This window comes from Nicotiana attenuata, unplaced genomic scaffold (genome assembly GCF_001879085.1).
Source record: "Nicotiana attenuata strain UT unplaced genomic scaffold, NIATTr2, whole genome shotgun sequence".
Taxonomy (NCBI): domain Eukaryota; kingdom Viridiplantae; phylum Streptophyta; class Magnoliopsida; order Solanales; family Solanaceae; genus Nicotiana; species Nicotiana attenuata.
In genome coordinates this window covers 48,492-110,519 of record NW_017671736.1, presented here as the reverse complement: position 1 = coordinate 110,519, position 62,028 = coordinate 48,492, and the positions used below count along the sequence as shown (strand labels likewise).

The 62,028-nt window shown below is 37.8% G+C and overlaps 2 protein-coding genes across 4 annotated transcripts; both read left to right on the top strand.

Annotated features, from left to right (window-relative positions):
* Window positions 1-13,799: 13,799 nt before the first annotated feature.
* On the top strand, window positions 13,800-20,699 carry LOC109209926 (E3 ubiquitin-protein ligase At1g63170-like). 2 transcript variants are annotated; one of them, XM_019373292.1, is made up of 5 exons: window positions 13,800-13,958; window positions 16,519-17,233; window positions 17,693-17,818; window positions 17,901-18,192; window positions 19,965-20,699. In XM_019373292.1, exons 2-5 carry the CDS (start codon window positions 16,590-16,592, stop codon window positions 20,142-20,144), a joined length of 1,242 nt encoding a protein of 413 aa, XP_019228837.1. In that variant the 5' UTR covers window positions 13,800-13,958; window positions 16,519-16,589; the 3' UTR covers window positions 20,145-20,699. The 2 variants fall into 2 exon arrangements, with proteins under 2 accessions (XP_019228837.1, XP_019228838.1); XM_019373293.1 differs by having other exon boundaries at window positions 16,484-17,233.
* Window positions 20,700-23,116: 2,417 nt separating this feature from the next.
* On the top strand, window positions 23,117-32,786 carry LOC109209925 (probable sulfate transporter 3.5). Of its 2 annotated transcripts, none has more exons than XM_019373289.1 (14): window positions 23,117-23,312; window positions 23,944-23,988; window positions 25,686-26,013; window positions 27,004-27,211; window positions 27,756-27,927; window positions 28,828-28,893; window positions 28,999-29,112; window positions 29,636-29,752; window positions 29,956-30,082; window positions 30,430-30,716; window positions 30,858-31,045; window positions 31,569-31,651; window positions 31,755-31,831; window positions 32,243-32,786. In XM_019373289.1, exons 3-14 carry the CDS (start codon window positions 25,701-25,703, stop codon window positions 32,414-32,416), a joined length of 1,926 nt encoding a protein of 641 aa, XP_019228834.1. In that variant the 5' UTR covers window positions 23,117-23,312; window positions 23,944-23,988; window positions 25,686-25,700; the 3' UTR covers window positions 32,417-32,786. The 2 variants fall into 2 exon arrangements, with proteins under 2 accessions (XP_019228834.1, XP_019228835.1); XM_019373290.1 differs by having other exon boundaries at window positions 23,139-23,312; window positions 23,948-23,988.
* Window positions 32,787-62,028: the final 29,242 nt, after the last annotated feature.

Here is a 62,028-nt window from a genome sequence, read left to right as displayed (position 1 = left end):
GAGGTTGGTTGCACAATGAGCCTTCAACATATGAAGTGTTCAGCTTCCTTTTGAGTTTTACGTATCAATAGACTGCTCCATATAAAAATGAAAACAGATGACCACACCCAAATAACATTTACATCAAGTGCATAATAGAATACTATGGTAATTTTCTTTTTGGATAATATCTGCAAAAGAGAACCTAAGAACACTGTACAACTTTAAGCTATTCAGTTTATATCTTCAAGCGTAGTTCAATTAATCATTATTTTGTATCAACTCTGTTAGGTGCTTCCTGGGTCATTCCCGAATTACAGGGAATGTTTGCATCTGCAAGCATGACATGAACCCTTCAATCACCATATTCATTGAGTACCAAATTAGTCCCCAAGTTCATAGTGAGCCTTTTCCAATCCTAAAATAGAAGTGTGAAATCTTCTGCTTCTTAAAATCATGTATAAAAGTTTCAGTTTCAAATTCAGAATTTCTATTCTATTTAAAATAAAGATTGAATTAGGCCGATAAACCGCCCGATAAGAGCTAAATCGATACCAATCCGCCCGATATCTTATCGGGCGGCTAGCGGATTAATACGTTTAAAAGCCGATAACCGATAAGCCAAACCGTTAAGAGTAAATAACCGGCCAATCCGCCCGATAAGCAGCCCTAGTTACCAGTCGAGCATTCAGATGGCTCCCTATGAGGCTTTATATGGTAGGCGGTGTCGATCGCCAGTTGGGTGGTTTGAGCCGGGAGAGGCTCGGTTTTTGGGTACGAATCTGGCACAGGATGCCTTGGACAAGGTTAAGATTATTCAGGATAGGCTTCGTACAACTCAGTCCAGGCAAAAGAGTTACACCGACCACAAGATTCGTGATGTGGCATTCATGGACGGAGAGCGAGTGTTGCTTCGGGTGTCGCCCATGAAGAGCGTGATGAGATTTGGGAAGAAGGGCAAGCTAAGCCCTAGATTCATTGGTCCTTTTGAGATTCTCGATCGAGTGGGAGAGGTGGCTTATAGACTTGCTTTGCCACCGAGTTTATTAGCAGTGCATCCAGTGTTTCATGTGTCCATGCTTCGAAAGTATCACGACGATCCATCCCACGTGTTAGACTTCAGCACTGTCTAGTTGGACAAGGACTTGACCTATTGAGGTGAGCCGGTAGCTATCGTAGACCGGCAGTTCGTTAGTTGAGATCTGAAGAATTTTCCGTCGGTTCGTATGCAGTGGAAGAGGTCAGCCTGTTGAGGCAGCGACTTGGGAGTACGAGTCCGATATGCGGAGCCGATATCCTCATCTTTTCACCGACTCAGTACTTTTCTATGTCCGTTCGAGGACGACGATTATTTTAGAGGTGGAGAATGTGATGATCCTAAAGGTCATCTTTTGTTTTACAAGTCAAATCTGCATCCGAGGCCTTGAAACCTCTTTTGTCTCAACTTCGACTTTGCGTGCGCAGTCCGGGCGCGTTTCGGAAAGCGTTTATGTGAAATTTTAGAAAATAATGAATTTGGTCTTTAAAATTAGTTAAAGTTGACTTTGGTCAACATTCTTGGTAAACGACCCGGGGACGTCCCGTAGGGTCGTAGAAAAAATATGGAACTTTGACGTATGCCCAAAATCGAATTCCGAGGTCCAAGCCCGAGAAAAGAATTTTTAAAGAAAATTACTTGCTGGAAATGTAGAGGCTTTTTTAAACATTTCCTCTCTTCAACATTTCCATTAGTTTGGTTTTCATTCGTCATTTTTCTGTAAAGTTGAAAATAAACAGAACTTGGTTAAATCAGTAAAGTTTTGATATCTTCAAACTGAATACCAAACCAAACATACAACACGTAACAATGGTGAAGTTTTTATATACTTCAAACCCGTACGTTTATTATTCCGGTAAAGTTTTGATATACTTTAAACTGGAGAGACCAATTATTGGAGTAGAAAGCACGAAGGCTTTAGTCTCCAAACCAGTATACAAAATATAAATAACAGTTTAATATATATTTCAACACAGAAACGTTAGTAAAAAATTCCTTTCATCCAGTGTTTCATGTGTCCATGCTTCGAAAGTATCACGACGATCCATCCCACGTGTTAGACTTCAGCACTGTCTAGTTGGACAAGGACTTGACCTATGAGGAGGAGCCGGTAGCTATTCTAGACCGGCAGGTTCGTTAGTTGAGATCGAAGAATTTTCCTTCGGTTCGTATGCAGTGGAGAGGTCAGCCTGTTGAGGCAGCGACTTGGGAGTACGAGTCCGATATGCGGAGCCGATATCCTCATCTTTTCACCGACTCAGGTACTTTTCTATGTCCGTTCGAGGACGGACGATTATTTTAGAGGTGGAGAATGTGATGATCCTAAAGGTCATCTTTTGTTTTACAAGTCAAATCTGCATCCCGAGGCCTTGAAAACCTCTTTTTGTCTCACTTCGACTTGCGTGCGCAGTCCGGACGCGTTTCGGGAAAGCGTTTATGTGAAATTTTAGAAAAATAATGAATTTGGTCTTTAAAATTAGTTAAAGTTGACTTTGGTCAACATTCTTGGTAAACGGACCCGGGGACGGTCCCGTAGGGTCCGTAGAAAAATATGGAACTTTGACGTATGCCCAAAATCGAATTCCGAGGTCCCAAGCCCGAGAAAAGAATTTTTAAAGAAAATTACTTGCTGGAAAATGTAGAGGCTTTTTTAAACGAAATGATGCGTGTTCTTGATGGTATCGGGCCCGTATGTTGGTTCCGGAGCCCGGTATAGGTTTAAAATAATAAATAAGTCGAATCTGTGAAATTTGGTAAGAATAGGAATTGGTTTGGTATAAATTGGACCTATAGTTGAGAAAATGAAAATTTCAATGTTCTTAAGGAATTTCATGAATTTGAGGTTGAATTCGTAGTTGTTGATGTTATTTTGATGATTTGATCGCACGAGCAAGTCCGTATGATGTTATTAGACTTGCGTGCATATTTGGTTTGGAGCCCCGAGGGCTTGGGTGAGTTTTGGATAGGCCACAGAGTGAATTGGACTTAGGAAAATTGCAGCTGGTGTCTGGTATTTTTGCCCAGGCCTCTGATCTCGCAATTGCGAGATCAGGCTTCGCAATCGCGAAATGGTCAGGCTTGAGAAATGCGACTACAATGTCGCAAATGCGAACCAAGCCTGGGCAGGCCCTCTTCGCAAATACGAACACAGGCTGGAATTGCGAAGCCCGCCTATCGGAAATGCGACATTTTCCTTCGCAATTGCGAAGATGGAAGGTTTCCAAAGGGTTCGCAATTGCGAACCCCTGGTCGCAATTGCGACATTTGAGACTTGTAAGTGAGATTTCAGACGAGATTCTTCTTCATTTTTACAACTTTTCAAAACCTAAACATCACATAGGCGATTTTCCAAAGAGAGATTCTTCCCCAAATCATAGGTAAACAACTTCTAACTTATTTTCTTCAATCTATAACATCTTTTTACATGATTTCACTTCAAAATCTAGGGGTTTTCATGGGAAATTGGGTGTTTTTGGGTAGAAGTTAGGATTTTCAAATTTTGGGGATTTGGCCCTCGATTTGAGGTCCGATTTCAAAACTAATTACATATTTGAGTTCGTGAGTGAATAGGTGATCGGGTTTTGGTTCGAACTTCGGGTTTTGACCAAGCGGGCCCGGGGTCGATTTTTGACTTTTTGGGGAAAACAATGGAAAATCTATTTTCATGCATTAGAATTGATTTATTTAGCATTTATTGATATCATTAAGTAATTTGTGGCTAGATACAAGTGAATTGGAAGTGGAACCGAGAGGTAAAGCGGTAGTAGAGGCTTAATTTGTCCGTGGAATCGAGGTAAGTGTTTGGCTTAACCTTAGCTTGAGGGAATAGGAGTTGTGGTCTATTTGCTATGTGTTTGTATCGAGTACGACGTATAGGTGTGGTGACGAGTATCTAACGTTAGTGTCAAGCATGCGCGTGAGTCTTATACCATGATTTTTGTGACTCTATTATGTATCGATCATGCTCAAATTGATGATTATTAATGTTGAACAAAGCTTATGAAAGTTTCTTGGTAATTGACTATTGTTGAGTAATGACTCAAATTGAAGTTTCATTTTGTAAAGAGATTGTTGAAACGAGATTGGTTATAGCTGAATCCCTTGCCGGGACGTTTGTTGATATTGTTGATTCCCTTGCCGGGATATTTCTGTTGATACTGTTGATTCCCTTGCCGGGACATATTGTTTTCTGTTGTTTGGGTGAGGAAGAGTGTAAAGCACGAAGGGTGATGCCGTGCATAATATTGTGAGAGAGTGTAAAGCACGATATTATGAGTGTTAATGCACGAATGTTGATGCCGTGCCATGATTTGAGAGTTAATGCACAAAGGGTGATGCCATGCCGATATTGTGAGCAATAATGCACGAAGGGTGATGCCGTGCCATGATTATGAGAGGTAATGCACGAAGGGTAATGCCGTGCACGTGTTACCGTTTCACTATTCTTGTTGATTTGGATATGATATTCATTATGCTTCCTTATTGATGCTTCCTTATTGGTTTATTGTTAGAATCTGATATTCCCCGCAGCATGCCCCCTTCCCACCATATTCTGTTGATTTTTTGTTATTATGCTTCTGTTTGTATATGAGTTATCTGCACAGGTATATATGATTGTCATGTCTTAGCCTCGTCACTACTTCGCCGAGGTTAGGCTCGACACTTACTCAGTACATGGGGTCGCTTGTACTGATGCTACACTCTGCACTCTTTGGTGCAGATTTTGGTACCGAACCCAGTGAGTAGCCGAGGTAGCTGCATTCAGTCCAGGGAGACCAAGGTAGATCTGCTGACGTCCGCAGAGCCTAGAGTCCACCTTCCCTGTTTAGCTTTTCTACTGTCTCTTATCATTCCGAGAACAGTTGTACTTTTCTTTCCAGACTTATATTTGTAGTAAAAGTCCTAGTCGTTCGTGAATTTGTGACACCAGATTCGTGGGTAGACATGCATTGGAGTATTTGGACTTATTTTAACTCTTCCGCACTTATCATCTGTTTAACTTTAGTTTTTGTTTATAATTGTTTGGGTTGATTGTTATTGTGTAGAACCGTAATAGTTGGCTTGCCTAGCTTTCATGAGTAGGCTCCATCACGACTCCCGAGGGTAGGAAATCCGGGTCATGACATTGATTCTGGTGCAACTGCTCATGTATCTACTACGTTGTAGGGATTCCTTATGATCCAAAATACAAATTCAAGTAAGGATTTCTTGTTCATGGGAAATCGTATGAAGGCTCCAATTGAAGGCATATGGACTTATCGTTATGATCATAGAGACTGGACGTCACCTTGATCTGGTACAGATTCTTTATTTACCTTCAATTTCTAGGAATTTGATTTCTCTTTCAAGACTTGATGTTTCTAGATTTGATTAAAAGTTTGGAAACGTATGTTTTAATTTATATAAGAATGTTGTTTTTATGGTTATGGTATTCTTAGTGATGGTTTATATAAATTGAAACTCGATATTGGTTTTCTGAATCCCTTCTTATTGTTCAACATAATGTTGGAATTAAACGCAGTTCACTAGATTAAAGTTCTGCTTACTTGTGGGATAGACGTTTGGGTCATATATCCAAAGAAAGGTTAGAAAGATTAATAAAGAATGAGATTCTTCCGAATCTAAATTTTACTGATCTTAATATATGTTTGGATTGCATTAAGGAAAATCAAACCAAGCATGGTAAGCAAGGTACTACAAGAAGCACCCAACTTCTTGAAATTATACATACTGATATTTGTGGACCCTTTGATATTCCATCATTTGGTGGAGAAAAATATTTATCACTTTTGATGATTTTTCATGTTATGGATACATCCATTTGCTGAAAGAAAAATCTCAAGCAACAAATGCTCTCAAGGTGTTTGTTAATGAACTTGCAAGGCAATTAGATAAAAAGGTAAAAATCATTAGGTTGGATAGAGGTGGTGAATATTATGGAATGAATCAGGACAATGTCTAGGCTTATTTGCAAAGTTTCTCGAAGAACGTGGTATATGTGTATAGTATATTATGCCAGGAACACCTCAACAAAACGGTGTTGCAGAAAGGCGTAATCGAACACTTATGGATATGGTTAGGAGTATGATGAGTAATTCCTCATTACCCAAATCATTGTGGATGTATGCTCTTAAAACCGTTGTATATTTATTAAATAAGGTTCCTAGTAAGGCAGTTTCAAATACTCCTTTTGAACTTTGGACGGGAAGGAAACCAAGTTTATGGCACCTGCATGTTTGGGGTTGTCCAGCGGAAGCTAGAGTTTATAATCCACAAGAAAAGAAATTAGATTCTAGAACAGTAAGTGGTTACTTTATTGGTTACCCAAAGAAATCTAAAGGGTATGTGTTTTACTGTTCAAACCATAGTTCAATAATTGTTGAAACCGGTAATGCAAGATTCATTGAGAATGGTGAAGTTAGTGGGAGTGCTGAAAAACAAAGTGTGGAAATAAAAGAGGTAAGGGTCAATGTTCCATTACTCACGAATGTGCCTACTTCCACACAAATACCAAATAATATTCCAGTTGTTGAAGAACGCTTTGACAATGCCGAGCAGCATTTTTATGAAACACTTAATGAAGAAACTAACTCACAAATATCTGACATAAATGAACGATAAGAAATTCCATTAAGAAGATCTCAAAGTTTAGGAAAATCGGCTATTCAGATGATTATGTGGTTTATTTGTAAGAGTCAGATTTTGACATTGGTCTTAATAAGGAACTGGTTTCATTTTTCACAAGCCATAGAAAGTAATGTGTCTAAAAAATGGATTGATGCCATGAAGGAAGATCTAAAATCCATGGAATATAATAAAGTCTAGGATCTCGTTGAATTGCCAAAGAGTTCTAAAAGAATCGGGTGTAGATGGATCTTTAAGACCAAACACCATTCAAATGGAAACATTGAACGATATAAAGCTAGACTTGTTGCCAAGGTTTATACTCATAAAGGAAGCATTGAATATAAAGAGACCTTTTCACCGGTCTTAAAGAAAGACTCGTTAAGAATTATTATGGCTTTGGTGTCTTATTATGATTCACACCTGCCTTTCTTAATGGAGACCTCGAAGAGGAAGTTTATATGGACCAACTAGAGGATTTCGAAACTAAAGAAAAAGGTCAAATGGTGTGTAAGCGGAAGAAGTTAATATATGGACTCAAACAATCCTCACGACAATGGTATATAAAGTTTAATGATACCATAACATATTTTGAATTTGTGGAAAATGCCGTTGACCGGTGTATATACCAAAAGATCAGTGGGGCCAATAGGGAGCAAAACAAAAAGGCACGTACTTTTGGCATTTTCAGTGTAGTGTCTAGTTAGGGCAAGGGGCAGAACACCAAAGGGCCATTTGGCCCGCCACAATCTAGGGTGCAGACAGTTTTCAGTAGCCCTCCAATGGCATACAGTTTCGGGCATGGAGACCAATCTAGGACCGTTTAGATTGACCACCGTACTGCATATCATGCTCAGAGTAGTATGGGTTCTCATCAGCGTCAGTCTACTGTTACCATGGGACCCTGTGGTCCGTGCTAAGGTTGCGGGTTGACGGGTCATATCTGAAAGTTTTGCCCTAACGGGCAACAGGGTTCGAGAGCTCATCCGACACCTTCTACGGCTACTACTTCGGTTGCACCACCCCCACCTAGGGGTAATGGAACCCACAATGGGCGTAATGCAGGAAAGGTGCCGCAAACAGCTGCCACTTCTCAGGGGACTCATCCTCGTTTCTATGCCATGCCTACTCGCCCTACTGCAGAGGCTTCAGATGTAGTCATCACATGTATACTTATTGTTTATGCTCTAGATGCTTATGCTCTTATGGATCCCGGATCTACTTTTTCCTATGTTACTCCGTACTTTGCTTTGGATTTGGGATAGAGCCAGAACAACTACTTGAACCATTTTCTGTGTCGACTCCGGTGGGAGATTTTCTTATTTCCTCCCACGTCTATAGGGGTTGTGTGATTATAATTTAAGATCGAGAGACTACGGCAGACCTCATTGAGCTAGAAATGGTTGACTTTGATGTGATCATGAGGATGGATTAGTTATACAAGTGTTACGCCATCCTTGATTGTCGTGCTAAAGTGGTCAAGTTCGAGTTTCCTAATGAGTCAGTTCGTGAGTGGAAGGGTAATATTGCTGAGCCTCGAGGTAAGTTTATTTCATACCTTAAGGCGAAGAAGATGATTACGAAGGGATGTCTTTATCATTTAGTCAGAGTCATTGACACAACTGGGGAGGTAGCAAGCATTCAGTCTATGCCAGTTGTTAATGAGTTTTCTGATGTCTTTCCTGATGAGCTTCCAGGTATCCCACCGGATCGGGTCATCGACCTTGGGATAGATGTGGTGCCAGATACTCAGCTGATATCTATTCCCCCTATACCGAATGGCTCCAGTCGAGTTAAGAGAATTGAAAGAGCAATTGAAAGATTTACTGGATAAAGGGTTTATTAGACCTAGACCTTGGGGTGCGTTAGTGCTATTTGTGAAAAAGAAAGATGGTTCTTTGAGGATGTGTATTGACTATAGGCAACTTAACAAAGTGACCACCGAGAATAGATATCCATTACCTCGAATAGATGACTTGTTTGACCAATTGCAATGAGCAAAGTTCTTCTCAAAGATTGATTTAAGGTCGGGGTATCATCAGCTGAAAATTAGAGAGAAGGATGTTCCCAAATGGCCTTTTGGACCCGCTACGGGCATTATGAATTTTTGGTGATGTCATTCGGGCTAACAAATGCACTCGCAACCTTTATGGATCTAATGAATCGGGTTTTCAAACCATTTCTTGACAGATTCGTGATTGTTTTCACTAATGACATATTAGTCTATTCACGAAGTCAAGAGGAACATGCCAATCATTTGAGAATACTGTTGCAGACGCTTTTGGAGAATGAGTTATATGCCAAATTCTCTAAGTGTGAATTTTGGCTCAAATTCGTAGCATTCTTGGGTCATGTGGTATCTCGTGAAGGTATTAAGGTTGATCCTCAAAAGATTGAAGCGGTTAAGAGTTGTCCTAGGCCAACTACACAGACAGAGATCCGTAGTTTCTTGGGATTAGCGGGCTACTATCGGCAATTTGTTGAAGGATTTTCTACTCTTGCATCTCCGTTAACCAAGTTGACGCAGAAAGCAGCAAAGTTTCGGTGGTCGGATGCTTTTGAGAGAAGTTTTCAAGAGTTGAAAGCTAGATTGACTAAGGCGCCGGTATTGGCGTTGCCAACATGTTTGGGTGACTTTGTGGTTTACTGTGATGCCTCCAGAGTTGGGTTAGGTTGTGTCTTGATGCAGAAAGGTAAGGTTATCACTTATGCTTCTAGACAGCTGAGGATCCATGAGAAAAACTATCCGACCCATGACTTGGAACTTGCCGCGGTTGTATTTGCTTTGAGAGTTTGGCGGCATTACTTATACGGGGAGCACTGTGAAGTATACACCGACCATAAAAGCTTGCAATATATATTCAAGCAGAGGAAATTAAACTTTAAGCAAAGGAGATGGTTATAACTTTTGAAGGTTATGATTTAAGCATTCATTACCATCCGAGAAAGGCGAATGTGGTAGCCGACGCACTAAGCCAAAAGTCAGGAGGTACCTTGGCACATTTACCGATAAGTAAAGAGCTTGCCGCTTGTGCCATAGCATGTTCCTCTTTTATTGAGCGTGTCAAGGCTAAGAAATTTGAAGATCCAAATTTGGTAAATATTCGAAATGGTGTACAATTTAAAGATATCCTTGCATTTTCTCTTGACGAGGATGGGGTGTTGAAGATGATGATCGCTTGTGCATGCCAGATGTCGATTGGATTCGTAATGAAATTATGGCTGAGGCACACATTTCGAGATATTCTATACATCCAGGGTCCACAAAAATGTAGAAAGACTTGCGGGAGATCTATTGGTGGAATCGGATGAAGGAAAACGTTTTGGACTTCGTGGCTAGATGTTTAAATTTTCAGCAAGTAAAGGCTAAGCATCAAAGACCTGGTGGGTTGGCTCAGAATATTGAGATTCCACTTTGAAAGTGGGAGATGATTGATATGGACTTTGTTGTGGGTTTGCCTCGCACTCGCTTGAAGCATGACTCTATTTGGGTCATTGTAGACCGACATACAAAGTCGGCGCATTTCTTACCGGTAAAGATGACTGACACGACACCACAACATGCTAAGTTGTACTTGAAAAAAATTGTCAGACTTCATCGTATTCCAGTTTCCATTATATCTGATACAAGGGCCCAGTTTACTGCTCATTTTGGCAGTCCTTTCAAGAAGGATTGGGCATAAGTGTCAATTTGAGTATCGCTTTTTATCCACAGACTGACGGGCAAGCTGAGAGGACTATTCAGACGCTTGAGGACATGTTGAGAGCTTGTGTACTTGATTTTGGTGGGAATTGGGATGAACACTTACCTCTAATTGAGTTTGCCTACAATAATAGCTATCATGCTAGTATCCAGATGGCTCCCTATGAGGCTTTGTATAGGCGACGTTGTAGATCACCCATTGGATGGTTTGAGCCGACTGAAGTAGGACTACTTGGTCCTGATCTTGTACATGGTGCCTTAGAGAAGGTGACTTTGATTCAACAACGGCTTAAGATCGCTCAGAGCTGACAAAAAAGCTATACAAATGTACATCGACGTAAGTTGGAGTTTAAAGAGGGTGATCAGGTGTTCTTAAAGGTATCGCCAATGAAGGGCGTTATGGATTTTGGAAAGAAGGGCAAGCTAAGTCCTAGATTTATTTGTCCATATCGAATCTTGAAAAAGATTAGGGAAGTGGCCTACAAGCTGGAGTTACCTGCATCGATGACTTTGGTTCATCCTGTTTTTCATGTATCGATGCTACGGGGGTATGTGCCCGATCCTGCTTACATCATCTCACCGGAGGTAGTAGAAATAAATGACGGTTTAACTTATGGCGAAGATCCAGTTGAGATTCTTGATAGGCAAGTCCGTAGGTTGAGGACTAAGGACATAGCTTCAGTTAAAGTAATCATGACGTCGAGGAGGCTACTTGGGAGGCCGAGGATATGAAAATCCGATACCCCCACTTGTTCGCGACTTCAAGTATGACTAATTTCTTAAAATTACGAGTTTGGAGTTTATCATGATTTAGTTACATGGAGCGAGTGAGAAATTTATTTATCTTACTTATTAGTTGGGATTCAATACGATTTTCTAATATGGTTGACTAATCTATTGCACATGGTTGTTAGATTTGTCTCATAGGAATAGATTTTATTGTTGTGATGCCGAGATAGGCTATGTAATGGGGTTTAGAGGTATATGAAGCCCAGAGGCATTCATTGATGTAGCTGTAATAGTGGTGTCGTGTGTGGCTTTTATATCGTGTTCTTATGGCTCGCTGTCAAGTTGAAATTTTGGATAGGCCCATAATTAAAAGGAAACTCTGTTGAAATTCTTAGAAATTTGGAGAGTTAGTCAAATTTCAAATCCTTAAGAGTTGAGGAGTAAGGAAAGACATGGGGATTACACTTTAGGATTTAATATGACCAAGGATTTACATTTGAGGACGAATATTTTTTAAGTGGGGGTGAATGTAAAGCCCCGCGAATTTCTATAATTAATCGGACTAATGTTGAGTTTAGAAATTTTAATCCTTGAAGGATGAATCATGGATTAACCTGCAAACAAAGAATCAAAGTGAAAAGAAATAAAGGTGAGGAAGGAAAATTGGTATCAAATGGATTACATTGGCATTGGCAGATCATTGCATCAAGAAGTAGCTACAGGTGATGCTCGCCGAGGCTGGTGCGACGCATCCCTATAGCATCCAAATTTTTCTGCTGCCACAATGTTGCCAGTGAACTCCATCCATAACGCCAACCTTGGCATCCGCACAACTGAAGGGACTGGGACGCATGCTATGAAGCATGCGACGTGTCCTATGCGGCGTTCGAGTTCTGAAGCCTTTTAAAGGCAATTACGGGAGGAGATTGGTATTTTAATTTGGGCATTGTCTTGGGAGGCTTAGAGAGAGAAAGGAGTTCCATACCATTAATGCATCTTCAAGATAAGAATTAAATGCCTTTATTTGGTAGATTTGGTCCATTTATTTGATCTCTTAACCCTCCAACATCATGGAATTCATAGATCTTTGAAGAAAATCTCAACGACACTTCAAGAACTCAAATCTTGAAAATTCTAGGGTTTGACAAAGAGGTAATCTCTTCACTCCAAACTTAGGTATCATACTCCATAGACATAGTATAGTGTACTTATGAAGGTAGAATTTTATTTAAACATCTATTCATGAAACCTTGGAAGAGTTCGTTGGTAGGGATTGTTTGAACGACATTATTTTGAGCTTCTAGTGGAACGACCAGATCCCATAATATGTGTAATGAAGGATTTGGAGTTAAAATTCAAGGATTTAACTTCCAATGATGAAATGGGGATTTTTGCTAAACTTATAAAGTTGGACTTAAAGTGTTAGACACTTAGTTGGGTTAGTTGGCATTGTTGTGATGCGTTATTAAATTATGTGAGTTCATATATGTTGATTGTGACTCATTGGCATTATTGGATCATTTGGGGTAAGGTTGGAAGCAATTTGAGGTACGTTGAAACTTATTACTCTCGGAGTTTTTCTCCAAACTCATATCGCACACGATTAAATCGAGTTTCTAAACATAAGTCCTAGCTTGTGGGAACGAACGAGTTGGGATTGTACCATTTTTTGCATCATAAAATATTTGAGTGTTATGACTATTATTTTCTTGAAATGTATTCCGACTTTTAAAATTTAAAAAATGGGGAATAACACTTGTAGTATTTTTTTTGAAACGGAATTACATAAGTTGTGAAATATCTTGGATTTAACTATTTTCAAATAGTTGATTTGGCTATGAATATCGTCATTGATAAATGTAAAGGTTTTGGGAGTTACTTAAGTTCACCGAGATTGACCTTGGATACTTTTCCTCATTAGGTTATGAATACTATGAATACTCATTGTTTTGCCATGACTTTCGAGTTCATTACCTGGTGTTTCAAGGTCATGCAACACGAATTTATGATTATATCTATTTTTTCGCATGTATTAGTACATATTGATTTTGTAAAATATTTTTGACGGACCATGATTGGCCTAAAATTTTGTAGGTCCATTGCAAACAGCCTAGTGACTATTACTCATTGCTTCGCCATGACTTTCAAGTTCATTTTATGGCGTTTCGACGTCTTGCAAATATGAATCTATGATTATATTCACTTTTTCGTGTGTATCAGTACTTGCTGATTTTGTAGAAGTTTTTTCAAGTCCAAAATTAAAATACGAACCTATTGAATCCATCAAATCTCGATTCCGAGGTCGTTTACTCAAAAGTCGAAACTTTGGTCAACTCTTCTAACTTAGAGCTTTTTAATTGAGAATCACTCTTCCAAATCCATCCCGAACCACTCGAAAATCAAAACCAACCATACACGCAAGTCGTAAAATATTATATGTAGCTAATCAAGGTCTTGAACCATCAAACGGAATACCAAAGCTCAAAATGATCAGTCAAGTCATTATATTTTCCCCACTTAAACATACGTCCGTCCTCGAACGTGCAATAAAACCTATACGAGAGAAAACCATACACAATAGTTTCAGTACCAAATTAAGCATCTGCACAAATACTTCCCAAGTATAACGTGTTATAAAAGCAAATAAAAAAAAGAAAAACAAACAGTAGAAGAAAACTGAACCGAATAAAAAAAAATACATATAGATACAATCATATCATTATCATACAATAAAAAAGAATTATATTTAGATAAAGGAGTCGGTGGTTCAATGGGTCACAAGAGATGACAAATTATTTCCCTTTTGGCAGAAAGAAAAAAAGCGAATCCCTAATTTCAAAGGCTTTTTCAACGTGACGGAGCTTGTCCATCACCATATATTCGCTGGTAATTTTACGATTTTCCCATTCGTTTTTCGTTTAATTTCAGACTAATTTACTTTTTTTGAATGGATTAATCGGTTAATTTGAGGATTTTTCTACAAGAAAAATGATGTTTCGTGGCGAATTTGAGCTTTTACATTGAATTTTGAGCTGAAATTTGCTTCATAATGTTATATTAGGGCTTAGGATATTTCCGTAACAGTGTTGTTAAATGTGCCCAAATAGAGTTTCAAACGATTTATAATTTTAAAGCTGCTGTTTTTCCATTTCATTTTGTTGGATAAATGTCACAATTAATCAGAGTTTATGTTCTATATGCACTGATGGTGTAAAAAATAATTTACAAAATCATGTTATTTATTAGGTAATTACAAGGAAATCTTTGAATAAATATTACTCCTTCTGTCCCAATATATGTCATACATTTTTCTTTTTAGCCTGTCCCCAATTCTGTATTTAGAAGCACTTAACTGTAAATTTTCCATTTTTCCCTTCGTGAGATGATTTATAGCCAAATATCTATGACTTGTTTTAGACCATAAGTTTCTTTTTTTCTTAAACTTTGTGCTTAGTCAAACAACATCACATAAAATGGGGCAGCGAATAATTTGTAACCTAGTAAAAATGGTAACTAACCTGTTATCACAGGTTAAATTTCACGGACAGTGTAAAAAGGTCTTTATACCGTCACTGTATATAACTTAAGTACAACTATAATGATCTGAGTTTGATTCTTAGTTATGATAGCCAATATGTGTAGCATGATATCATCCTGATCTCAAATCAGCTGGGGTCGATCGGTTATATGAATCCTCTATATCCATTCTGCTCTATTCAGGTTCATATCACTCCAACAGAATTAATTTCTGCTTTCAAGGAAAATTAGGAGTCCTCGAAATTTCACAGTTAACCCACTGGGATAAACATTATGCAAGTCATATTTTTTCTGTGTGCTATGTTCTTAGCTAATTTTGGATTAATTTCATTCCTGCTACTGTTATTCACCACAAAAATAAAGATGTGGCGGTGTTATCCTAGGCTTTACATGCAACTTGAATCGAGGGGTTGCTTTATGTGCTCGTTCGTGCTCCTTTCCTGAGAGGAAATCCTTTGCTTAAGGTTTAACAATGGACTAGCTTGTAGCTTTTATAAGTCATTTAGATAAAAAGAGAGGTAAAGTTTGAAGTTTCAATGCCTATGCGCCTCATGCAATTTCTTGTCCTTACATTAAAGGGTGTGAAGGGATCATGGTTTGATCAGATTCAAGGATTGAGGAGCTCGATGGGTTGCTGGTAGTTGTAGTCTGTGAAGTTTATGGTGGTCAGTACTTGTATAGATGCAGTATCATTAACATTAAGCATAGATTTGTATGAGTCATGCGATTGTGTTTCAGAAGAATTCTTGCTTGTGCTTTCAGCTTCATGTGTTTATGTGAGCCCATATGTCTGAAAGAGTTCCAAGTGTGAGATATGAGGAGATTGGGCGAATATATACAGTATTATGTCATACATCCGGGAACTCTTTTAGATAATTACAATCTTATCACGACGTCGCAAATATATAATCTACCTACACATGTGACTGAACTTAACACTCTCCTGAGTTGATACATATATGTTGGATCATGGATGTAGCGAGCTTGTTACATGTGAAAACTAGTTCGAGGACTGACAAGCACCGTGAATGTGTATGCTAGTTGATAATGATGCCACATATTTAGTGACAATGAATTTGGAAAGTATCTTTTTTGTAAAGAAGTATGAATTGATTTCCATGTTCTTGGTCCTTTCAAGAGAAATAGGATCTGACGCAATACAAAGTGCAACTTAGTTATCATAAATGAGAATAATCTGATTTAAGTTTCCATTATCAAGTATTGGAATAGTTGTTTGATTCATTTGGATTCAATTCTCGCCCAACCTGTATCTATAGAGCAAATAATCTAAGCTGGTATCCTTGTAAAATGGTCCTTTGCTAATTGGCTGATTTTATGTATCTAACAATGCGAACTACTACATTTCAGTAAGTATCACATGGTCACATGGATAATTCTCAGAAGAAGCCTCCTTGTCCTGGTAGAAGCTTGCCCTTCGAGTACAATGGAGTGATTCATCCTCTCTAGTCTGGCAATTCGGGAGAATTGAGATGTAGGAGAAGAATTTCTCGAAAACTAAAAAAAAGTAAATGGAAGTAGGAAGGCATATGTGTTATGTCTTACGCTTAGCAGTTATTATAGATACTCTATACGTTCCAAAAGTACATTATTTTGATGAGGACACTATCACAAATGCTTACATATTTTACATGTGTGACAATGTAGCACCAATAAAGTCATTGATGAATTAAAAGGTACATGCTAATTTGTGGGTAACTCAATGTTCTTCAATATGGCTCTAAGCTCTTCCCACTTGGTATTTTTATGCATGTGTTTAAGTTTTGTTGAACTTTTTTAATGTATATTATAATTATACTAATTTCTGAAGTGATCCTTCCTCAGTAGACGACTAAAATTTTTCATTTCTTACGCAGCAAGTAATATTTCTTTCTCAAAATGAAATCATCAGGTAAGCATTGCTTGGAGCATAAGGGTGGTAGCTGAACCGGTATCGACATTGTCCTTGAGATTTATGGTTGAATGGCTGTTATCTCTGAAGAACTTACTCAGGAGAACCCAACTGACAGATTTCCTTTGCTCATGGAGCAAGCAGAAAGTCATGAGAGGAATGAACATGTTATTGATGTAGAACAAGGAGGTGGTCCGTCATCATCAGGTTCATCTGATAATGATTCTCCTCGTGACTTGGAAATGCCCAACCACGAAGATAGACCATCTGCTCGACATTCCTCATCTTCATCCAATAATTCAAATTCTCAAAGCCCTTCAATCGCAAGGAGAGGTGAAGGTTCTGATCGTCGTTGGAGCCCATTTAATACCCTGTTGTGGCTTTCCATTGAGCTAGTATTCACCTTAGGACAGATTGTTGCAGCCGTTGTTGTTTTATCCTTGTCAAGAGGGGAAAACCCAGAAACCCCATTATTTGCTTGGGTTGTAGGTTATGCAACTGGATGTGCAGCAAGCCTCCCTTTACTGTACTGGCGGTATCTTCATCGTTACCGAGCCACTGATCGGAGGTCAGCTCAACTGCGTCAAGGTTCCCCCCAAGTCAATTCCAATGCAGAGCCAAATTCTTATATTACTATCTCATTGACTCGGTCCTCAGATGAGGAAGATGGTAGGAACACATCTACAGAAATTTTGACCAGGCAAAGCAATGCAAGGTAAATATATGCACATTACTCTCTTTCATGTGTTTTCTTCTTTATTTTTGCTGTTGTGTACAACTAACCCAAAACACAAATAAGCATGTTCAGTAAGTCAGGATGCAGTCAGTTGTTGCCTTAAGAAACCTATTAGTTGGATTGTATGAGTTTCGGCTAGATGATTTTTTAGGTACAACTGCTTCATGCTTCATAAGAGTAACTTAGATTTTTTTTTTTCATAACCTTTTCTCCAATTTCTTTAATATGGTATAATAAAAGGTGTTTCCAAGCATTCTTCATTTTTTCTGTATTCCAAATCTTTGCACAGCCATATAGAGATTCTCACAGAAATGTAGTCTGTGTTTGAAAATGATGTCTACATTTTGCGAACCAATGTATCCTCAGTACTATGATCTTGGATTCTGTCTTATATCATGAATAGTCTTATTGACCATGCATTGATATTTCTTTTTCCAGACTTGGTTCACTGGTAGATCATTTCAAGATGGCCTTGGATTGCTTCTTTGCAGTGTGGTTTGTTGTTGGCAACGTTTGGATCTTTGGGGGGCACTCATCTTCTTCAGACGCTCCCAATTTGTACAGGTGTGGTTGTTTCCTTTTTATTTGTTCTTCCTTTCCCACACACTGGTATCACTGAAACTAACATTAGATCCATACTTTGCAGATTATGTATAGCTTTTCTTACCATTAGTTGCATTGGATACGCTATGCCTTTCATCTTGTGTGCAATGATATGTTGCTGCTTGCCTTGTATAATTTCAATCCTTGGTGTCCGTGAGAATATGCATGGAGTGAGAGGAGCCACAGAAGAGTCCATTAATGCTCTTCCGACACATAAGTATAGGGTCAAGACCAATGGAACAGGGAGCAATGGAAACAAAAGTTCAGAAGGGGAGGAAGGTGGTTTTATAGCCACCGGTACAGAGAAGGAACGTGCTATCTCGGGAGAAGATGCAGTAAGTTTATCCTTTCATTTATAGCCTTTGGGAGTCAGAAATTGAATTTGTGGATTAGTCTCACAGAAAGTAGGTTTTGCTTCTTGATTTGATGTTGTTTGCATCTGAATACAACAACAACATACCCAATATTATCTCACACCGTGGGGGCTGGGAGGGTAATGTGTACGCAGACCTTACCCCTACCTTGTGAGGATAGAGAGGTTGTTTCCAATAGACCCTTGGCTCAGGATAGTATAAGTACCACATTAATGAAAATGTAGGCAAGAAGGGACAATATCAAAAAGCCATATAAAAACAAAATAAAACAAGAAGACAGTAAAGTGATCAACAATGAAAGAAAACAACGGTTAGTGATAAAGACCTACTACCAACAGAAAATGAGACTGCGTGCCAATACTAATGTTATGAACACTCTACACTACCTACTCTACTACCCTAATTCTCGACCTCCATACCTTCCTATCAAGGGTCATGTCCTCGGTTAGCTGAAGCTGTGCCATGTCTTGCCTAATCACCTCTTCCCACCTCTTTTTTGGCCTACCTCTACCTCTCCATAGGCCCTCCAATGTCAACCTCTCACATCTCCTCACCGGGGCGTCTGTGCTCCTCCTCCTCACATGACCAAACCACCTAAGACGCGCTTCCCGCATATTGTCCTCAATAGAGGCCACACCTACCTTATCGCGAATAACCTCATTTTTGATCCTAAATGATCTAAAATATTTATGAGTGTACAACATCAACCAAATGGTTATAAGCAAAGAGACAGCATTTCTATTTTTTCCATGACTGCTATTCATTATCAATGAGGCAATAATGACTGACTATTTTAATAAATAACTGTGTTTGATGTTGAAACACAACATGTAAAGCATTTCTTGTAGTCTATTTTTGTGATTAAATTTTCCTTTATACCCCACTACATTTGTATTTTCAATATAGTTTGTAGTTTTCCCCCCCTTAAAGTAAGGCAGAGCAATTAGAACACCGTACAGGACAGTTTCTTCTATGTCTTTACCACTTCCTGTTTGGTTTTGTCTTGTAGTTTTGATTGATCTGGTTTTGTATAATTTCCATTTGCATTCCAAAAAACAAGGGTAACGTCCACACACATTGCTAGGGAGGTGAAATAAGCTATCCGTACACATGCAAATTGTGCTTTTAAAACTGTTTAAAGTGCAAAGGAGGAGAATGAATGATCCGATTTGTCAATCTTTAGCAGTCAGGCGTTCAGTAGACAGCTTACATAAAATTGAATTTTAAATACTGACCTATACAAAGGAGAAGAAAAAATGTAATGCATGTGAAAGTTTACGAGTACTAGAAGAAGAGATAATACATCTTTATGATGTTACTCTCTACAGCTATGGAATAGTATGTGGCCTTAAGCTTATCATTGAGAGAATATGAGATTTCATTTAATACTTCTTGACATTCATGCTACTACACAGATGGCTGCCTAATATTTTACATAAAATTGAATTTTAAATACTGACCTATATATAGATCATGTCAGTTGTTCATATCTATCGAAACAATCGAAAAGGATATTACTAATTATATTTGCTGGATCGTCTTTTATTAACTCGATCGTATGAGACCTTTTAGAGGTCCGCTATTAGCCTGTTACATAATACATGTGGTATTACATAAGAGCTGTAACCTTGCTGAATTCACTGGTCGACTCATGTAGAACATACATGAGCATTTTATGTAATTGATTGTAAGTCTCATATATTAACCAGTATTTATGCTTTAAATGCATACAGGTATGTTGTATTTGCTTAACAAAGTACGAGGACAATGACGAGCTAAGGGAGTTGCCTTGCTCGCATTTCTTCCATACCCAGTGTGTAGATAAATGGCTGAAGATAAATGCGTCTTGCCCCCTCTGCAAATCTGAAATTGGCATCAAGGACACAAATGAGGAACCGCTTCAACAGTCCTAAAGTAGTACAGAAACCGACTTCTTATGGTCCAAACCGAGATCATTGCGGCTGCTTATGGCATGGGTGCCGGGCGAGTGTTTCACAGCTGACTGTCCCCCTCCCCCCTCCCCCCCCTCCTTTCTTTCCGCGGTGAAATTTTAGTTTGTACATTTGTTTATATCAAGAATGTGTAACAGGATTCACAAAAAAGGGGTTCCATTGTTCAAATCTGACAGCAAGGTTGAGAGCTGTACAAAGATTCCAGAAATTCAACAACTCATCCTGCTACTTTTGGAAGAAATCCTTTCTCTTATAGAATGTTTCTTCATCAATTTGGTATATCTTTCTTGGATGTTTTCACATCTCTTTCCACCCTTCCCACTTGCCTCCTCTTTTTGTATAAATAAATTTAGGGTAATGATTGTTGAATATCTGCATTATGAGGATGAATATTGTATAACGATTGTATCTCGATTTGAAAGACCGAGCTTCAATATAGTGGATAGTGGTCGAACAAATTTTCGAAGTGTATTACATATTACATATTTTTAGTAACTGAGAAATTCTTGAGAGCCAGTGACGTACGGTTTGAAACTCGATAATGGGCTTTCTTTTCACGTTCTTCATTTAAATACTAGATATTTGCTTGCAGCAAGGTTGATGTGTGTCTAATCCACACATTACATGATGCCTCTTACCAAAACTTAGTATTATTTTGATAGCTAAGGATTGTATTCACATTCAAGTCTGTGAGGAAAGGAACCAAACAATATATCCTAAGCTAAGGATTGTATTCTACATTCAAGTCTGTGAGAGGAAAGGAACCAAACAATATATCCTTTCAATTTCATACATGAGCTCTGTCGTCATTGAAAGCTGAATTGTAACTTAGGCACAGAAAAAAGTGTTATGCCATGTTTTATTATTGTTATTTGGAGCTCACGCAATGAGATAATATTTGGTGATTTACTGTAAAAATCTGAAAACACCAATGTTGGACCTTAGAAAGTATTGAAGAAGACGAATTGAATCTTCTTGATTTGATTTTATTTCACTAAATTGGTGATTGAGAATTGTTTGTGTTGGTATATGGAAGCTTTGTTTCATATCTACGATCATTTAGAGCAGATTTGGGGTGGTTTAATATGTTGAAGTAGCAAATTCGAATAATGCTCTGTTAAAATAACATAGAAAAATATGTCAATTGGGTTAATTTCAATGAATAACTTAATAGATATGTAGAGTAAATGTAGCATTAACTCTACCAAGCGAAAAATCTTTGAAGAGCAAAAGTATGACTGGTTGGCAGATTTCGATGAACAACTTAACAGATAATTAGAGTAATAATAACATCAACACTACCAGTACAGTAGAGAAATCCTGAAGAACAAAAGTATGACAACCAGGTATACTTCGATGAACAATTTAATCTGGTGCGAGAAACCCCAGAAGAGCTGTGTGCGTGTTCGAGAGTTATTTTTTAAAACCCGCCAATTTTAGAGGGGAGAAATTCAAAAATAGCCAGATTTACAAGTGGCCATTCAAAAATAGCCACAGTTTCAAAATAAATCGAAATTTAGCCACTTTTTATGTAAAGATAAATCTGAACTAAAACACTGTTCAAAATCAAAAAAATACTCCAGCATAATATACTGGAGTTCCAGCATAAGTATACTGAAACTCCAGTATATTATAATGGAGTTCCAGCATGGGTTCCAGTATACTTATGCTGGAACTCCATTATAAATATAATGGAGTTCCAGCATAAGTATACTGGAACTCCAGCATAATATACTGGAGTTCCAGTACAATATACCGGTCCAGTATAATATGCTGGAAGTTCATACACAGGTGCTCCAATCTCCAGTATATTATGCTGGAACTTTTCGCGTGTTGGAGTTCCAGCATAATATGCTGGAAGTTCATACACAGGTGCACCGATCTCCAATATATTATGCTGGACCGATCCCTGTGGCTATTTTTCAATGACTTTGCAAATGCTAGCTATTTTTCAATGACCAGTCCGAAATCTGGCTAGCCCGTGCTATTTACATGCGGCTAATACCAGCCCATTGCGGAGCCATTTCTGCCAATCTCCCTATATCATTACATTTAAAGTTTTTTTTTTATGTCAAAAGAATTCAATAATATATATATATATATATATATATATATATATATATATATATATATATATATATATATATATATTATTATATATATATTTTAATCCTATTTATTATACCAAACATATAAAGCAATTTTCATTAAAAGGAAACAATATCAGTCGTGGAAGAAGAAGAGTAGTATCCTTTTTTCATTTAGTCTTAATAGTTTAATAATAATAACTCAACCAGTGGTCTTATTGCCTAACAAAAGGAAAAATAACAACTTTCTTCGCTAATGTTTTTCTAGTGTTGGATAGTGAGACAAAGTTTGAAAAATATTTTCCTCCGTACCAAAGACACCCTAACTAATTTTATCTTATTTTTTATTTCTTGTCTTTCGAATAAGATATTGTAATTATGGTAAGAAATCTATGCATCCTTTCCCATTATTATAGGGCCATCTTCAATTGTTCATTCGATATATTATCACTTTTAGCTCGCGTAAAAAATTATTTATATTTGGTAGCCGAAAACTTATGATTTGTACATTTTTTGTATATACATACAAAAAATATATAAATTTTATATATTTTTGTGGCTATTATTTTTACAGCGGCTATACAATGTCGTTTTATTTATTTATTTTTTTTCAAAAAAACATTTAAAACTCCCAATATATCCTCCTTTTATTTTTGCCACGATTTATCCTTATAAAGTGTTAATCCTTACACTTATAAAATTTTTTAGCATCTAATCGTAATTCACTAATTACTCATTAGCGGTTAAACATAGATAAAGCTAAAATGATTGTCACTCCATATTTGTAGCCGTTTTTACCTTATTTCCTACCAGTAATTTCCTCTTTATATGTCCACCCCGAATCAAAGTTGATTAAGTAGCAATTAATTACTTCTTCTTTCTATTATCTTTTTTAATTAGTTGCTAAATAAGAGTGTCCCAGCAACTGGGACATCTCTTCTATCCTTAGGTCTCAAATTTTATCCATGTTATCTTCTCTTTATTTTCATTTGATCTTCATGCTTGTAAGAAAGTGATTTATTCTCCAAACTATCCGGTGCGGGTAAGTTTTTATTTTTTTTGGTTTTACTTTCTGCAAATGATTTGACGGGGAGCCCTGGAACAACGGTAAAGTTGTCTCTACGTGATGTATAAGTCACGGGTTCTAGTCGTGTGGGATTAGCCACTGATGCTTGTGTTAGAGTTAGTTGCCTACCTAAGGCGGACCCATGGTTTGAAGGTAGCAGGGGTACATGAGCGGATTGCTCAATTAGTGGCCCATCGGACTTCTGATTTTAAGAATTTCAGGCAAAATATATGATCGTTTTTAACATATATGTCTAAAAATTTTATCGAGGTTAACAGGGTCCGACGACCCCTCTTCTCTTATACATAGGTCCGTCTCTGCCTACATTACACCCTTCTTTGGGGTGTGATCTTTTCTCTGATCCAGCGTGTGGGATACTTTCGTGCGCCGGGCTGCCTTACTTTCTGCAAATTTATTTATGATTACAAAGTTAGATAATGGATCTTTAGTATTTTAAATGCTTCAACCTTCAGGTGTTTTCAATATTTTTCTTTTTTCCTTCTTTCCCTTTCAATTTTCCCAACAAGAGTATTATTTGGTGTAGTAGTGGAATTCAAATTTCTTAAGGAAATTAATATACAGAAATATAACCCAAGCTTTGTTCCAGGCAGGAATTTCAGCTCCATTTGCAACTATTCAGAAAAGAATTCGGGTAAGAAATAAGAATAACAAAATAACAAAGAGATTTCTGCTGACCAATATATATTATTTTCTTTTTGCATAATCCAATGAGAGTATTATTATTGCATTATATGTGGGGTGTTTGGTATGACGAAAAATATGTTCTGAAAAATGTTTTCCAAAAAATAAGTCATTTTTCGTGTTTAGTTGTTAGAAAATATTTTTCACCAAAAGGAAGAAAATGACTTCCGTCTCTTTTGGACGAAAATCATTTTCCTTCACAAATTATCTAAATTCGATACTTAATTTCCGTCATACCAAACACATCCATAGAGTTGTTCCTATTTTAATGATTATATATGCTAAGTAGGATTAATTCTTGACAATTAGTTTTAAGGTGCTATAATTTGATCATAGATAATGTTTTTTGCGCATTTATATCTTTTCCTAATCTAGGAAAAAAGGCATTAAAGAACTAATATTGTTTGAAAGTTTCATATGGCCTGTTAGGAATTTATTTAATACAAGAGTCTAAATATTTATATATTTTCCTAATTTAGAAAAAATCATATTAAAGAATTATGACTCTTAAAAAGTATCATATGGCATATCTAGTATGAGGAAATCTTGTGTCATTAATAGTTTAACCAATAAAAGTATCAATCATATTCACCTAATTTAATATAAACATATATTCCATTTAAGGAATGTTCATATTCACACCTAACTGTATTTAAAGATTCCATCCAACTCAAATTTACTTACAAATATATGATATTACCATTCAAATATCTTTTCATTTTCTTTAGATATTTTCTTTTAGGTTAAATGGAATAGCATCATGTAATTTGTATTTTATAAGATATTAAAATTTTACTTGGGTAATGGAAATGAATCTAGTCCCAAGATTAAAAAAAAAAATCTAGTCCCAAGATAAACACTACCAATATATTTTACTTTACACAAATAGTTGGACAGATTTACCATTTCGTACTTTTTCTAACCGATATACGCTCAGAGGTTATACACATTATATATACATATATTATACATGGATTGTATATATATTATGTGTTAATTGACTATTTTTATTTTAAAATGTTGGGTGGACAGCCATTTAGGTTAATTTTTTTTCTTCCTTTTTTACCTTGTCACGTTGTCGTTGAACAGGATACCGGGGATACAATTTACATGTTATTGTTCATAACAAAATAATATTTATAATCTGAAAAATAAGGCAGGTTATCTATTATAATAAATTAAAATACCTAAAAGAAAATGCCACCTTGACATTCTTGCATCAATTTTCGTTATTTGTCGTTCTACATGTCATCTAAAAGATAACTAATCTATGCAATTACTCATAAAGACAGGAATTCATAATCTAGAAAATAAGATACATTATCGAAAAATGACACTGTGTAATAGTCGCTCTAAAAAGAATAGCCAAAAATATATATTTCTTGTATATACAAAATATATATATTTATACACTTTTGTGACTACCGGATGTAAAATAGTTTCAGCCTCGGACTAAATGTGATCTTTGCCCTAAATTATCTGTTAAAATACCAATAAAATTTCTTTTTCCATCTTATCATTATTGCATCACTTTACACTATCAATGCATATAAGTAAGTAATTCTTTCCTATATATACATGAATTAAACTTCCCCTTTTCTAATTATTCTCCTTAAATAAATTCTTTTCTTTCTCCTTTTCTTGCAGAAATAGCCAAAAACAATGAGTTCTTCTAAGAAGTCTTTGCATGGGGTTAACTATGCACCACCACGTAGCTTTGGAACAGTTCTTAAAGCAAATTTAAAAGAAACACTTTTCCCAGATGATCCATTCCATGAATTCAAGAACGAGAAACTTTCAATAAGAATTCTAAAGGGAATTCAATATTTTGTTCCAATATTTCAATGGTTGCCTAAGTATAATTTAGGGTTACTCAAGTTTGATCTTCTTGCTGGAATTACCATTGCTAGTCTTGCCATCCCACAAGGGATAAGTTACGCCAAACTCGCCAACCTTCCTCCGATTATCGGACTCTGTAAGTTATATCGATTTAATTTATATGCACTGACAGTATAATGATAAGTTTATTCTATCCATGCAATTTAATCTGCTATAGAATATTGCTTGCAATTCCCTTCCCTTCTCTTTCTCGTTTTTTCCGTCTTCTTGAGCCGAGGGTTTTTTCGAAAATAGTCTCTCTACTCCTTCGGATAGGGGTAAGGTCTGCGTACACACTACCCTCTCGAGACCCCACTTGTGGGATTTTACTGGATCGTTGTTGTTGTTCTAAAATATTACTTCCATTGTTATTCCGGATCAGGGCAGATGCAGCTTGAAAGCATCGAGTTCATTAGTACTTTCGACGCGTGGTATAAATTTATGAGTAAAAACTCACTATAATTGCAAGAAATAGTATATATGAACTCATAACTTAAAAAATATAACAGATTTGAACCTATACAAGAAATTTTCACATAGCAGAAGAATTCCTTGCTTTCCAAAGCCTGTATATCCTATCCTCTGTAAGATATAAAGAATTCTTTATATAAATAGGTTATTGTAGCTCAATTTAACCTGATAATGTAAAAAATTTATTCCGCCTTTATGCAAGATTTTGTAATTAATAGTTCACGTGTTTGAATCGTGAATATGCCACTGATGTTTGCGTCAGGACAGGCTGCCCTCGGTCCGTGACCCCTGGATGCCGAAGGTGTCCTTGGGGTGATCTCGTAGTTCCTACGGGGTGGAGTGCCCTGTCATCAGGTCACCAACTTCCTTGACCTTCCGGCACTGGGGCAGGCGTCAGCCCCATACATGGTCTTACGACTTTGCAGAGACTTGTGTTTTTGGTAAACAGTCGCCTGGGTCTGGTCAATGCTCCTACAACATACTCCCTTGGGATGCGTCCCTTCCTCGGATTTTGTGTGAATATGAGATACTTCGTGCACCGACTGTTATTTTTCTTTTCAATGACATAACCTTAATTTTTTGAATTAATTAGTTATTATTATGAATGTTTTTGCAGATTCAAGCTTTGTTCCTCCTCTTATTTATGCTGTTTTTGGAAGTTCAAAGCATATTGCTGTTGGGACAGTGGCAACTTGCTCATTACTTGTTGCTGAATCCATTCAAGAAAAAGTTAAACCTCAGGAAAATATGCAATTGTACCTCAGTTTATTCTACACAGCTACCTTTGTGTCTGGTTTGGTGCAAACAGCTTTGGGTGTACTAAGGTATTAATTTCGATATAATACTGATAGTGTAAAGAATTTTAATATTTTTGTATTATTTAAACGATAATTATAAGTAATTTCTCATAATAAGTGAGATTAGTAACTTAAAAAATAGTGCAGGCAGCATATTACAACAGGTTAAATTACAGGAGTAATGTAAGAATTAAAGGGAGATTTGTGCTTTTAGTCCTTGAAATATCTAGAAAATATGATTCTGGTCCTTGTGATATTTGGTTAAGCACATTTAATCATGAATTAATGAATATGTACACTTTTGATCCTTCTGCTCGTGAATCTTTAAAAATATAATGAATTATTAATTGTAAAAGAAATTAATATCCTTATGTTATGTTAGATTTGTATTGTCACTCCATATTTAAGGGAATTTATCAGTAATTGAGAGACCAAAAGTATAATTATTTCAGAATTATTTATAACGCCTTGAAAAGGATATTATATCCAACAATTTACCTGCATCGGGTGTTTATACCAACCCGTTAACAAAATTATCATCTAATAAAACTTATTATATTGTCATTTGCAGGCTTGGATTTTTGGTGGATTTTCTATCACATTCAACAATTACTGGATTTATGGGAGGGACAGCAGTAATTATCTGCCTACAGCAACTGAAGGGCATCCTTGGCTTGAAACATTTCACTAGCCATACTGATGTTGTTCATGTTTTAAGTTCTATCTTTGAAAACAAAAAAGAGGTAATTAGTCAATTATACTTATATATACAGTCAAATTTATTTATAATACCCTCGTTTGTTCCGATATTTTTTAGTTGCTATATTAAAGTGTCGTTATAAAGAACATATATTATAACATAATGTTAAAATCGGTTTCGAAAAAACTTGGCTTTTATAGTGAATAGTTGTTATATAGGGATGCTGTTATAGAGAGGTCTGACTGTATATACACACACTGATATTATTGTAATTATTTTTTACACTACAAATATCTCTATAGCAGCCATCCTTTATAACATCATTTCACTAAAATGGCCAAGTTTATTTTGGAACCGATTTTCATATTGTCTTATATTACATATTCTCTACAATAGCATTTCGCTATAGTTGTCAAAAATATAAGAACAAATGACACTATTATAGAGAGGTTGAATATATATATATATATATATATATATATATATATATATCAGTATAATTTAAAATGTGATAGCAAATTAGTTAAATATTGCTATTATTTTATGAGGTTATCAATGTAATATTTATCATAAAGAATAACTTCTAATTTAAGTATATGATTATATAAATAAGTTTATATCGTTATTGCATAAAACTTAAACTTGTAAAAGATAAATATACTGCCAAATTAAGGAAAAGCATAAAAAGAGTGTTAAAAGCAAAAAAATGAATAAGAAGAAAGAATTGCATTTCACTGATAAAAGCTATTAATGGTTTTGGCCAAATTGCATAGACAGTACATTGAGAAATTCTAATTATTTATTACCTACATGAGTTATTTAATAATAGTAAGAAATTCTAATTATTTTCTACCTATTTGAGTTATTTAATAGTAGTAATTTTTTGCTTTGATATTAACTGATATCCTTTTTTTTTTTCCTATTTTTATTTGCATTAAAACAGTGGACATGGCAGTGTGCAGTTGTTGGTGTAATCTTCCTTGTTTTCCTACAATTATCTAGATATGTGGTGAGTTTTTCCTATTGAAGTTGTTTTAATTTATATACACTGACAATATAAAAATATTACGTATCAGTAATTAAATTTGAGAAAAATAATTGTGGAATTTTGCAGAAAAAGAAGAAACCAAATCTTTTTTGGGTTTCAGCCATTGCTCCAATTATTGTTGTCATACTTGGCTGCCTTTTTGCTTATTTATTCCATGCTGAGAAACATGGCATTGCCATTGTGAGTTAATCTCTCCTTTTTTTCAAGTCTTCTTTTCTTTCAAAATAAATAAATAAATAAATATGTTTGTTTCGTTTTATGTGAAGGTACTTGATTAGATATATACTTAAGAAAAAAATGAATGGTGGAACCTGTGGTTTCAAATATATATGCCATGACATTTCTGTGACTATAAAATCGTGTCATTAAGAGCTATGTTGCTCGGATTCTCCAAAAATATCGCCGCGTGCATGTCAGATCCTTCAAAAATAGTAGTATATTTTTGGAAGATTCGACACGGGTATGTCATCATTTTGAAGAATCAGCGCAATATAGATTAGGCGTAAAATGAAAATTTTAAAGTTACATTGTCTCTATTAAAGGTACCTTTTTTTTTTAATAAATTAAAAATAAAATATGTCACATAAAATGTAACAGAGAGATTACAAAGAAAATAAAAAAATAAAGTTCTAGTATATACTAAATTATTTTCCCATTTGTTCTCTCATATTTGGAGCAATTTTTTTTTTTTTACTCAATGCAGGTTGGTGAGTTGAGTAAAGGAATAAATCCACCATCCATTCATCTACTAACTTTCAACCCGGAGTATGTATATGTAGCTGTAAAAGCTGGAATTATCACAGCAATTGTTTCTCTAGCTGTAAGTACATTCCTTCCATATATTTTTTCAGTCTTTTCGACCTTGGTATCGTAGAATTAAGTCAGAGAATTGATTAAATAGTAGTACTAACTGAGTTAATTCGTTCTCAATAGTCACGAGATAATCATCTTGAACTTGAAAATAAAATAAAAATTAATTTTTCAAAAGTATGTGGCTTATTTTTCCAATGGAATAATTTATAGGAAGGAATAGCTATTGGAAGGAGTTTCTCCATTATGGATAATGAACAAATTGATGGCAACAAGGAGATGGTAGCAATTGGCCTTATGAATATTGCTGGCTCTTTCACTTCTTGCTACTTAACTACAGGTAATTTATTCACTACATTGGTGTACGCAGTATTTTACGTAAGCAGTATCGATCTTTAATTTATTCACTACAGTGGTATACGCAGTATTTTACATAAGAAGTATTGATCTATAAATACAATTCGATTTATTCACTTGGTGTTAATTTATTGTATATGCACATATGCAAATGGTGTCAAAGTCAAACAAAATCTTTTGTATGACCCATTCTTATAGTGTAAAATAAACAGAAAGCTGTAAGACAGAAATAAGTCGATTGCTGCCATTCTGAAAATTAGGGTTTAGAAGTCTTTCCGTCCGGAAGATATAGCTCCTCAGAGCATCTACTAATGATGCTATATTTTGCAGGTCCATTTTCAAAAACCGCGGTGAACCATAACGCGGGATGCAAGACTCAAATGTCAAATGTAGTCATGTCACTCTGCATGTTGCTAACCCTACTATTTCTGGCTCCGCTCTTTGGCTACACACCACTCGTTGCGCTCTCTGCTATTATCATGTCAGCAATGCTTGGACTAATTGATTATGAGAAGTTTTATCATCTTTACAAGACAGACAAATTTGATTTCTTGATTTGTATGGTTGCCTTTTTGGGTGTTGCCTTTATAAGCATGGACATGGGACTCATGATGTCGGTACGAGCCAAACGTCTTCCTTTATTTCTTAAATTCTGTAGCCAGTCAAACACTGTCATATAAAATTAAACTGACCGAATGCAATATCACATAGATCAATGATTGATCTTTTTTTTTTTTTTTTTTTTTTTTGTAATTTAGGTTGGACTTGCCTTGGTTAGAGCACTTCTATATGTAGCAAGGCCACCAACTTGCAAGCTTGGAAATATAACAGAAACTGTGTTTAGAGACATAGAACAATATCCTGGTGTAGATGGAATTCAAGGAATTCTGATTTTGAAGCTTGGTTCTCCAATATACTTCCCAAATAGCAATTATGTCAGAGAAAGGTAAGAAATTGGTCTTAATTTCTTTCTTTTATATGCTCAACTCGGCTGGTGTACTAAGCTCCCGTTATGCGAGGGTTCGTGGAAAGACCAAACAATGTTCGGTCTATGTACACAACCTTATTGTCAGGGGCGAAGCCACATTTTGGTTAGGGTGGTCAATTGATCACCCTTTGTCGGAAAATTACACTGCGTATATAGGTAAAATATCAAGTTTTAAAGATGCATAATATATGTTGAACTCCCTTTGTCGGTAATTTTTTTTACTTCTTTCAAATTTGAACACTCTTGAGGAAATTTCTGGCTTCGCCACTACTTATTGAGCCTTTCTACAAGAGGCTATTTCCACGGCTTGAATGCGTGTCTGTCCTTGTCACGTGACGGCAACTTTTATTGCGGCGCCAAGACTCCCTCTGAATTTCTTTTTTTTTTTTTTTATAAATCAGAACCAAAATGCTGCTTCTTTAATTTCCTTAATTTTTTTCTTCTAATAATTAGATCTTATTTTGATGATTAAATTGAGCAGGATTCTAAGATGGGTCAGAGATGAGCAATCTCTTGAAAACTCTAAAAGAAATGAAGTTGAATTCTTGCTACTAGATTTTGGAGGTATGAGTACTTATCATTACCAAACAAATTAAATGATATATATAGATGTTATTTCTTAAAAACAATTATATGCTTTTAATGTTACTAAATAAATGAATTGTAGGTGTTACATCAATTGACATAACGGGTGTTGAAACTTTATTTGAAATTCGTAGATCCCTAGATGCAAAAGGGATCAAGGTAAAACTTTACTTCCTTTTCAATTACACTTACATGGATTAATCTGGGAAAGTGCACTTATAGCCATTCTTGGGGATGCTATTTAGAAATTAGCCGGTACTTTTTCCGTCATGATTAAACCAAATATTTTAACTTCAGGACAACTCAAGACATTTTTGTTTTGATAAAATTGAACTAAAAAAACTAAGATTCAGGACCCACTGGCTAATTCCTAAATAACAGCTCTTTAGAATGGCTACTTAATGTCATTTCTACAGATTAATTTCACGACTGGTCACTATAATAATTTTGTGAGTTTACTTTTATAGCAAAATAAAGTTCAGCGGTCATACGTGAAATTAATCAATATTTACACAGGAATTTTACGAGTTTCTTATTATTATTATTATTATTGCAATTTTTTTTATGTAGATAATATTGATTAATCCAAGATTGGGAGTTATGGAAAAGTTGATAGTGACAAGATTCATAGATGTGATTGGAAAGGAATCAGTGTTCTTAACAATTGAAGATGCAATTGAAACATGCAGATTTTCACTAAAATGTTCAAGCCAGTCCAAAAGAGAAGATGTGGAAATTGCTTAGCCTACATTTTTTGGTTGTGGTAGGCTAGAGTTTTGTAATGGCAGAATAGCCTGGGAGACACTTGTACTTGTTCCGGTTTGTCATCCCGGTCCCTACACTCCATAAAGTTTCATCTAGACACTTCAACTTAATCAAAACAAGACTTTTAAACCCTTCTGACCGTTGACCGGGCTTATGTGGCATTGATATGGCTGAGGTGGACAAAATAAGTGATTTACACGCACATTAGGTGCGTGAGCTGATAATTTTTCTTTATTAAAAAAATAAAATAAATAAATAAATAAATAAAAAATACTATTCTTCTTCTTCAGCCCCTACCGGGCCCCTTCGTTCTGCCCACCCTCCCCCCACCCCCCGTCTTCTTCTTCTTCAACCCCTTCCCCCCTCGTTCTGCCCCCCCTCCCTCCCTCTTCTTCTTCTTCATACCCTTTTCCCCCCTTTGTCGTTCCCCCCCCCCCCTCTCTTCTTCTTCATCCCTTTCTCCCTTTCGTTCTGCCCCCCCCCCTCTTCTTCAATCCCTTCCCCCTTCGCTCTCCCCCCCTTCCTCTTCTTCTTCAGTCCACTTCACTCCATTTTTTCCGATGGTTTTAGCTTTCAAATTTTTTTCACAGCCCTTTCAAATTGGGGTAGAGGAATAAGTCAAAATTCAAAAGACCTAATTCTCTGCTCATGTATTTTTCATGGATAACTAACTTTCTTTAAAAGATGAGTGAAGGAAATAGTGGTACTCATGGTGGAGAAGCCATGGCAGGTGGGTTATTATTTTAAGAAGGTTGAGTGGGTGGGTTTGAAGAAGGGAGGAGGGGTTTTTTTTAATTTTAATTTTTTGCTTATTTTATTTTATTTTTTGTTTAAGAAATTAAAATTTTGTTAAATAATATTATTTTGGCATAGAATCTGATGTGGATGCTGATTTGTCATCCACGTCAAGCAAGTGAGCTTCACGCGATTCCGAAGAGTTTAAAAGTCTTTTTTTGATTAAGTTGAAGTGTCTAGATGAAACTTTATGGAGTGTAGGGACCGGGATGACAAACCGGAACAAGTACAAGTGTCTCCCAGGCTATTCTGCCTTTTGTAATAACGCAACCAAGTTTTATTTTTATTTTTAATTGTAAATATGCACCAAGAAAAGAAAAAAAAAAGAAAAAATATGTACTATTAGTTAATTCTACCATAGGGAATTGTAGTCCTTATTTTTCTCCTTCAAATTTTATCAACTTTCTATCCATTTGTTTTTAGAGTTGTCAGAAATTTTGGATACTTGAGTTTGAATAATTTCATTGTTACAATTGCTTTAAGAATTTTGATGTTTGTTATAGAGAGTGCTAAATTTTGATGCAAATCTATGTAGTTATCAGATGTTTATGCTTTATTGCTGCTATGTAGTCTTATTTTCTTTTCACTCGATATTCGGTGCCCGTTTTCAGACCTGACTAATAAGAATCCGCATCGAAAAATTTCACTTCGAAGGGTAAGCGCTCTTTACCAAATGCGATTCCATTCTCAGGGTTTGAACTCGAGGCATCTAATTAAGGAAAACTTACACAAATATCCCATATAAATCTCAACTTACCAACCTCTAGCCATTAGTCATAGACTTACCAAAACTAGCCAACAAAAATTGAAAACCCAAATAATAGGGTTCTTTCTATCAAAGAATCACATGCAAAAATCACCTTCCATATTTTTAAGCGTGATTAGCAACATTAGATACAAGACGGAAAGGAAATTTCATGGACGGGGTAGCAAATAAGGTGATGAAATATAAAAATCTATACAATATTCCAAAAATCTAAACAAAACAGGAACTTTTTCAATGGGTATAGTTGAAATTCATTGAAAATATATAGATAAGTCAATATACAAAATTTGAGGAAGATTGGAGGTGATTTGGACTAGTTTTGTATCAAAACTCTTAATTAAATCGAGTTCAAAAAAGTCTTCTGCGACACATGTATCAAACATGTATCACGCATGTATCTCACACATAGGTATACATGGATATACACGTGATACACAATTGATACAAATATGATACATATGTGATACACATATCATTTTTTTTCATGTTCAGCTTTTACTTCGAATTTTCAATTCAAACCACCTCAAAACTTCAGCAAATCATCCAAAAAATGAGATTCAAGCTCCTTAAGTTGTGCCCAATCTATTCTAGTAACACCCACTCAAAACAAAGCAAAAATTTGATATTTTTTTTGCTACAAATAGCTAATTGGCTAATTTGGCTAATATTAGTAATATTTTATCAATTGGCCAATTTTTGTAATGAGCTACTTATAAATGGACATAGCTGGTAATTTCCCTCTAATTAACCCTTTTGAATTGTTGAGTTTTAAATTAATAATTTGTATATCTTAGATGAACTTTTAAGATAAATAAAAGGTTTAAGCCAAAATAATTAGTTTCTTTCGTACCTGTATCTTGAACTGTACATCCAACTCTGATGGGAGAAACTAGTAAGTATCTCAAAAGAAAGTGTTCCTTATTAATTAGGAAGAGCTATCTTTTCATTTTATAGGGAATCAGCCTTCTAGCGAGCTTGTAAAGAGTTAAAAAAGGAATTGGACTCGCGCGCACAAGAGTTGGGCCTCAAGGAAAAATGGGTCGATGCTCCTTGCATGAGAACAAAAAGGGCGAAGTGCAGTAATAGTCACTTTCAAGCCCGCTCTTTAAAATATATCCACAATTTATAGTGTATTTAAAGATTAGCCAATTCACCCAAACTTAAGAACTAAGTATCCTGAATTTGAAAATTCAAGACCTAGCATCCTGAATTTTTGAACTACTAATTTAAAATTCAGGACTAAGTGTCCTGAATTTTTAAACTAATTTAAAATTCATGATATAAGATTCAAACTTCTTGACACAATTTATGAACTTTAGGACACGATATCCTGAAGTTTTGTAAAGCCACATAAATCTTTCTAACAAGATTGAGCCGAACTCGAGCTTAAGAGAATATTTTGCGAGACCTCGAAGTGCTTGCGAACCCACACGAGGATATCGCGATCTTTAAAATACTTGGACATAAATATTACGAGGGTTGAAGGTCAAAAAGTTGCATGAATAAAGGCATAGCTTGGAATAGTGGAGAAAAGAGGGAAGAAGGAAAACCAGTAAGCCTGCGTAGCCTACGCAGGTTGCGTAGGCAAAAATAGAATGAAAGTGAGGGGGAGGACTTAAGCTGCGTAGGCTACACAAGCCTGCGTAGCCAATCTGCGTAGGCTATGCAGCCAGTCTACGCAGTAAATTTTCTATAAAGATAGGTGGTTAGGGGAGAGAGAAGAAGATAACATTTTTGGCTAAGTTTTGGGTTCTAGAGAGAAGGTGGAGCATCCTCAACTCAAAATGTCACGGCCTAAAATTCACTATAGGTCGTGATGGCGCCTAACGCTGCCGTCAGGCAAGCCAACAGTGATTGATCGATTTAATTATTCATTTTATTACTTTTAAAATCATAATTCTTATTAAGGAAGAAAATTTACGCTTTTAAATCCACGGGGGAACGTACATAATGAGTAGTTTATAAAAGAAACGAAAGGCGATAATGATGTATAAATCCATAAGCATCAACTAGCATATCCCAAAAACCTGGTGTAATAAGTGCATGATCATTTACTAAGGAGTACAATAATACAACAGTTGTCTGGAATGTAAATGAGACAGGATAAAATAAATAGTACGATGGAGACTCTATGGACTGCGGTGCATAGCCTGGAATGCAGCTCACATTAGTCTCCCCAACAGCTGCGCCTACGCGCCAAGATGATCACCAAATGAACCTACCAGATCCTGCACATTTAGTGCAGAAATGCAGTATGAGTACGTAAATTAACACGTACCCAGTAAATATCCAGCCTAACCCCGGAAAAGTAGTGACAAGGGGTAAACATCGACACTTACTTGAGGTCCAATAAAGCAATATGATAAATCATAGGCAAATATTAAGCACAACAGCAAAAATGGGGTAAGACGGTAAGTTACATAATCCTCCAATAATTTCCTTTAAAGATATAAATTTCTCAATCTCATGTTTTATCTCAACAACTCAAATATATTAAGTGCCAGTAATCTACGGATAAGGAATACCATAATAATTCCCAGGCATCAGTGGGAGGATAAATCTTGCAAATGTTCGGACTGCTAGCGATATAACACACGATTATGCTGAGGTCGTACGGTCCGATCCAGAATAATGTGAACACTGCCGAGGGTCGAGCAACACGAACCATAGATATATCTATTATACTGTTTAGGCGTTCGGTCCGCTCTACAACAAAAGAAAAAAATTATCGAATTACGAGACACGTCCTTACTATACAGTACATGAGCACAAAGCGAATATAATCTTTACCGTTTTTCAAATAACTTGCCAGCAACCCAAGGTGATAAGGCTCGGCCTAATATATACGTAATTTCTAAATCAAGTTCAACTATAATTTCAATTAATTAAGCACGGTAGAATGAATTCAAATAATTCAAATATTACACGGCAAAGTCCTAAGTCTACTCGGACAAAACATGCTTTAGCCACGTACGGGTTCTCGTCACCTCGTGCGCACGTAGCACCCAGACCTAGTAGCACATAACAATTACATCACCTAGGGGGTAGTTTCCCCCTCACAAGGTTAGACATGAGACTTACCTTGCTCCAAAGTTCCATAACCGGCTCCAACACTTCTTTAACACTTCAACTCAAAGCCAAACATTCCAAAACTAGTCAAACAACGTCCAAATCAATCAAAATATACTCCAATATTTACAATTTAACAATTTATAACGATTTCCTACTCCGCTCGAAAAGCCAATAAAGTCAATCCTGACCTGCGTGTCCGGATTAAAAATTTTTTCGAAGATAAACTTTACCCATAATACCACGAACTCAAATATATAATTTATTCCTAGTGGTAAAAATCCAAAAATACCAAGTTCTAGGTTTTTCTCTTAAAATCCCACAATTTCCATAATTTTTCATGCATTTACAAGCCCAAATTCATGTATTTAACTCACAACTAGTAGAAATTACTTACTTCATGATTGATGATGAAAATGGCACTCCAAAATCGCTCCAAGGTCGGCTACTATGGAAGAAATAAAATGAAAATGAGCCAAACCCACGTACTTAACAAGGCCCTCTACCCAGCGATCATCGCACCCGCGGTCACTTGACCGCATCTGCGGTCCCACAGGTACGGCCAAAATTCCGCTTCTGCAGTTCCCTTCAGGCCTCTCCTCCTCTGTATCTGCAGACAAGCTTTCGCTCTTGCGAAGGCGCATCTATGCCCGTTCCTCCGCTTCTGCGGAAATACCTCCCCTTCCCCTAATTCGCTTCCGCATTCAACAGCCCGCACCTGTGTGCTCGCAGGTGCGGTGGATTCCTCGCGTCTTCGAATCCAGCAAACCTCACTCCCCTCCGCTTCTACGACCCCTTTGGCAGCTTCTGCGGCCCTTTCCACGCAGGTGTAATTGCACCAGATCTCAGTTGCCTCAGTAATTCTTCCAAGTCCAAACTCGATCTATTTCCAATCCGATTCGTACCCAAAGCCCCAGGGACCCTGTCAAAAAATACCAATACATCCCAAAACACGATACTGACTTAGTCGAAGCCTCAAATTACGTCAAACAACATCAAAGTTACGAATTGATGATCGAAAGCTTTCTTTAAACTTTCAAACATTCAAACTTCGACGAACGCGTCTGAATCATATCTACACATTTCAGAACGACGGCAAACATTACGTACAAGTCACAAATCACGATACGAACCTATTCCAAGATTCAGAACCCCAAACGGACAATGATATCACCAAAGTCCACCTCAAACCAAACTTAGGAAATTCTAAAATCTTCAAAATGCCAACTTTCCACAATAAGCCGAAATTCTCCCGGGCGACCCGATACTCAATCCGAACATATGCCCAAGCCAAAATTGTTATACCAACCTATTAGAACCTTCAACTCCCGATTTCGAGGTCGTTTAGTCAAAAGTCAAACCTTAGTTAATTTTTCCAACTTAAAGCTTTTGAAATTAGAATTTTCCAACCGAATCAACTTTGAACTCCCCGAAATCCGATTCCGACATGCGTACAAGTCATAAAACATGAAGTGAAGCTACTCAAGGCCTCAAACCGCCGAACGATATGCTATAGATCAAAACGACCGGTCGGGTCGTTACATTCTCCCCAACTTAAACATATGTTCGTCCTCGAATGTGCCAAGAGCTGTTCTGGAGTTGTCCAAAGTCACCCTTTAACACCTCGTGCACCTACCCGTGCCACTACAACCCATGTGAGCACATTAGCTCGAGCTAGACTGAAGATCCTCCCTATAAACTTAGCTAACAAGCCTTAGAACCAAATTCCTAAATCCAAAATTCTCCACGTGTAACGACCCGGCCAGTCATTTTGAGAATTTTAAGCTCCATTCAGTGGCGTAAGGTCTGGAACAACTTCATAATACGAGTATCGACTTGCGTGCATGGTTGAATTCAGTTAACGAATGATTCAAAGTCAAATTGGAAGAAGGAATCTAGTTTTGGGAGTTTAAGCGGGGAGAATTTGATCGGAATTGGACTTTTGAGTAAACGGCCCCAGAATGAATTTTTGATGATTCAAAAAGCTTTGTATGGTGATTTTGGACTTAGGCGCGCGTTCAGATTGTGTTTTGTAGGTCCGTAGCTAATTTAGGCTTGAAATACCGGAAGTTGAATTTTTGAAGTTTCCGGTTCGATAGTGAGATTTTGATCCGAGGGTCGGAATGGAATTCCGAAAGTTGGAGTAGCTCCATAGTGTTGAATGTGAAGTGTGTGCATAATTTCAGGCCATTCGGACGAGGTTTGATAGACTTTTTGATCAAAAGCGTAAATTGAGAGTTTTTGGAGTTTTTAGGCTTGAATCCGATGTTAAATTGGTGTTTTGATGTTGTTTTGAGCGTTCCAAAGGTTGGAGCAAGTTTGAATGATGTTATGGGATATGTTGGCATGTTTGGTTGAGGTCCCAAGGGCCTCGGGTGTGTTCCGGGTGGGCTACGGACCATTTTCCCTTGTTTATGAACTGCTGTTTCTGGTATCTGATATCCTCCTTCGCGTTCGCGAAGCCCCTCCCGCGTTTGCGAAGTGTCTATGCTGGTCGCCTCATTTTCCTTCTTCGCGTTCACATAAAAAGCCTCACGTTCGTGTAGCTCTGTCTCTTCATTCGTCGCGTTCGCATCAGTCCATCGCGTTCGCGTAGATATGCCATCCCACCCTTCGCGTTCGCGTACTAGTTCACGCGTTCGCGAAGAGCAGTCTTTGGGCTATCAGATTTTCCTTCTTCGTGTTCGCGAACGTATTTTCGCGTTCACGTTGAGTAACCTGGGCAGCCTTCATTCTCTTCTTCGCGAACGCGATACTTCCTTCGCGTTCGCGATGCACAAATTTCTGGGCGGACAGAATATATTCCAAAATCGAGGGTTTCACCATTTTTATCATATTTTGACTTGTGGAGCTCGGTTTTGAGCGATTCTTTGAGGGGTTTTCACACAAATCGATTGGGTAAGTGTTCTTCACTGATACTTAAATATATTACATGAATTAGTCTTTATTTTTATCATTTAAATTGTGTTTATTTAGGGAAAATGCTGGTTTTTGAAGAAAGTTTTCAAAATGAAATTTCATGATTTGAGGGACGAAATGGTATCGGAATTTGACAATTTTTGTATGGTTGAACTCATACTGGAATAGGTATTCGGATTTTGTAAAATTTGTTGGGTTCCGAGGTGCGGGCCCGGGGGTCGACTTTTGGACCAATTTTTAGATTTTGTTAAAGATTGAAACTTTACGATCCAAAATAGTTCCTTATGTGTTTTATTTGTGCTTTGAAGTTAATTTGGTTAGATTTGAGCCGTCCAGAGGTCTTTTCACCCGAGAAGTGCATTTTGAGTATTAGTTTGTCGTCTTTGAGGTAAGTATCTTGCCTTACCTTGTGTGGGGGACTTCCCCTTAGGATTTGAGTCTTCTATGTTGATTTTAGTTCGTGTACGCGAGGTGACGAGTGCGTGCTTGGACTTATTTGTGGAAAAATTGGCCTTTTAGGGTTCTTAGGTCTTTATAATCACTGTGTAGGAATGTGTTCTTGACATGACTGAGTTTCCTATTTATTTGTTTCACCTCTACATGCTTAATTGGAATTGATTGCTTCATGATTCACTCTTATTGCCTAATTGACACCTAATTGATTTGACTGAAGAATTTCTCCTCACCTATTGTCATGCTATCTTTTCATAGTTGCTTATCTTATTTGAAAATTACATTACCCCTTCTGAAATTGTTTAGTCTTAAGTGAAGCTAAGATCATCTTCCCTTAATTGAATTTTCGAATATCCTCAAAATTTGTCCAACATTAAAAAGGAGTTTAGATAATTTATATCTTGTTGACTTGCCTTTATTTGGGACTACGTGACTCGTGTTGATTTCCTTGTTATTGACTTGTATATTGTGGGATCGTTGCTACATGTTTGTTTTCCCATGGTTGAACTGTTCCCTTTATGCCAGCATTCTTTTCTGTGGTTCTTCTTTGTGAGCTGGTTCTACCGTTTCTTTGTGATTTATAGTCCTTGAGTTGATTTACTTGTCTTACCTTGTATTATTTTCATGTCGTGGTTATGTGTAGTGTGGTGATGTACGAGCTTTCTGTTGTGCTGTAACTGTTGTTTCTGTTGGTTGTGCTGTGTGTTTACTTTGGGGACTACGGGCGATATATCGGTAGATCCCCCCTGCACATTTACATTTGGGGACTACGGATCGAGATTCCGGTAGATCCCCGACGCACTATGAATTGGACTACGGGACGACACCCGGGAGATCCACTGGACATTTACTTTTAGGGGCTACAGGACGGTATCCTGGTAGATCCCCGGTTTGCTGGTATTTACATTTGGGGGCTACAGGACGGTATCCTAGTAGATCCCTGGTTTGCTGGATATTTACATTTGGGGGCTACATGACGGTATCCTGGTAGATCCCCGGTTGCCATTTCTGTGTTGAGCTGTATTCTTCTACGTTACTTTCCCTTGTTAAAAACCATTTTGTTCTGAGCTGATATTTTCATTGATCCTATCCCTGTGTAAACATTATACGTGTTGTCCGTTCCATTCCTTATACTTACTAGTTGCTGCGAACTATGTTTGGACATTTGCACAAGTATACACGTGGTTACTCACCCTTATCGGGTAGGAGGCTCTTTGAGATTTCTGAGTATAGACGTACCCCTTGTTTATTTTCCTCCTATGTGAGAATGACTCTTTGGGCACGTGAGTTGTCGGTATGATTATGAGGTGTGATGAGGGCACAGGATGCCAAGTGTTAGAGTTCAGGTATTGGGACCTGTATTGTATGATTATGAGATGAGGTGTCACAGGGTGACTTATATTCGAAGGATTATCTTTTGTAAAGATTATATCTGAAAGCATTATTTTGAAAGAAACTCTTTTGAAAAGAACACTTATTTGAAGCAAGTATATTTCAAACCATTTTATCACTTGAAAAGAGTTTTACTATTTGAGTGACGCTTGCTGGTTAAGACTTAAGGTGAAAACTATTGGTGTTGTTGAGTTATGACTTGTCTTTACTGTATTTGTGATTTCGGATTTGGGTTGTGTTCTCGCTTATCTTTCCGTGTTTTCTACGGTGTTTTCCTTGAGTACTTGCTATTTTCCTTCCTTATTTTAATTACTATATTGTTAGCCGTACCGCGTAGTCTCTATATAAATATCATGTTCTATATATTAGACCAGTAGGTGTCTTGACTGTTCCTCGTCACTACTCCACCGAGGTTAGTCTTGAATTTTACTGGGCACCGCTGTGGTGTGCTCATACTACACTTCTGCACTTTCTTTTGTGCAGCTCCAGGTATTGTTCGTTAGTAGCTGAGCGGATTCTTGCTGAGGAGACTCAAGGTAGCCCTGCAGCTGCGTCCGCAGGCTTCGGAGTCACCTTCCTATTTTGTATTCACACTGTTGTACTTATTTCCATACGGTTGTGTTTAGAAGTTGTAGCGAAACTCTGTAGAGCTTATGACTTGTACCACCGGGTTTTGGAAAGTTGTTCATTGTATAAAGGATTTATCTCAGAAGAGTTATAGCTGTTATTAGTTATTGTTGTTGTTCCACGTTTTAGTAGGCTTACCTAGTCCTTAAGACTAGGTGCCATCACGAAACCCAACGGAGGGAAAATTGGGTCGTGACAGGTTGGTATCAGAGCTCTAGGTTCATAGGTGCTACCAGTCATAAGCGAGTTCAGTAGAGTCTTGCGGGTCGGTACATAGACGTCTGTACTTATCTTCGAGAGGCTACAAAACTATTGGGATAATCTCACTTCTTTCATTCCTATCGTGCGAGTTTATTGATCCCGGAGTTTGAACTTTTATCATTCCATTCTCTCACCGACGGTGAGGACACGAGCTGCAGTTATCGACGACGCTGCTCCCAGAGCAGGTATCGCTAGAGGCAGAGGCAGAGGCAGAGGCAGAGGCCGACGAGGAGTACGTGCCGCAGCTAGACCACACCCAGAGCAGCGAGTTTCCATTAGTCAGGTCCCAGGTGTCATGGCGGCACAATTTGTGGTTCCAGTTCAGCCCATGGTCAGGGTAGCAGCATCCGAGGGAGAACAACTTAGATTTGCAAGGTTCAAGAAAAATGAGACCCTCCTACATTCAGCGGTTTGGCTTAAGAGAGCACAATGGGTTTCATAGACGAGTACCATCGCATTATCAACACTATGGGTATTGCAGAGGCGAGTGGGGTTGCTTTTACTTCGTTCCAACTGGACGGAGCGGCTTATCAGTGGTGGTGGACATATGAGTTGGGTAATCGGCCGATGCAGTTTCACTTACATGGGTTCATTTTTCAGAGATGTTTTGAGAGAGTTGTACCTCAGTCACTTCGGTTCAGCATGGCTCAAGAGTTGGAGTCAAATGTTTCATTTCAGCAGGTGGTATGGATCGCTCGCCGGTTAGAGGGCATATGGGACCGGGAGCGAGAGGATAGACGAGAACTGGAGAGAGAGAGAGTACAGGGATGCGAGGAGGCCTCGTGGACTGGAGAGATCTGCTGGCCCTTATTCTGGAGGCAGGGTACGACATGGTGGAGGTTCGTGGGTTAGCCAGTTCAGTTTGCGCTTCAGGCTTCACAGTGATTCAGGTGTTCATGGGTCTCAGAGTACCCATAGCGCACAGTTCCCACAGCCACGTCAGTATATGGGTTGCTTTGAGTGTGGAGATGCTAGCCACATGGTGAGAGATTTCCCCAGATTTCGCGTAGATGTGTCACAGCAAGGTATTCAAGTGAGTAGAGGGCACCCAAGAGGGGGAGGCCCGACCCGTTGATGTGTTTCATATAGTAGGCTTAAGGCCGTTGCGCCAGATGATGTCATTCAGGTATGATCTTGATTTGTTATAGAGTAGCATTACCCGTAGTTCATTACAGCTCTGCTTATCGGGGTGAGTTCCCCTATTTGTTGCTCCACTTATGGGTGCGTTTCATGATTTACACTCTGTTTATGTGTAACCTTGTTGGAAGGTTCTATGAGTGATAGCCGTGTCTATCGTCTATTTTTGTTTACTATTGAGAGTTATGAGACTAGTAGTAAATTTCTGTTGTCCTTCTCGGTAGGCTTGATGTGATTTATGAGTATTTTTGGCTACGAGCCGTGATTTTATGCTCCACCGGTGTGGGAGCCAGTACTTGTTGTAAATTGTGACGGAATTGATCTAGTGAGAGTTTCCAGCTGATTTGATGTGTACCCTACTTGAGATTCAGAGTTGAGGGCAGGACCCTCGTTGTTTCATGTGATTTGATGTGTTGAGACCGGGCTGTGTACCGCGGTGGGAGTTATATCAGTATGAGATCCTTGTGATTCTTTTGTATGCTTTTAATTCTTTCTTGTAGATTGTTTTGTAAATTAGTTTTGATAGAAAAACTTGTGCTTGACAGACTTGTTTGATAGTTCCTTTATGTGTTTCCTTTCCATATTCAGTCATTTTCGTTCGGTGCTTCTTGAGTTCTAGCTTGTGGAGTGTGTGGCCATTGGTATCAGTTGTGATTGGGTGATTCGGGTGTTAGTTATGTGGTTTTCGTGGTTATTGTATCATCGTCAGTGTTGTGGAGGTTTCAAAAGGGTTCCTATCGAATTTGAGGCTTATGGCCGGTGTAGGATTTGATTCGGGCAAATATTATGATCAGGAATGTTATTATAAGCCTATGTGTGGTGTGTATGTTGTGTGGTCGTACTATGTGGTCGTAGGCATATTGGTTGCAGCTAGTTGAGACTGATACCGAATATGGATTTAGAATTGGGTCTCTTGGAAATGAATGAAAAGTGAGAATTTTGGCTCTAAGGCTTATTGGTATTGGAAGAAAGGCTAAATTTGAGTTGAGATGGTGTCGTCAGATTTATGTGGATTAGGTGACTTGGGATCACCCGCGGGTGTATGCTGGAAGTGTGCATTCAATGATTTGATAACTTCGAGGCGAATCTTGGCACATTCGAGGACCAACGTTGGTTTTAAGAGGGGGAGGATGTAACGACTCGGCCGGTCGTTTTGAGAATTTAAGCTCCATTCAGCGGCGTATGTTCTGGAACAACTTCATAATACGAGTATCGACTTGTGTGCATGGTTTAATTCAGTTAACGGATGATTCAGAGTCAAATTGGAAGAAGGAATCTAGTTTTGGGAGTTTAAGCGGGGAGAATTTGACCGGAATTGGACTTTTGAGTATACGGCCCCGGAATGAATTTTTGATGATTCCAACAGCTTTGTATGGTGATTTTGGACTTAGGTGCGCGTTCGGATTGTGTTTTGGAGGTCCGTAGCAAATTTAGGCTTGAAATGCCGAAAGTTGAATTTTTGAAGTTTCCGGTTCGATAGTGAGATTTTGATCCGAGGGCCGGAATGGAATTCCGGAAGTTGGAGTAACTCCGTAGTGTTGAATGTGACGTGTGCGCAAAATTTCAGGCCATTCGGACGAGGTTTGATAGACTTTTTGATCAAAAGCGTAAATTGAGGGTTTTTGGAGTTGTTAGGCTTGAATCCGATGTTAAATTGGTGTTTTGATGTTGTTTTGAGCGTTCCGAAGGTTTGAACAAGTTTTAATGATGTTATGAGATATTTTGGCATGTTTGGTTGAGGTCCCGAGGGCCTCGGGTGTGTTCCGGGTGGGCTACATACCATTTTCCCTTGTTTTTGAACTGCTGTTTCTGGTATCTGATATCCTCCTTCGCGTTCGCGAAGCCCCTCCCGCGTTCGCGAAGTGTCTATGCTGGTCGCCTTATTTTCCTTCTTCGCGTTCGCGTAAAAAGCCTCGCGTTCGCGTAGCTCTGTCTCTTCATTCATCGCGTTCGCATCAGTCCATCGCGTTCGCGTAGTTATGCCATCCCACCCTTCGCATTCGCGTACTAGTTCACGTGTTCGCGAAGAGCAGTCTTTGGGCTATCAGACTTTCCTTCTTCGCGTTCGCGGACGTATTGTCGTGTTCGTTTTGAGTAACCTGGGCATCCTTTATTCTCTTCTTCGTGAACGCGCTACTTCCTTCGCGTTCGCGATGCACAAATGCCTGGGCGGACAAAATATATTCCAAAATCGAGAGTTTCACCATTTTTATCATATTTTGACTTGTGGAGCTCGGTTTTGATTGATTCTTTGAGGGGTTTTCACACAAATCGATTGGGTAAGTGTTCTTAACTGAGACTTAAATATATTACATGAATTAGTCTTTATTTTTATCATTTAAATTGTGTTTTTAGTTAGGGAAAATGTTGGTTTTTGAAGAAAGTTTTCAAAATGAAATTTCATGATTTGAGGGACGAAATGGTATCGGAATTTAATAATTTTTGTATGGTTGAACTCATATTGGAATGGGTATTCGGATTTTGTAAAATTTGTCGGGTTCCGAGGTGCGGGCTCGGAGGTCGACTTTGGACCAATTTTTAGATTTTGTTAAAGATTGAAACTTTATGATCCGAAATAGTTCCTTATGTGTTTTATTTGTGCTTTGAAGTTAATTTAGTTAGATTTGAGCCGTCCGGAGGTCTTTTCACCCGAGAAGTGCATTTTGAGTATCAGTTTGTCGTCTTTGAGGTAAGTATCTTGCCTAACCTTGTGTGGGGGACTTCCCCTTAGGATTTGAGTCTTCTATGTTGATTTTAGTTCGTGTACGCGAGGTGACGAGTGCGTGCTTGGACTTATTTGTGGAAAAATTGGCCTTTTAGGGTTCTTAGGTCTTTATAATCACTGTGTAGGAATGTGTTCTTGACATGACTGAGTTTCCTATTTATTTGTTTCACCTCTACATGCTTAATTGGAATTGATTGCTTCATGATTCACTCTTATTGCCTAATTGACACCTAATTGATTTGACTGAAGAATTTCTCCTCACCTATTGTCATGCTATCTTTTCATAGTTGCTTATCTTATTTGAAAATTACATTACCCCTTCTGAAATTGTTTAGTCTTAAGTGAAGCTAAGATCATCTTCCCTTAATTGAATTTTCGAATATCCTCAAAATTTGTCCAACCTTAAAAAGGAGTTTAGATAATTTATATCTTGTTGACTTGCCTTTATTTGGGACTACGTGACTCGTGTTGATTTCCTTGTTATTGACTTGTATATTGTGGGATCGTTGCTACATGTTTGTTTTCCCATGGTTGAACTGTTCCCTTTATGCCAGCATTCTTTTCTGTGGTTCTTCTTTGTGAGCTGGTTCTACCGTTTCTTTGTGATTTATAGTCCTTGAGTTGATTTACTTGTCTTACCTTGTATTATTTTCATGTCGTGGTTATGTGTAGTGTGGTGATGTACGAGCTTTCTGTTGTGCTGTAACTGTTGTTTCTGTTGGTTGTGCTGTGTGTTTACTTTGGGGACTACGGGCGATATCCCGGTAGATCCCCCCTGCACATTTACATTTAGGGACTACGGATCGAGATTCGGGTAGATCCCCGACGCACTATGAGTTGGACTACGGGACGACACCCGGGAGATCCACTGGATATTTACATTTGGGGGCTACAGGACGGTATCATGGTAGATCCCTGATTTGCTGGTATTTACATTTGGGGGCTACAGGACGGTATCCTGGTAGATCCCCGGTTTGCTGGATATTTACATTTGGGGGCTACAGGACGATATCCTGGTAGATCCCCGGTTGCCATTTCTGTGTTGAGCTGTATTCTTTTGAGTTAATTTCCCTTGTTAAAAACTATTTTGTTCTGAGCTGATGTTTTCATTGATCCTATCCCTGTGTAAACATTATACGTGCTGTCCTTCAATTCCTTATACTTACTAGTTGCTGCGAACTATGTTTGGACATTTACACAAGTATACACGTGGTTAATCACCCTTATCGGGTAGGAGGCTCTTCGAGATTTCTGAGTATAGATGCACCCCTTGTTTATTTTCCTTCTATGTGAGAATGAATCTTTGGGCACGTGAGTTGTCAGTATGATTATGAGGTGTGATGAGGGCACAGGATGCCAAGTGTTAGAGTTCAGGTATTGGGACCTGTATTGTATGATTATGAGATGAGGTGTCACAGGGTGACTTATATTCGAAGGATTATCTTTTGAAAAGATTATATTTGAAAGCATTATTTTGAAAGAAACTCTTTTGAAAAGAACACTTATTTGAAGGAAGTATATTTCAAACCATTTTATCACTTGAAAAGAGTTTGACTATTTGAGTGACGCTTGCTGGTTAAGACTTAAGGTAAAAACTATCGGAGTTGTTGAGTTATGACTTGTCTTTACTGTATTTGTGATTTCGGATTTGGGTTGTGTTCTTGCTTATCTTTTTGTGTTTTCTTTACGGTGTTTTCCCTGAGTACTTGCTGTTTTCCTTCCTTGTTTTAATTACTGTATTGTTAGCCGTATCGCGTAGTCTCTATATAAATATCATGCTCTGTATATTAGACCGGTAGGTGTCTTGACTGTTCCTCGTCACTACTCCACCGAGGTTAGTCTTGATACTTACTAGGCACCGCCGTGGTGTGCTCGTACTACACTTCGGCATTTTTTTTTGTGCAGTTCCAGGTATTGTTCGCTAGTAGCTGAGCGGATTCTTGCCGAGGAGACTCAAGGTAGCCCTGCAGCCGCGTTCGCAGGCTTCAGAGTCACCTTCCTATTTTGTATTCACACTGTTGTACTTATTTCCATACGGTTGTGTTTAGAAGTTGTAGCGAAACTTTGTAGATCTTATGATTTGTACTACCGGGTTTTGGGAAGTTGTTCATTGTATAATGGATTTATCTCAGAAGAATTCTAGCTGTTATTAGTTATTGTTGTTATTCCGCATTTTAGTGGGCTTACCTAGTCCTTAAGACTAGGTGCCATCACGAAACCCAACGGAGGGAAAATTGGGTCGTGACACCGCGAGACCCGATTCTAACATGCGAACACCGCATCAATCCCTACACACTGTACCAAAGCCTCATCATGCACCTATGCTAAAATCACGCCATGCACCACATAAGTCGTCTGCCCATAATAGCACCCTCCGACCATAATAGCTGAAATTCCACGAAGACGCTCGCAATACACCTCATGACACATATAAGCCTGTTCCAACTCTCGCAATACTGCTACGACGGAAGAGATGTGTAGAAACTCGTAATCACTTGCCGAATTAACAATCCATGGAGTCTCTCGTCCTGACAAGAACCATAACCTCATTCTGAACTGAATAACAATATTTGCTCCTTAATATACCCTAAATAACTCCGATCGCACCGATCTCATGTCCAATAATTGTTGCTCCCAAACGCAGACGCAAATATACGTGATCGACAAGTAATATAAGAATTTAAGTTCAAATATTGTACCCACAAGGACTTATGATTAACTATCAACTAAATTAAACCAAACAATTAATCTATTCGAGGAAATCCTAAAGTATGAATATTTAACTAAAATTAATCTAGAGTAACTGTTGGCCCAAGTGAAGGTTAGTTTTGAAGATTGACAAAGGAAGCTCAGGCATGAACCAGGTCCATCCCTTAGGTGCACAAAAACAGGCAGATTCGAGCATGTGGGATGCACGTGAAGGAGATAAGCTTAACTTGGTGTATTTAATATCTCCTGATCGAAAAGGTTGCATAATTGATAAGGAGAAGGACTCCTTAATCAAAGAGAACACTATCCAAGATAGGGAAGGAGTTAGATGTTGAAATCAACTAGAATTCTTCCACCAAGGAAGAGTTGCATCAGAACTCTAGTTATTTCTTCATCTACTAACTCTATAAATTGCAGGATGTTCTCACATTACATGTGTTGCACAAAACGCAGAAGTTAAACGTGAATTGAGAGCAAAATAGCAAGGCTTTTTGCAAGCAGTTCGTGTGTGATTCAAGTGTGCAAACCTGAAGATACATGAACCAGATTGAAGAACCAGCTCCATAAAGAGTTTTATGTGTCTTTCTTTATTTCTAGTTCAATTGTAGTAGGTGTTTTCATATTGTACCTTTCAGCTTTATCTAGAAGCAATTGTAATAGGTACTTTGAGTATTCAAGTTAGAGTTAACTTGAATTTGTCACAACAGTTGAGGCTGTGTGCTACAACGAGATTAGAGGTAATCCTTAGGTTTACAAAGAATTTTGTAAATGCTATTTTGGCTCAGTGATTTAGTGAAGCGTTGGGAAAAATCCTACTGAGTAGTAGGTCGTGGTTTTTTCACCTTTGAGCCGGGTGTTTTCCACGTAAAAATACTTGTGTTCTTTGCTTTCTAAATTTGTTATTACGCAACAGTAGCAGAAGGAACATATAGAAGAACCAGGTCCTTCCATAATCAGTTTAAGCGAAAAATTGGTCACCATACAAATCACCCCCCTCTTGTGTGGCATTGAAGTATAAAACATCAATTGGTATCAGATCAGATTATCCTTGAAGAGGCTAACACCTTAGGAACAGATCAAGATGAGCGCACCGCCTGGAAACTGGGAAGGGCAATCCACTGATAGGTCTCCACTCTTTAATGGCAGTACTACTCTTGGTGGAAAAACAGGATGAAAGATCACATCATCGGAGAAGATTATGAGCTATGGGACATTGTCACTGATGGTCCCCTGGCTACCATGAAAAAGAATGCTGAAGGAGTAGACGTGCCAAAAACAAGAGCTGACTGCAACGCTGTGGACTTGAGGAAATAGGAAAAGAATGCTAAGGCCAAGAAATGGCTTGTGTGTGGACTTGGTCCATACGAGTCAAGTAGAATTCAAAGATGTACCACTGCTAAAGAAATCTGGGACACTTTGCAAGTGGCTCATGAAGGAACACCACAAGTGAAGAGGTCCAGAGGAACACTTTCCTTCTTGGATGCATCCATCTTCATGGTTTTCCTTCTAGTTCATAGGCAGTGAGATTTCCAATTAGCTCATCCAACTTAAGAGTGGCAATGTTCTTCGATTCCTGAATAGCAGTGATTTTGGTTTCCCAAGAGACTGGCAGAACCCTTGTCAAAATCTTCTCAACTTTGTCTTCTTCAAGAAACCCTTCCAAGAGACTTAAGTTCATTTGTCAGTGTGGTGAACCTTGTATACATCTCTTGGATGGTTTCCCCTTCCTTCATGGTGAAATTCTCATATTGAGAATACAGCAGAGCCTGACATTCAGAATCACTGAAGGTGCTGATCTAGAGGAGGATGAAATGACCATGATCACAAAGGACTTCAAGAAGTACCTAATGAGAGGAAAGAGTCCTTCAAGAAGTGGAAGATACAGCAAACCAAGGGTTCCTGAAAAACAAACCAATGAGGGGTGTTACAAGTGTGGGAAGACTGATCACCACATCAAAAACTGCCCTCAATGGGAAATTGAATGGAAGAAGGAAAGAGCTGAACGAAGGAACATGAAGAAGGAACAAGTTCAACCCAAGAAGAACAAAGGATCAACAAAGGCTATGGTTGCTGCCTGGGGAGAAAGCTCAGATGAGGACTCAGAGGGTGAAGATGGAGATGAACAAGAACTTATGGCAATTGGAGAATCCGATGAGGAATCTGAGGTAAGTATAATTCATCTCAAAGACAAGATTAAATTTTTGTCTAAAGAAAGGCTATCTGAGTTACTCCTGGATTTCATTAATGAATCTGAGGATCTAAACAATGAAAACGAACAGCTGTCTAAGGCGTGTGTGATATTGAAAGCTAAGTGCAAAAATCTGGAACTTAGGGCTAGTGAAAGTGATAGTAAAAATGCCGAGTTAAAGAACCAGGTTCATGAACTTGACACCACTGTCCTAGAGCTAAGATCTGAAAATCTAAAACTGAAATTAGGAACAGGTGAAAAGAAAGCTAATCACACACAACTCACATTAGAAGAAAACCTAGGAAAATGAAAGACGAGCTGTACAAAAGAGATGAGCAGATAAGCGTCCTTAAGCAGGATCTAAGCAAGGTTAAGCACGAGCTAGTCAGAACCTGTAAATGGAATAGGTCCTCCGATGCACTTTCATGGCTACATGAACACCATAGTAGCAATAAGAGAGGACTAGGCTACGAGACCCTTGCACCTAAGTGGGATCCCAAAAACAAGTACCTCACACTTCCTGAGAACAGAATCTGCACACACTGTGGTAAGACTGGTCACTATAAAAGTGAATGTAATGCAAAAGAAAAGGCTAGTCAAAAGAATAAAATATTTGTTCAAGGGAAAAGTAGGATGCCAGGATGGGCCAAAAAGAATTTGATTCACCCTTTTGCCTATATAAAGGGACCCAAACTAGTTTGGGTTCCTAAGACTAACCCCTGATTTCCTTTTGTGGGTCCAAGTGAAGGGGAGCATCCAAATATGGTACATGGATAGTGACTGCTCAAAGCATATGACAGGTAGCAAGAACCAGTTCCTTTCACTTAAGGACCTCAAAGGAGGTAATGTCTCCTTTGGAAATGGGAAGAAAGGTGAGATCATTTCGGTTGGAAAGGTAGGTAAGACTGATTCTCACTCTATTAAAAATGTCTCTTGAAAGATGACCTAAAATACAGCCTAATCAGTGTATTACAATTGTGTGATAGAGGTAACTTGGTAGCATTCACCTCTACCAAATGTTTTGTGATAAATCTTACCACTGACAAGATTGTTTTGCAGGGAAAAATAGTAAGCAATATTTACATTGTAGATCTATCCACACTTTCAGAAAATGAACTCACTTTTTTAAGTGTGTTGGATAATGATCCCCTCCTTGGCACAAAAGATCTGGACATGCCAGTCTAAGTCAACTCAACAAACTAGTCTCCAAGGACTTGGTGATAGGACTGCCTAACATTAAGTTCAAGGAAGACAAAGTTTGTGAGGCTTGTGCAAGGAGGAAGCAGGTAAGATCCTCTTTCAAAAGCAAGAAAATGGTAAGTACCACCAGAACGATGGAACTGGTCCATATGGATCTTTGTGGACCAATGAGAACTCTGAGCAGAGGTGGTAAGAGATATGTTATGGTGCTTGTTGATGATTACCCTAGGTTTACTTGGACATTGTTTTTAACATCTAAAGATGAAGCATTTGACATGTTTACTTCTTTTGTAAAAAAAAAAAACTCAGAAACAATTAGGTAATCAACTTGCATCAATTAGGTCTAATCATGGAACTGAGTTTAAAAATGCAAGTTTGCTGAATTTTGTAATGAGCATGGCATATATCATAATTTTTCTGCCCCTAGGACTCCACAACAAGATGGAGTAGTTGAAAGAAAGAATAGGACACTTGAAGATATGGCTAGGACTATGCTTCTTTCTAGTAAACTTCCCCATAGCTTCTGGGCAGAAGCTGTAAACACTGCATGTTACATCATTAATAGGTGCATGACTAGACCTCTTGTAGAGAAGATTCTCTATGAGTTACTTAAAGGGAGAAAGCTAAATATATCCCATCTTAGGGCATTTAGATGCTAATGCTTTGTGCACAATAATGACAAAGACTCCCTAGGTAAGTATGATCCCAGAAGTGATGAGGGAGTATTCTTGGGATATTCTTCACATAGTAAAGCTTATAAGATATACAGTAAAAGAACTATGTATGTAGAAAAAATGTATATGTTATTTTTTTTAAACTAACATTCTTTCTAAGAGGCAGGAACAAGATAATGAAGAGATTGGGCTGATAAGAAATTTAAATAGTGAAACCACAGTCCAGCCTGAAGATGCATCACAGGAAGGAACAGGTCCTTCCACCCAGGGCAACATGATAGGGGGAAACTGACTAGAGAGGAACTGATCCTCAAACCTCGAGGGAACCTGTCCATGAACCTATTCCACAGTAACAAAACGAGGAAGGGACATCCCAAGAAATTGACACTCCTATTGCAACATCCACGAAATTGGATATAGATGAACCTGGTTCATCTGTTGTATAGGGGAATGATTGGTTCTCTTTTGTATCTTAGTGCTAGCAGCCTGACATTGTTTTCAATATAGGTCTTTGTGCTTGATTTCAGGCAAATCCAAAGAAGTCCCACTTGACTGCTGTCAAGAGAATATTGAGATACTTGAAAGGCACCACTGACCTTTGCCTTTGGTATCCAAAAGGTAGTATGCTGACGCTGATTATGCAGGTTTCCTTGTGGATAGGAAGAGCACCTCTAGTATGGCACACTTCCTTGGTTCATTTCTTGTGTCATGGGCTACCAAAAAGGCAAAATTCAGTGGCCTTATCCACTGCTGAAGCGGAGTATGTTGCTGCTGCTTCATGTTGTGCTCAATTGCTGTGGATCAAACAACAATTATTGAACTTTGGAATTGATGTTGGTTGCATCCCTATCTTTTGTGATAACACTAGTGCTATTAGTATGACAAAGAAATTGGTTCATCATAAGAGAACTAAGCACATAGATGTTAGGCACCATTTTTTTGAGAGACAACTATGAGAAAGGCTTGATCACTGTGGAGTTTTGTGCTACTGACAAGCAAATTGCTGACATCTTCACAAAAGCCTTAAGTAGAGATCACTTTGAGAGGAACAGGTTGGAATTAGGGATGATTAAGATCACCTAAAAGGACCAGTTCAAGGTTAAATGAAAAAAAATAAAAATAAAATTGAAAAAAATTGGTTAGAAAGTCTGTAAATTGGGTATAATTAGATTAAATCTTGCTCAGTCTCATACTTTCCATAGTATACTCTTGTGCCATGTTCAATGACTCATTAATCTCTAATGATATTTTCTCTGTTTTGGCAAATTTAGACTTACACAATAGAATTTTCAGTGAAGAACCTGGTTCATCAAGATAAATAAGTATGTTTTCTACACTCTGCATAATTTGAAATAATTATATTTGGATCATAAGTAGAGTCCTACCTAATTTCAAACTCCTTTTGGACTTATCTGTTACAAGTGAACCAGTTCCATTCAAAGAGTCCCAACCGAATGGAAGTACCTAGATAGGGATACACTCCAACGTCTCTTCAAAACTGAAATTCAGTTTGATTAGACTTCTAAGAGTCTGAAAAGATGTCGTTACCCCATTAATTAGTTCCCTGTATATTGATCAGCTTTAGTGTATTCCTTCATCTCTCTCAAGCCGTCAAAAAACTCTCATTCTTCTTTCATCTTCCAAACACAATCTAGTTCTCTTCTCTTCCATACCCTAGCCCAGATATGTCGTACACCTCTGAAAAATCCTTCATCACCACCACAGGAAACCACTTCCACACCTTCTACCACTCCTTCAACCACACCAATCTCTAAGAGAAGTAGAGTGAAGATGATGGCTCATAAGATTGTCACTGAAGGAGAGCAGATCAAGAAAATAAACAAGAAATTGAAAGCAGGTAGGGAAGAAGAATCCCAAAAATCTGAAGATTCATTTAAGTCTACTACTAAGGGGGAAGAAATTAGTTCTTCCGAAACCGAACATGTATCTTCTGATTCTAAAGTTACTCCTGAGATAATTTCTGAAGTTGCTGCAATTTTGGAGAATAGATTTGTACTGGTAGGATCTAAAGAAGGTGTTGAGACTATAGAATCTGGAGAAGTTGATGGTAAAAATAAAAAGGGAAAAGAAAAAGAGAGCAAGGGTGCTAGGAGTGATGTGAGGGGAAAGGGTAAAAGAGTGGTTGATTCTTCACCCACTCCTGTTGGTCTAATAAAAGAAATTGGTGCAATGGTTATATGGGGAGAGGAATTTATTGAAATAGAAGAGAGCGTGAGCAAAACATGGGGAAGTGGGTCTGGCGAAGCTGCTGAGGGGTTGGTTCAATTTGGGAAAAAATATAGATGAACCTATTCCATCTAAACAGGAAACCTTCGCGGACCTACTAATAGGGTTATAAATGGCTTCAAGACTCATACCATTCCCTGTGGCTTTATTCTCACAAAAGTACTTGCATTTCAAGGTACCTATGAAGAAGTGGGTGGTTAGTACAAGCAAGGATCATTTTGGGGTTAATACTCTGCTTGCTTGCGATTATGAAGTCAATGCCACACCTAAAGAACCTGGTTCATCCAACAGGTACCAGTGAATAGCAAGGTCAGAGCCTTGGTGCAAGAAAGTGGGGCTAAGGATGTTGAGATTGAAAGGTTGATAAAGAGGTTGGTTGAGGTGGAGACCGAGAGAGATGCTCTCAGAACTGAGCTGGCGAGAGAAAAAGAGAAGAATGATGCATTCTTCAAGATATGCTGAAACTCCTCCAAGTCAAAAACCAAGCACCTAGTTCTTCACAGCCTTAAGCCTCCTAGCCTAGTGTAGATCAACTAGTGACCCAATTCGGGTTTTTTTGTTGTTTTTGCTCATGTATCCAATATTTTTATTTCTTCTTATGCTCTGTGGTAGAATCTTATCAATCATCAATGAAATTCACTGTCTTTTGCTCTAATTGTTTGTTTATATTTCTTTGATGGTTGAAATTCTTAGCTTGATCTATGATGATTAATCCATGTTTGCATTTGAAGTAGCCCCAGTGTCCATGAGTAAGTTTTAAAATCTGGTTATCTCACATTTTATGCAACTTTTCGATGATGCCAAAAGGGGGAAAAAGGTTGTGCTTTACACTTTGAACAGTGATGTTTATAACCTAATGTACCTGGTCCTTGATGATAAGTGATAAAAAGGAAAAATATTTCTAACATGGTGTTGATGTTGACCTAAGTTGAAACATGGCCTAAGCTTATGAAAAGCACAGAGTTTGTCATCATCAAAAAGGGGGGATTTGTTGGCCCAAGTGAAGGTTAGTTTTGAAGATTGACAAAGGAAGCTCAGGCATGAACCAGGTCCATCCCTCAGGTTCATCCCTCAGGTGCACAAAAACGGGCAGATTCGAGCATGTGGGATGCACGTGAAGGAGATAAGATTAACTTGGTGTATTTAATATCTCCTGATCAAAAAGGTTGCATAATTGATAAGGAGAAGGACTCCTTAATCAAAGAGAACACTATCCAAGATAGGGAAGGAGTTAGAAGTTGAAATCAACTAGAACTCTTCCTCCAAGGAAGATTTGCATCAGAACTCTAGTTATTTCTTTATCTACTAACTCTATAAATTGCAGGATGTTCTCACATTACATGTGTTGCACAAAAACGCAGAAGTTAAACGTGAATTGGGAGCAAAATAACAAGGCTTTTTGCAAGCAGTTCGTGTGTGATTCAAGTGTGCAAACCTGAAGCTACATGAACCAGATTGAAGAACCAGCTCCATAAAGAGTTTTATGTGTCTTTCTTTATTTCTAGTTCAATTGTAGTAGGTGTTTTCATATTGTACCTTTCAGCTTTATGTAGAAGCAATTGTAATAGGTACTTTGAGTATTCAAGTTAGAGTTAACTTAAAGTTTTTGCAACAGTTGAGGCTGTGTGCTGCAACGGGATTAGAGGTAATCCTTAGGTTTACAAAGAATTTGTTAAATGCTGTTTTGGCTCAGTGATTTAGTGAATTGTTGGGGAAAATCCTACTGAGTAGTAGTCGTGGTTTTTTCACCTTTTAAGCCGGGTATTTTCCACGTAAAAATACTTGTGTTCTTTGCTTTCTAAATTTATTATTCCGCAACAGTAGCAGAAGGAACACATAGAAGAACCAGGTACTTCCATAATCAGTTTAAGCGAAAAATTGGTCACCACACAAATCACCCCCCCTCTTGTGTGGTATTGAAGTATAAAACATCAGTAACAAATTAGGAGATTAAAGAAAACAATGACAAGCTTAAAGACGGATTCAATGGGAGAAAATATTCTAGAGCTATGGGTTAGCTAACAATCCAGTTGAGTTTTCTACCTAAATTGTCTAATTAATTTATCTAGTTTATTGATTGACGGGGTTAATATTGCTCGTAGCCTTCTCCTGAAGTACAACTCGCCTATTCAAGCTAACCTAACGCCTATATTCCTATAGAATCAGGATTAACAAGAATGCATTTATAATTACCGTATAATACCAAGCAAGGTGATTAGGTATATTCCTATCCTAACCGCAAAGTTGTTCCTGATACTCGAGTTCAAGATCTTGCTATACTCAATCTTATATGCAATCTAGAATTCCCTCTCCCGAGTTCAATCCTAGATTTGTAGATAGTATTCAATTGGTGATCAATCAATCAAAAATTAAGCGCAAGATTGAATAAATAAACAAATATGATAAAATAACAAGAACAATTCAAGCTTCAAATTACAACGTTCATGTAGCACCCAAAACTCTAGAACTAAGAAACTACGAAATTAAAGGAAGGGAAAAGAAGAAAAACTAGTTAGAAGCCTCCTCCAAGTATGGTGTGTTCTCCTTAGGTCTAAAGTATGTCAAAAGTCCCAAAATAATGTTTTTCCATGTATTTATACCAAGTAGGGTCGAGCCTAGACGAAATCTCCCTTTCCTAGCCGAAATAGGAAAACTTGCAAACTTAGTGCTTTCCATGCATCGCACTGTGCGTCGCACTAATGCTTTTTCCTGTCAGACAACAAAAAGCTCAGTCTCTGAACTTCGGAAATTTCTGACAAAAACTTGCACTAATGCTTTGCACAGTGCTTCGCACTAGTGCATTTCTTTAGCAGTTGCTTCTTCCTTGAATTTTGACGTCCAGAATGGATTCTCGACCCCCGAACACGATCCCGGCTTAATTCCTTGGGCTTTTACTAAGACTTCAAAGCTCCAGATAGCTCGAATTAGTTCCACAACATCTACATAACTCGCAATCACTTCTACAAGGCATAAAACACACAATAAGTGCAAAACACTAGCGATTAAAGCTCAAATACAATAAAAATGCAGTAAATTAGAGTGCGATAAGCGACTAAAATACGTAATTATAGCCTACCATCAATACCCCACGCTTAAACCATTGCTCATCCTCAAGCAATCAAACTACACTTTATATAGACATAACTTTATAATACAATCCTCCAAACTCATTACACCAAGAATATTTAAAATAGACAAAGCACAATAGTGTAACATCATAACCTAAAGATTTAACTTACAAGCACCATGAATTTTTTACAACCCGCTCACTTACTCAAACGTAGAGGTCAAGTATTACCTTTCCTTTATGAATCAAGTGCCATCACACAACAAAAGAGAGTAGTTTCACACTCAATAAAATTTAAGAACAATTAGGAACTCAAGATAGAAAGAATTCTCTCACTCTCAGAAACAACATTCATATGCCACAAAAGATGCACCATAGGCTTGCCCGTAGTGTACTGCTCTACTTATCAAGCTCATTCAGTCTAAGATCAAGTAGGACTTTACATGGTTGTAATGTAGGCTGCGGGACGGGTAGGCTACATTTAGATGCAAGAGTGACTACACCTCCCTAAGCACTTTAATACATACACTTTAACATTTAAAGCCCCACACTTATGTCAAACCACAATTCCACCTTCACATCAATGTATATTAACTCCATACTTCTTTAAGCACAATTACATCAAGAGTTATCACTTTCAAGGAATATTTTTCACAACAATACAACTATTTTTCTTTCTTTTATTTTTCAATTCAAGTGGCTCTTACTTTATCAAAACAATGCACCTTTCTCCGTATTTCATTAGTTCCACTCAAAAGCCAAACCAACCACCCCACACTTAAACTTTTACCAAGTTCATAACAATTCAAGTGCTCATGAGAGGTGAAAAGGTTCAAGTAGATGGTTAATTCAAACAAATGAGCAAGGCTTGTAATGTGGTTACCAAAGAAACAGGATTACAGGCTCAAAAGGGTTAACTACGATACATAACAATTAGGTGGGTAAAAGAATATAACTGGCTCAACAAAGAAATGCCTATATCACTTCCTAGACTGAACAAAACCACTATTTTGCTTTGCAAACACAGGGGGCAAGTTCTAGACATCAAATACATTGCGCAGAATAACACAAAACCACACACACATGGCACATAACTCACTCAGGATTGGACTCATCACGATACTCTAGTCAAAGCAGTTAAGCAAAGTTAAGATCATACAATTTAAGGTACTTATACAAGAGTCAAAAACTGAGCCTAAGCGTCACAACCAAAGGACTCACTATTCTTAAGGCATAACAAAGTCAAGAGATATCGCTTCAATTCAATAGCAACACAATGGCTCCTACTCCTACAAAAAACTAACTACACCTGGTTCAAATAAAACCCTTAGAAAAGAACCGCGACACAAAGAATAACCAAGGGGTAATTACTACACTACCTACAAAGAAAATCTTTTTGTCTTTTTCCTTTCGACTTAAATCCCTCAAGAAAACTGTCTAGGAGATCCATCGTCGGGAAAATTTCCAATTTTTTGATATTTTTTCTTTACCAAAGACTACTACACTAAGAACGAGTACTACAACTAAGCTAAGATAGCACAGAAAATCACCCAGACAATCTCCTCACCCCACACTAAAAATTGTGCAATGTCCTCAATGCACATTATAAATAACAAGAGAGTAAAAGAGACTCCCTGGTAGGCCAAAGGCCGAAGAATTAGCAGCTCACGGGTACTCAGACTTCCCTCAAGTATGGTCCTTTGTGCAGGTACCTCACACTTAGTTTCAACCACCTGCTCGCTTTTGCGCATGCCTATTAGCTTTAACTCCATGCTCCTACTCCTACAAAATACGAAAACAACATTACAAAAAATAACATAATAATAAAATAAACAAAAATAAAAAGAAAAAAATAAAATTGGGTTGCCTCCCAACAAGCGCTTGATTTAACGTCGCTGCACGACGCCATCACTTTCACCACTTTTTCCTCCACCTTGAGGATATGAATTGCGTCCCCAATTTCGCATCAATTTTTCTGTCACGTTCCTAGGGAGATGGTGTTAAAATGGAGGAACCAAGTAATAGATATCGCATCTTGCACTTCTTGGCTCTTAAGTGAGGTATGTCGCTTTGCATTTTTGGTGTGGCAAATTTTAGAATGTAAGGGTATTGATCTTCATCTATACATCTGTCCAAAGGCTTGATCTCTATGTCTCCATCTAAACATAATATAGAAAAATGTTTAGAATGAGGACCAACACGCCCCAACTCCAAAACTGTATTATTTTTGACATCCTCAATTTTGCGCACTTCGTCAACTTGGCATCATTAATAATTTGGTCGAATAGTTGGGATTCCTCTTTTTGCTCCATAAGTTGGCCAGGTTGTACAACATTGGTTGTAGGGCATCAGACGCCTCAACCTTTTTATTCAACCGAGCCTGCAAGTCATGGATATCTGAGCCAAATTGGTCTATCTCTTGCCTGAGCTCAGTTCTTCCTTCTATTAGTTGTTGTGTTATATTTGAAAGACCATCACAAAGAAACTCATGAGATTTTATTAGTTGAGCTTGTTCCTCTAGCCAAGATTGGCTCACTATATCTGCTTCTTCTAAATTATCTTCTTGTGGGAACTCGCTCTCTTTAACCACTTCTTCTGCCTCGGCCTTTATTCTCATGATTGCTGCACGAATTCTTTGCATAGCCTTTTGATTTTCATCTTGTTGCTCGGCTACTTACCTCATCATCATGTCCTGTTGCTCGGCTACTTGCCCCATCATGTCCATAATACGAGCAATGCATTCCATATCCTCCACTTCATTGCTCCTATCAAACTCATAAACATTATTAGAAACATTACAATAAGAGCTCTGAGACGGATAATAAGAATTAGGACAACCATTCCAGTGGCCACCTTGACAACCACACACATTACAGAAATTCCACACAAAAGGTTGAGATGCACAATTTTGCCACAAGTGTGGTCCTCCACAATATGGACAAGGATCGCCATAGTAAGAATAACCAATATTTGACCAATTCTCGTTCCAAAATGCCATGTAAACAAAGATAATAGAATATTAAACTAAGCTAAAATTTAAAATTGAATAGACAAAAAGTAAAAATCTAATCTAGTAGACTAGTTAATTTCTAAGTCCCCGGCAACGACGCCAAAAACTTATTGTCCCCAACGCACATGCAAGTATACGTGGTCGCCAAGTAATATAGGATTGTAAGTCCAGATATCGTACCCACAGGGACTTATTGATTAACTATTAACTAAGTTAAACCAAACAATTAATCTATTCAAGCGAATCTTAAAGTATGAATATTTAACTAAAATTAATCTAGAGTAACAAATTAAGAGATTAAAGAAAACAACAAGCTTAAAGACGGATTCAATGGAAGAAAATATTCTAGAGC

What these genes read in the sequence shown, in the direction of transcription:
- LOC109209926 (XM_019373292.1), top strand. Translation starts at nt 16,590, where the DNA reads ATGGCTGTTATCTCTGAAGAACTTACTCAGGAGAACCCAACTGACAGA. An exon ending in ACCAGGCAAAGCAATGCAAG is followed by an intron (nt 17,234 to 17,692) that starts GTAAATATATGC and finishes TTCTTTTTCCAG; the next exon opens with ACTTGGTTCACTGGTAGATC. An exon ending in CTATCTCGGGAGAAGATGCA is followed by an intron (nt 18,193 to 19,964) that starts GTAAGTTTATCC and finishes AAATGCATACAG; the next exon opens with GTATGTTGTATTTGCTTAAC.
- LOC109209925 (XM_019373289.1), top strand. Translation starts at nt 25,701, where the DNA reads ATGAGTTCTTCTAAGAAGTCTTTGCATGGGGTTAACTATGCACCACCA. An exon ending in CAGCAATTGTTTCTCTAGCT is followed by an intron (nt 29,753 to 29,955) that starts GTAAGTACATTC and finishes AATAATTTATAG; the next exon opens with GAAGGAATAGCTATTGGAAG. An exon ending in TAGATGCAAAAGGGATCAAG is followed by an intron (nt 31,832 to 32,242) that starts GTAAAACTTTAC and finishes TTTTTTATGTAG; the next exon opens with ATAATATTGATTAATCCAAG.